The sequence below is a fragment of the Phascolarctos cinereus genome, unplaced genomic scaffold (genome assembly GCF_003287225.1).
Source record: "Phascolarctos cinereus isolate Bilbo 61053 unplaced genomic scaffold, phaCin_HiC Scaffold_5;HRSCAF=322, whole genome shotgun sequence".
In the NCBI taxonomy this organism is placed as follows: domain Eukaryota; kingdom Metazoa; phylum Chordata; class Mammalia; order Diprotodontia; family Phascolarctidae; genus Phascolarctos; species Phascolarctos cinereus.
This window is the reverse complement of record NW_027555958.1, coordinates 404,742,229-404,801,760: the sequence shown is the minus strand read 5'-3', so window position 1 is coordinate 404,801,760 and position 59,532 is coordinate 404,742,229. Positions and strand designations below refer to the sequence as shown.

The 59,532-nt window shown below is 36.4% G+C and overlaps 1 protein-coding gene across 1 annotated transcript; it reads right to left on the bottom strand.

Moving 5' to 3' along the window:
• Window positions 1–9,692: 9,692 nt before the first annotated feature.
• SHCBP1L (SHC binding and spindle associated 1 like) lies at window positions 9,693–56,111 on the bottom strand. The gene is given in 13 exon segments (XM_020984278.2): window positions 9,693–10,017; window positions 11,810–11,932; window positions 13,391–13,641; window positions 18,737–18,890; window positions 25,779–25,884; window positions 39,979–40,197; window positions 40,623–40,709; window positions 41,990–42,204; window positions 48,985–49,134; window positions 55,553–55,629; window positions 55,632–55,677; window positions 55,680–55,880; window positions 55,882–56,111. Coding segments are annotated over 13 exon segments (2,001 nt in total). The 5' UTR covers window positions 56,002–56,111; the 3' UTR covers window positions 9,693–9,765.
• Window positions 56,112–59,532: the final 3,421 nt, after the last annotated feature.

Sequence of the window (59,532 nt, the reverse complement as noted above, 5' to 3'; positions counted from 1 at the left end):
TATTCTAAGAGTTCCTGGAGGAAAATGGCAGAATAAGGCAGGAAATTACCTGCCTCTCCAAAATTCTCCCACAAACAAGATAAAATATCACCTTAAAGTGAACTTTGAGCAGCAGAAATAATTAAAAGTCAGGATAAAACAGTTGTCTAAGACAACCTGGGAGGACCTTAGGAAAGACCCAACTTCAGGGGCAGAGGTTTGGCCTTGTTGAAGTGCTCACACCTCAAGCAAACACCACTGAATTAACAAACAACAAGTCCGGGGGGCTAAGCAGCTGCCTTAGCTTCAGGAATTTTCACATCAGAAGCTATAGGGCAGGCCTGCACAACATATGGCCTGTGGCAGGCTTACAGACTGCCAAAGGATTCTAGGTGGCCCGCAAAATATGTGGAGGATGTAAAACAGGCCTGCACAACAACTGAGCTGGACTGCTTTGGCGGGCTGCAGGACATGTGTTGTGCGGGCCTGGCATAAGGGTTGAAGAACTGAGTAAGGGAAGATTGAAGGACTCTCCACTGTCACATTAAGCCAGGCCAGTTGTGCTGGTCAGGTCCAGTTATGGCTGACCAGATACGATCCTGGGCAGCAGCTGTGAGTGGGATGAGCAAGCACACACCCTGTGAGTGTGGTAGCAGAGTGGTGGGGACCCTGCTTGCTGTGGGCACTTACAGGAGAGTAGAAACCCTGGTTTGCAGCCCAGCTAGGGACAGCAGGGAGCAAAAGCAATTGCTGTGACAGCCATGGCCCAGGGCAGAGAGAAGTGCCTGAGGTCAGCCCCCAGAGAGAGCGCAGAAAACAACAGTAGGAAAAACCTGAAGCCTGATGCAATATCCCCCACACCTCAGGACCAGAATCTGACTATTATAAATAATAAGCCACTAAAAATAATGAGTAAGCAAAGGAAAAAAAACTTCATCATAAATAGTTACTATAGGGATAAATATGATTTGGATTCATACTCAAAAAATAGTGAAGTTAAAAAAGCCACCTCTACTTCAAAGAAAAATGTCAAATGGTCACAGGCCCAAAAAGAGTTCTTAGAAGAGTTTAGAAAGGACTTTAAAAGTCAAATATGAGAAGTTGAGGAAAAATTAGGGGAAAAAAAATAAGAGTAATTCAAGAAAATTATGAAAAGAAAGTCAATCACTTGGAAAAAGAGATCCAGAAATTTAAGGAAGAAAGTAACTTCTTAAAAACTAGAATCGGGAAGGGAAAGCTAATGATATTGTAAGACCAAGAAATAAAACAAAATCAAAATGATGGAAAAATAGAAGAGAATGTGAAATATTTCATCAGATACAATATTACAAGAAATTATTATGGAAAGTTGCCCTAAAGTTCTAAAATGATAAGGTAAAACAGAAATAGAAAAAAATCCATCAGAGAGATGAAAGAGATCCCAAGATGAAAACTCACAGGAACATCATAACCAAGCTCCAAAGCTCCCAGGTTAAGGAAAAAATATAAGCAACAAGGAAAAAAATTTAAATACTGGGGAGCTACAGTCAGGATGACACAAGATCTAGCAGCTTCTACATTAAAAAACTAAAGGGCTTGGAACATTATATTTTGAAGAGCAAAGGAACTGGATTTACAACCAAGAATGGCTTGGCCAGCAAAGCTGAGTATAATCCTGAATGAATAAAGATGGACATTTAATGAATTGAAACACTGTCAGGTATTTTTAACAAAAAGACCAGAACTCAATGGAAAATATGACATATAAGATTTAGGAGAAACAAAAGGTAAACATTAAAGACCAATTATAAGGGACTCAATGAGGTCAAACTGAGTTTACTTCTTATATGGGAAAATGTTATTTGTATTCATCATTACTCGGGTAGTTTGAAAGAGCATACATAGATAGAAGGTTTGGGGCTGAGTGTGATAGGATGATTCTAAAAATTAAAACAGGGTAGGGAAAGGTAAAATGGAACAGTTACTACATACAAATAAGGTGTGAAAGGAAAAACTGTGAAGCAGGTGAGGGTAGAAGGCTGGTAATGCTAGAACCCTACTGCCATCAGAACTGGGTTAAAGAGGGATTAATATATACATCCAGAAGGGCATAAAAGTCTCCTAAATTTATAAAGAAATAGGAGGGCCAGGGAACAGGATAAGGAAGGGACTTTAGAAGGGTGTGTAGATTGAGAAGTAGGACATAAGGGGAAAGGCTAAGTGAGGGATTCTTCAAAAGGATGTGGATTAAGGAGGTAATGGTTAGAAGGAAATCAGACTTGTGAGGAAGGATAGAGTAAAAAGAGAGGATGAGAAAGATAAGTGAGGAAAAATAGGATGGAGGAAAATACACAGCTTGTAATTATAACCTTGAATATGAATGGGATGAACTCACTCATAAAATGGAAATGGATAGCAGAATAGATTAAAAATCAGAATCCAACAATATGTTGTTTAAAAGAAACATTTAAAAATGAGAGCTACATGGGGCAGCTAGGTGGTGCAGTGGATAGAGCACCAGCCCTGAAGTCAAGAGGACCTAAGTTCAAATCTGGCCTCAGACTAAACACATGTGTGACCCTGAGCAAGTCACTTAACTCCAACTGCCTAAAAAAATGAGAGATACATACAGTTAAAGGGCTGAAGTAGAATTTATTATCCTTCAGCTGAGGTTAAAAAAAAAAAAAAAGAGGGATAGCAATCATGATCTCAGACAAAGTTAAAGCTCAAATGGATTTAATTAAAAGAGATAAATAGGGACACTACATTATGATAAAAAGTACCATAGAAAATACTAAACCTATAAGCACAAAATGTTATAGCATCGAATTTTTTAAAGGAAAAGTTGAATGAATTGCAGGTGAAAATAGACAGTAATACTGTAATAGTATTATTACAATGTTCCCCTCTCAAAATTAGATAAATCTAAAGAAAAAAGTTAAGGAGTTGAATAGAATCTTAGATAAGCTGGATATAATAGCTATCTGGAGAGAATTGAATGGGAATAAAAAGGAATACATCCTTTTCTCAGTGGTACATGGTACTTTACAAAAACTGACTATATATTAGGGCATAAAAACCTTATAGTTAAATGCAGAAAAGCAGAAATATTAAATGCATCCTTTTCAGATCAAAGTGCAATAAAAATTATATTCAATAAGGGACCATGGAGACAGATTAAAAACTAATTGGAGACTAAACCTAATCTTAAAGAATGAGTGGGTTACAAATGATAAATGATCAAAAGATATGATCAGTTTTCAGATGAAGTAATCAAAGCTATCTATAGCCTTGTGAAAAAATACTCTTAACTCATTATTGATTGGAAAAATGCAAATTAAAACAATTCTGAGGTACTACCCCATACCTATTAGATTGACTAATAGGACAGAAAAGGTAAATGACAAATGTTGGAGGGGATTAGGGAAAAATGAGACTTTAATGTACTGTTGGTGGAGTGGTGAACTGATTCAACATTCTGTAGAGCAATTGGGAACTATGCCCAGAGGGCTGGCTATAAAACTATATGTATCCTTTGACCTAGCAATACCACTACTATGTCTGTATCCCAAAAGAGATAAAAAGCTAAAAGGAAAAGGACCTATATTTACAAAAATATTTACGGCAGCTTTTTTCTGAGGGTAAAGAATTAGAAGTTGAGGGAAAGCCCTTAGAAGTTGAGGGAAAGCCCACCAATTGGAGCTGAACAAGTTGTGGTATGTGATTATGATGGAATACTATTGGACTATATGAAATGATAAGCAGGATGCTCTTAGAGAAACCTGGAAAGACTTGCATGGGCTAATGCAAAGTGAAATGTAACTGTATACAGTAGCAGCAATACTGTAAGATGATCAACTATGAATGACTTAGCTATTCTCAGAAATACAATGACCCAAAACAACTCTGAAGGACTTAGGATGAAAAAAGCCATCCATCCCCAAAGAAAGAACTGATGGTGTCTGAATACAGATTGAAGCATACTTTTTTAACTTTCAAAAAAATAAAAAAGAATGAGTGGGTTAAAGAACAAATAAAACAATTTTGTTAAGATGAACAATAATGAAACTACATATTAAAACCTATGGGATGCAGCAAAGGCAGTAATCAGAGGAGAATGTTTATATTAACAAAATAGAGAAAGAGCAGAACAATGAATTGGGTATGCAATTTAAAAAAATTAGAAAAAGGACAAATTAAAAATCCCTAATTAAACACCAAATTGGAAATCTTAAAAATTAAAGGTGAGATTAATAAAACTGAGTGTGAGAAAACCACTGAATTAATAAATAAAACTAGGAGTTAGTTTTATGGAAAAAAAACAATAGACAAACCATTGGTCAACATAATTTTAAAAAGAGAATAAAACCAAATCACTATTATTAAAACTGAAAAGGGTGAATATACCACTAATGAAGATTAAATCAAAGCAATTCTAAGGAGTTATTATGCCAATAAATCTAATGATTTAGTGAAATGAAAGAATATTTACAAAAAAATATAAAACTTCCTAGATTAACAGAAGAAATAGAATATTTAAATAAACCTATTTTAGAAAAAGAAATTAAACAGGCCATAAATAAACATCCTAAGAAAAAAATAGCAGGACCACATGGATTTACAAGTCAATTCTAGCAAACATTTAAAGATCAACTAATTCCAATACTAAGTTATTTAACTTTTATGAAACAAATATGGTACTGATACCTAGGAAAAGCCAAAATGGAGAAAGAAAATTATAGACCAATTTCATTAATACAGATGCAAAAATCCTAAATAAAATATTTGCTAGGAGACTACAACAATATATTACAAAGATTATGCACTGTGACCAAGTGGAATTTGTATCAGGAATGCAGGGATGGTTTAACGTAAGGAAAACTAATAACATAACTGATCATATTAAAAACAAAAGTAACAAAACTCATATGATTATATTGATACAGAAAAAGCTTTAGATAAAATACAACACTCATTCCTATTAAAAACACTTGAAAGCACAGGTATAAAGGGATTTTTCCTTAAAACGATAATCATTTACCTAAAGCTATTATCAAGCATTATTTATAATGGTGATAAGCTAGAAGTCTTCCCAGTAATATCAGGAGTGAAACAAGGATGCCTATTGTCGCCAGTATTTTTCTGTATTGTTAAGAAATGCTAGCAATAGCAATAAGAAAAGAAAAAGAAATTGAAGGAATCAGAATAAGCAAGGAAGTAATAAAACTATCTCCTTTTGCAGACAGTATGATGATTAGCAAAGTAGTAGGACAGAAAATAAACCCACATCAATCATCAGGATTTCTATCGCCAATAAAGCCCTGAGAGAAGAGATATTAAGAGATACCCCATTTAAAATAATTGTAGACAGTATAAAATACCTGGGAATATACCTACCAAAACAAACTCAGGAGCTACATGCACATATTATAAAACACTTTTGATGCAAATAAAGTCAGATCTAAAACACTTTTAATGGGTTGGCAGAGCCAATATAATAAAAACAACAATTTTACCCTAAATTAACCTGTTTATTCAATGCCATCCCAATTAAATGACCAAAAAATTATTTTACTGAGCTAGAAAAAGTAACAATGCATTTGGAAGAACAAAAGGTCAATAATATCAAAGGAATTAATGAAAAAAAATGTAAAAAAAAAAGAGGTTTAGAAGTACCAGATCTTAAACTATACTATAAGGTAGTAATAATCAAAACTATTTGGCTCTGGCTAAAAAATTGAAAGGTGGATCAGTGAAACAGAGCAGACATACAATACCTAGCAGGAAATGATTATAGTAACCTTATGCTTGACAAATGCAAAGATCTTAGGTTTTTGGAAAAAGAACTCATTATTTGGTAAAAATTGTTGGGAAAGCTGGAAAGCAGTCTGGCAGAAATTGGGCATCGACCAGTATCTTCTCATTTATCAAGATAAGGTCAAAATGGATATGTGACCTACATATAAAAGGAGATATAAGAAAATCAGAACAAGGAACTACCTATCAGACTTATGGACAGAAGAACAATTTATGAATAAACAAGAGATAGCACTGTAAGATGCAAAATGGATAATTTTGATTATATTAAATTTAAATGTTTTTGCACAAATAAAACCAATGCAGCCAAGATTAGAAGGAAAGCAGAAAATTGGGAGAAAATTTTTATACTTTCTTAAATAAATGTTTCATGTCACAAGCATATAAAGAACTTTGTCAAATTTATAAAAATATGAGTCATTCCCCAATTGATAAATGGCCAAAAGATATGAACAGGCAGTTTTTCGATGAAATCAAAACTATATATGATCATGTGAAAAATGACCTAAATCACTGTTGATTAGAGAAATACAAATTAAGGTATACACGAAATTAAGAAATGCAAATTAAGATATCTCACCTCTATCAGATTGTGGGAAATGATAGGGGAAAGTGACAGATATTAGAGGGGATGTGGGAAAATTGGGACACTAATTCACAGTTGGTGGAATTGTGAACTGATCCAATCACTTTGGAGAGCAATCTGGAATTATGCCCAAAGAATTATAAAACTGTATAAACTTTGAGGAAGTAATACTACTATTAGATTTGTTTCCCAAGGTGATCAGAGAAAAAGGAAAAGAACTGATGTTATATTTGTAGCAGCTCTCTTTGTGACAGCAAAGAACTGGAAATTGAGGGGATGCCCATCAAATGGGGAATGGCTGAACAAGTTGTGGTATATGATTGTGATGGGATACTACTGTGCTGAAAGAAATGATGAGCTGGTTGATTTTAGAAAAATATAGAAAGACTTGCATGAAATAATGAAAAGTGAAATGAGCAGAGCCATGAGAACACTACAGTAACAGCAATATTGTTCTATGTAACAATTTTCAGTATTATAAATATTCAAATCAGCCGCACAGGATCTGTGAAAGAAGATGCTATCTACATCCAGCGAAAGAACTAATAAATAAATTATATGGTTTTATACACACACACACACACACACACACACACACACACACACACGCGTGTGTGTCTAATGGTGACCTCTAGGGACAAGGAGAAAAAAAGTTTAAAAGTGCACAGCAGATAACAAAAGAAAGAAGTAAGCACAGAAAAGCAGGGTAGTCTTAAAAACAATGTGCAGTATTTATTACATAGTTGGGTGGTTTTTTTTTTAAGTAAACATGTGGAATGGAAATTCATGGTTTTATATTGAATCCTCTATATTGTGCTGTGTACTGGAAATTCATTTTTTGCCTTTTTGTATTTAAATTCAAAATGAATAAAAAATTTTAAAGAGAACAAAAAGTCCTTGGATGAAGTTATTTTTCAAGAAATAATCAGGTTTGGTTTTTTTTAAGGTTTTACAAATATGGATAAATCAGCCCAATACAGTCACTTAAATTCAGACATCTTTACAATCCATCCTGACAAATTATAGACCCTTATTCAGGCTTGTGAAAGTACAGGACTTTCTCAATCTTAAATCATAGTTTGGCTGATGGTTGTAAAGTCAAACACAGAGGAGCATACTAGGTTTAAACAGATGTTTCATGTTCTTGGATCATGCAACATGGTATAGTAGAAGGAGTACTGAATTTGAAAGGAAACCTAGGTTTGAATCTGGTTTTGCTACTCAAAACCTGTATGACTTGGGTCAAGTTCTACAATTTCTGCGCCTTGGTTTCCTTATCTAAAATGAGGAGGTTGGAAAAGATAATGTGTAAGGGCCCCTCCTATATTTAATATGATCCTTCATTCATAAGTGATTTCCATTTATGTCTTTCCTAAGACATCCTGGGTTTCAATCTGACTACAAACCCTTGCATCAACAAATTATAATTTTTTTGTTTCCTTTTTCCATGTGAATTTAGTGAGACTTGCTTTGTACTTTCAAACATTTAAATATTTGGGTTAAGAACATGTTGGAAATTTCTATACAAAATCCTCCTAATGTCAAAATAAGTACTTTTTTCCTAATGGGTAAAATTACCACCTCTGGCTAGATTTGAATTGGAAATTTTCACATATTGTACAAAGCGGCTAAAAACAAGAACAAAAAAGTGAGAGGGTAGGATTTAATTGTTCCTCTTAATAAGTATTAAAACAGCATATTTACCTCTTTCTCTTACCAAACTGAGCATGTTCGGTGAAATAAACACAGGAGACTCTGACTGGCTTTTTTTCATACTATCATCTATAATGAATTTTCTGTGATAACCTATAACTTCCTCCAGCTATGATCCAGAATGGAGGAAGTTGGAAGAAAATATATGGAAAGGGGTGAATGAATTCCAAAACACACACCTCTGTTTTTCATAGCTTTACTTACCACTCACTTCTCAATCTATTGTAATCTGTCTCCTGATTCCACAACTCAGTTGAAACTTCTTTCTCCAAGATTACTGACAACCTCTTAACTGCCTTCTTCAGCCCTCATTCTACTTGACTTACTGGTACTTCTAACAATGTCTACCCCCCTCCTCCTGTATACCTACCTTGCTTCTGTGACACTGCCCTCTTGGTTCTCCTTCCTACCTCTCTAACTTCTCCATTTTCTTCACTGGATCTTCATCCTTCTCTGACCCACTAAAATCATGCACAAGATTCAGATACAGGCCCTTTCTCCTTGTTCTCATTTAGTAATCTCATCAGTTCCTTTCAGTTCACCTATCATCTCTGTTCAGATAAATCTGAAATCTATTTACAATCCCTAATCTCTCTTCTGAACTCCAATTCCATGTTACCAACCACAGTGGTGAATATCCCCTCAGTATCTCAAACTCAGCATATCCAAGATGGACCTCATATCTATCCTCCGTCCATCCCTTTCCATTCCAACTTTCTACAGAGTGAGTCTGAGATATAATCTCAAGATCCTTAAAACTTTTCCCTCTCCCTTACTTCCTTCAGTCAAACAGTTGTCAAATCTTACTTTACCTTATTGATGCTAACCTCTCCTCTGTGGCTACTTCTCTCCACTCAACCCATGACCTCTACCCTAGTTCAGGTCTTCATTACCTCTTCTTGCCCAGACTACAACAGCCTCTTATCTGGTCTCCCTGAATCTAGTCTCTCCCTTCTCCAATCCATCTTCCACACAGTTGCCAAATTGATATTTCTAAAGCAAAGCACAGATGTGTCCATGCCACTCCTGTTCAAGATGCTTAGTGGCCCTCTTTTGCTTCTAGGGTAAAATATAAACTTTTCTGATTGGCTTTTAAAGAAAGCCCTTCACAGTTTGGCTTGCAGATTAATTTCAAACTACTCCCCTTCATATCCTGTATGATCCAGCCAAACCCCACCTCCCCCTGCAACATTCTATCTTCTATCTATCTTTGTACAGGTGATTTTCCCACGTTCCTCAATCTGCCTCTTAGAATCCTTAATTTCCTTCCAAAGAAAGCTGAGGTATAATCTAAAAGAGGCTTTTTCTAATGCTGTTAGTGGTTAGTGCTCTTTCCCTTTGGGAAGAACCTGGTATATACTGTGTTTACTATCTGCGTAATTACTATATTCCCCCAGTAGAATGTAAGCTCCTTACTACTAAACTTTCGTTTCAAAGGTTTCTTGAATTGAACAGGATATTCAAGTTTATCTATAATTAAAATATTTTTAAAGTAGAAACTACTCAAAGCAAAAGCATAAAACTTTTTTTAAAAAATGAATCATTCCCTCTAAGACCATTAATAAAAAAAATCTTCATAGTTTAATTAAACAAACTCAAAACTTAATTACAACTACCATTTCCTTGGGAATCAGCAACTATTTATTAAACAAATATCTCAAATATGCATCTTCAACATGAATCCTGATGCTTTAACTTGTGACTATTCTGATATCCCCCTTTAAGTTTGCTTCTATCTTATTATTATTCATTTCCAGATTCAGATTTTGCATTACTTTGGAAAGCATATCATCATCTTTTTTATCTCCTGAAGCAGCTCCTTTGTTAAGAGTTCCTTCTGCTATAATAAAAAACTGTTCTGTTGGCTGCAGAATGCTTAGTCCATATCCATTGTTGCTATAAATATGATTATTATTCATCTTCAATTTAGGGGCAGGAAGAACCTGTTGGGGTATTAAAATTGGTTAGTTTTTTAAAGGATAATTTCATGTTTTTCCTTACAGAATATAAAGATGAAATAACTAGCATGATATTAACACCTAACTTGTTAAATTAACTATCTTTAAAAACTGGAAACAGTGCTACTTGCTTCAATTTTTAACAAGTAATGCTTTTCCATACTTCAAAATGGCCAATTCATCGATTTAATATATCTAGATTCACATTCTTACAAAGTTTAATTGTGCTCATAAATAATACTTTTTAAGTGCTAGTAACCATTCTACTGAGACTTACTCGATGGATCCTTCTATGTAACATAATCTTTCAGACAAGTCCTACTCTGATGTGACCTTAGATTCTCAAAAGCAGTCCTAGCAGACAGTAAGCTCTAGAAGTTTCTAAAAGCTAGAAAATCTTCAAGAATGGGCTCTTTGACTAGGACAAGACTAGCTGGATTATTACCAGAATTCTGACCACCTGGTGACAGTTCAGAGTAGTCACACTATCCATTCTACAATGATGGTAGCAATAGGGGAAAGGGAAAGGGTGTTAAGAATAATACAGTCTAAAAGCATTAATTTAACTGCTGAAAATCAGTCTTTTTTCAATAACCAAAAAGTGGATACACTACTGAGCAGCACATCAGAAACACCCTGTTAAGTTCTAGGAACTACGTTTTAGGAAAGAAAAACAAGATGATTTCTGTCCAAAAGACTCATCTTTCACCAGGACAGATCAGATCAGAGAGGATACCAAATGAGAATGAACATCCCATCTAGCAGTCCACCTGGCCTATCTTCACCTGCCCTGCCACTGCCCCCATTTACCTGATCTGGAAGTGTACCCAACCAACTAAACCTCCAGAAATCACATTTTTAGACCTTCAGGACAAACTGTCTTGACTGATGAGTACAAACTCATTTAGCCCACTCTATGCAGCAAGGCCCCAAACCAGACATGTTTCCAAAAAGCCATCCGCTCTGATCGTTCTTTTATCTGCCTTGTCCTGCAGTATCCTTCCCACTTCTGCTTTCTATCCCTTGCTATGGACACAAGAATCAAATCAATATTACTATTGCTTCTGGAAAGGGCATATCATTTGAATAAGAATATGGATCAACTTGCCATCCCTATGACACCACACAGCAAAATTCACTTCATCAATGCCCTTATCTATGTGTTGTCTCCATTAGAATGTAAGCTCCTTGAAGGCAGGTTGTCTCACTTTTTCATTTCTATTCCCAGCATCTAGTATAGTACCTGGCATAAACAGTTAATAAATGGTTTTTCATTTATTTCTTCATCAATATAAGGAATTGAAGATGTTTAGCTTGGACATTTAAAGGGGACACAATAACTTTCTAAATATTTCAAGGATTGTTAATGCAGAAGAGGAATTACATTTGTGCTACTTGGCTCCAGGCAGCAAAACTAGAAATAACAGGTGGCAGTTTCAAAGAGAGAAAGATTAGGTTTACATGAGGAAAAACTTGCTAAGAAAAATGGAACAGGCTGCCTTGAAAGGCAGGAGGTTCCCCCCTTCTTGTGAAGTCTTCAAATACAGACCAGACAAACACTTGTCTGGGAAGTTGTAGAAGACAAGCCTTCATTGTTGGATACAGGTTGGACTAAATGGCCCCTAGGATCTTTTCCAGCTCTTATATTCTGACGCTGTGTAGAATAATAAATCTGATGTTCCACTATCCTTTATTTCAACCATCTTAATTCCTACAATGAATATTTTAAAATTCTTCCTAGTAAAGACTTTAAGATAACTATAAAAAATGAGATTACCTTCATATTCACCCCACCTAAGGTGCTTTTTGAATTATCACTAGTTCTAAGATTATTGCAGTGATGAATTTCATTTCTTTCCAAAATGGCTATGCTGCCAGGATACAGTTCAACACCAGCACCCTGCAAATTAAAAAAAAAAAAAAAAGCCAATAAAAATTACAAGGAAAAAAAATCATAAGCTTTATTTAAATATGAAACTATAGTTCTTTTTTTAAAGAAATGAGACTCTTTGACTTATGGAAATTCACAGGATGGAATAAATTCTGAAACACCATGAAAAAACACATAAGCCTATCAAACTTGCAGAAATCTCCTTTGGAAAACAGGACTAGAATATGGCTAATATGAAACGTGTTTTCCATGACTGCAACATAGTTTTTATCAAATTGCTTGCCTTCTCAGCGAGAGAGGGAAAGAATTCGGAACTCAAATTTTTAAAAAACAAATGTTAAAAATTGTTTTTATATGTAATTAGAAAAAATAAAATATTAAAAAATTGAAAGAAAAAAAAAGAAAATAAGGCTAGAAGGGATAGTAAGATCATGTAGTGCACTTCCCTGTCATCCTAGACAAGTAAAGATATTATAAAATCTCTCCTTCAATATTAGTTTCTATCAAGAAATTAGTTATCCCTTCCACATCTCGATTTTCCCCATCGAATGGTTTTGATATATCACAAGTTGGCATAAGAAATTAAATGCGAATTTTTTTGGGAGTTCTGTAGAAGTTGCAGACAACATGCAAACCAGCAGATGATACAGAGCCTATGACCAAATACTTAACCCAAAGTTTACAATAAGGTACCATAAACATCCCCCAAAAAAGAAAAAATTCAGACTTCTCTCGTAAGAAGGGAAAACCAAAACATTTTACACAGATTTTCCAGATAGTAGGGATGCCATGCTCCTAATCCCCACAATGTAGAAAGGATAACTATGCATCAGTTTAAGTACACTTTTCTTAGTCCTAGGCTAAAATAAAAAGTGGGTCAATTTTCTAATAGTTAATAAATATTTCACTCCTAATTTTTTTCTCTTTCTAAATTCTTTATTAGTTTCTTATTAGATTTCTCCCTCTTGATCAGTAATATTTTTGGCTATCAATTTAACTGTCTCTGAACTTTCAGGTCCTGTTTAAACCCATTACTCTGTAGTGATGTTTTTGATATTTTATAAACATTTTTTAAAATTATATATATTATACACACATACACACACATACACACACACATATATGTGTATTAAATGTAAAGTTTTATTTAAAAGTATGAACTTTACATTAATCAATTCACATTTGGCTTTTTACTCAGTAAGAGCCTTTTCAGTCATACTCAGTTCCATAAACTAGTCATTCTCATCTTGAATCAATATGATCTGGTTTTTCTTTCCCAAATATACTCTCTTGAACCTGTTTCTGATTAGCTTGTTTTAGTTTCTGACTACTTTCTTTAAAAATTTGAACTCTGAATCTTCTCTAAATAGCTGCCAGTTATTTGCACATCGAAACCACTTAACTTTGGTCTAAGTATGCTCTAAGTAATGATATGTTTCTAAGTAGTACTTTATCAAAATTAAATACCTGAGCTCCAGTAATTTCACTGTCAGTGACAGTCAAAGCTGCTCCTGTAAGAACACATACTCCTGTTCCTTCACACTTCAATACACAGTCCTCTAAGGTCATGTGACCAGATTCCACGACCACAATACCATCAACAGTCCCTTGTTGTACCAAAGTAAGATGCATCAGTTTCACATTTTCAGCTTTAGATACTACAAAACTGTCACGAGAAGGTTCTGAAGTGATCACAATCTCCTCTCTCTTCCCAACTCCTGATTTACAGAATAAAATATATAATTACTTAATACTAGTAAAACAGATTCAAAGTCTTTTAGTTATTTAGTAATAAAAATTTTCCTTTTCATATTTACAATAAAATGTCTAGTAAACAGCTAGAGAAGATACTCATCTACAAAAGCTTGATTTTTCCAAATCTGTTTTCTCAATTATAGGGTAGCACTATAGAAACAACCTCTAAACTTACCAATTTTTCTATTCAAAATCCTTCACTTAAGGCCTACTTTAATGCCCCACTGAAGTCCTACTCTGTTGTGGCATGGAGATGACTGATTTCTTGAAAATTAATGCTAGCACAGTATAATCTCTGGTAATTCTTATGAAGCCGGACCAAGTGAAAGACTTATCATATGAAGAGCAAACTAGCCTAATTCATAGAATCTCATCACCAAAAGGTTAGCTACAAGGTAATGATATTTTTGGCCATAGCTACTTACCTATCAAGGTTTGTAAGCAAGTGACCACGACGATGAAAACAGATTAATCAAACAACAAGCGTTTATTAAATGCCTACTATGTGTCAGGCACTATGGTAGGCCCTGGAGATACAATTACGAAGAAGGAAACAAACCCTATTTATAAATAACTTACATTATAAATGGGGGAAACAAGTACATATATAAATATGTACAGTATAAATATAAAGGGAATGAATATTAATGCTTACAACGTAATGAAATACAAGGTAGTTGGGGAGGGAAGGCACTAAGCAATTGAAGGAAGGAATCGGGGTCGTTTTCATGCAGAAGATGTTGCTTGAGCTACATATTAAAGACAAAAGGGACTTTATGAGGTGGAGGAAAGAGGAAATGCACTACAGGCATGTGGGATAGTCATTTCAAAGGCATGAAGACAGGAGATGGAGTGTCAACAGTGTGGAAAGGGAAGTAGAGGCCAAAAATATAGACTGGGGCTAGATTTTAAAGGACTTTATTACCTAACCAGTGTTCATATTTTATCCAAGAGGTAATAGGAAGCCACTGCATTTTACTGATTTCTCTGACCCACATGATCAGATCTTTGCTTAAGGCAAATTACTTTGGTATCAGTGTGTATGAATGGGGAAAGACAAGGCAGGAAGATGGAAGAGAGGTCACACAGCTAGGAAGAGAACCATGAGAAAGTAGTGTCATGAAAACCTAGAGAGGAAATGGTATCCAGAAGGAAGAATGTGATCAGTACTGTCAAATGCAGCAGATAAGTTGAGATGGATCAGGACTAAGATTTAGCAATCAAGAAGTCATGGTAATTTTGGAGATAGTTGTTTTGGTTGCATGATGAGGGAAGAAGCCACACTGCAAAATTAAGGAGGAGTAAGTGAGTAAGGAGTGAGTAGAAACAGTTTTTAAAGGAGCTTAGTTAAAAAAAGGGAGGAGATGTATACATATATACACACACACACACACACACACACACATATATATACACATATATACATATATATACACACACATATATACATATATATATATATATCAACAAAGGCTGAAGAGAAAGTGGGGATGAATAAAGATGCAATCAGCTGGAAGAGTTGGATCAGCTAGTCAATAAGCATTTATTAAACACCTACTGGGTGCCTTGCACTCTCTGGGAATACAAAGAAAGGCTCCCTGTCTTCGAGGAGCTCACAATTAACTGCATATGAAGAGATGTTGGCTTTGGTAAGGAGGACCACCTCTTTATTAGAGAATGGGAAAAAAAGAAGGTAGAAGATAATGTCAAGAGGTTCTGAGATGAAGAGAATAGGAAAACAGGAATGCCAAATGGCCTCAATTATTTCAGTAAAGTTAAGAGGTTAGGTCCTCAGTTGAGAGAGAAAAGATGAGGGAGGAGAGGTATAGAATGTTTATAGAGAAAAGAGGTTTGAAATACTTTTATAGAATGTGAGATAAGCAATCATTTAGGGAGGAATAAAAGCACTGCCTTACAGCAGTGAAGGTCCGGTTGAGTTGTATAATATCATTTTTTAAGTGTAATTTTATTATATATCTTTAATTAACAAGTATTTATTTTCTTTTTCTCCCCTCTCCTTGCCAACCCTCTACTAAACAACAAAAAAACCCAAAAACCACTGTAATAAATATGCATAGTTAAGCAAAGCAAATTCCTGTATTGGGCATGTCCAGAAATATATGTCTCATTCCTCTCATTTAGTAGGTAGATAGCAATGTTGATGTTCATTCCTTTGGAAACATGATTTTTCACTGCACTGATTAGAGTTCTCAAGTCTTCCAAAACTGAATAACATGGATCTGTACTGGTCAGAATGGGTGTGAGACCTCATCTAGCAGTTAAGAGTAGGGAAGGTGAATGGTGGGAGTATTCCAGAGCTGAGGTTTGGAAAAAGATGAGCAACAGGACAAGAGGATGACAGATTCAAGAGCAGAAGACAATGTAAAGGTGAAATAGATTGAGACTGCAAAAGGAAGATAGTAAAAAGCAGGAGTAATAGCCTGAGAAAGTACTGAATGATACAGGGATTGGAGGTGTCAATGAGGATGAAAAATTAGGCTTAGGAGGGTGAGAGGTACAGTGAGAGGGGAATGAGAGGTCAGATGTCAAAGTTTCTAATTAAGGAAGTGGAAGACTTGTGGGTAATGATGAGCTCTAGTGTATGACCATTCCTATATATGGAGTGAAGGAAAAGGACATGGGATTTAAGGAAGCTACAGAATTGAAAGGTCAGAGAATTTGAGGGGGGCATATACGTGAATATTAAAGTCCTCTAATAGAAGGGCAGGAGTTTTAAGGAGAGAAAGACATGAATTTGGTTCCAAAATCCTTGAAAATGGAGGAAGAATTACCTAGGAGGCTGATACACTACAGCTACTACAATTTGGATTAGGGGATTGGGAGTGGGTTTATAGAGCAGACTTCAGGGGCAGCTAGGTGGTGCAGTGGACAGAGCACCGCCCTGAAGTCAGGAGGACCTGAGTTCAAATCCAGTCTCAGACCAGACATTTGACGCTTACTAGCTATATGACCCTGGGCAAGTCACTTAACCCCAAATGCCTAAAAAAAAAATAAAAAACAGAGTGGACTTCAAAGGAAGAAAGGTTGCTGAGTGATGGGGCAAATCTGGAAGTGACAGCACAGGAGCAAGGAGTATTCTGATTAGGATCAGATCTAGGATCAAAATGTACAGGGGTCTGGGTTGGAGGGGTATGTGAGAGAAGAAGGTAAAGCTAGCACTTGAGAGGATAATGTAGTCCTCAGGGAGGAGCCAAATCTCTGTGAAACCTAGTAGATGAAAGGCTTGTGAGGCAAAGAAGTCCAGGATGAAGGGAATTTTTTTTCACTATGGAAAAAGAATTCCAGAGAGCAGAGAGGAAGGGTGGACAGGCTTAAAATGGGATAGGAGTGGGTAGGGTGAGAAGGTTGGGATAAGAGAATACAAGGAGTAGTTAAGAGAAAACTCTATTATATACCTCTTATATGAGCATTCCTAAAGTCAGAACATAAAATATTCTAAGGTATAAAAATTAAAAATATGTTCAGGACAACAAAATGAGCACAAATAAAGACTGTAGGTGATTTTTGAAACTAATGTAAACATGCCTACGTAAAGATATATTCCACCCAGTGGAATGTAAGCTATTTGAGGGCTTTTTGTTTGTTTTGTCTTTGTATCCCCAGAGACCAGCACAGTGTCTTGCACATAGTAGATGCTTAATTCTTACTGATTTGAATGTTTATAATCAAGTATACAACTGGTTCTGGAGAAAAAGATAGGCAACAGCCATGAAAAATTAACATCTACTAAAAAAGAGGACCTGAGAGAAAGCCATACATCTTGAAAGAAGTTGCACATGCAACCCACACTAATAATATGTGGCAACAGACTGCATCAAAAAAACCTCTGAACTTTTTTGAGTAAGCAAACATGAATTTATATCCCAAATTTGGTATTTACTATCTGAATGATCATGGACAAGCCCCCTTTCCAACCTTAAGTTTTCGTTATCTGTAAAATGGGGCTATAAATATGCACATTCTCTCACAGGACTGCTATGAGGAAAGTGATTCGTAAATCTTATCTCAATATGAGCTATTATTACGCTCATTTTCAGATTATTGTCACTATCATCAGATGTAATACCACTATTTAAATGTAAAAAAATCTGGTGACATCTATACTAGATAAAATATATATATTTAATATACAGGAAATACTGAAGGTCCATCTGTACTCAAGAGAAGAGTAGGACAAATGAGTAGGTAGCTAGTACCTGTTCTAGACCTAAATATAATTAAAAGAAACAATAAATTTGGCCTTTCAACTAAAAAAAGTTTTTGTTTATATATGAATTTATGTTATCTCATCAAGTGAGATTAACAATAGGAGAGGATTTGAGTTCAAACCTTGACTCTACTAGTGATCACCTTTGTGATTATGAACTAGTAATGCTATAGACTACAGATGTGAAGGGCTGTAAATCACATCAACCAACCTTCTCACTTCAGAGGTCTGGAAACTGAAGCTCACTGAGGTGAAGAAACCTGTCCAGTGTCATGAAGGCAGCAGAGAAAAGAGCTGGAATTAGTACCCAAATCCTCTGACTCCCAATCCAGCCTTTTTTCCAGTGCAGCATACTTGCTGAACCTTGGGAAACTCTTTAAGGCATAATGCCTAAGTTACAGATGGGCTGCAGTCTCAATGGAGGGAATTCTCACACTAATAAAATCACAGATCCTTGATGTGGTAGTAAAAGATGGACACACTGGAAGAAGTTAAACTCTTAAAACTAATTTTTTGGGGAAAAAACTACACAAAGGCTGACACAAAAATATGTTTCTAGAACTTAAACATTTTCCCCATTTCTAACTATGGAATTAAGCATAAATTTTGTAATATATAATTATTCTGATGCCAAGAACTAGAAAAAGAGGTAGGCTAAGTAAGGGGCAGCTAGGTGGCACAGTGGATAGAGCACTGGCCCTGGAGTCAGGAGGACCTAAGTTCAAATCTGGCCTCAGACATATAATACTCACTAGCTGTGTGACTCTGGGCAAGTCACTTAACCCCAATTGCCTCACATTAAATTAAAAAAAAAAAACAAGTAGGCTAACCTTTAATAATGATGTCATCAGTCAATAAGGCAAGGTTTGTAGCTTGATATTCTCCTGGAAAAATGACCACTGTGTCACCACTGTAACAGCTCTCCAAAGCCAGATCTAAATCATCATGTTGTTGGAGAAGTGTGTCTGAGGATAAGTCTTTAACCTGAAAAAAGAAAAAGAAACACTGTACTTATAATAGTAGATTTACTTAATGAACTTACATAGGATTACAGGATTTAGAACAAGAAGGTAATTTAATAGATCATGTAGCCTAATCCTTCTACTTTCTGATGAAAAAATAAAACGGAAGTAATTGGCCCAAAGTCAGTAGGCAGTAAGGCAGAGCTCAGTTTCATACTCAAATTCTTTGATTTCAAATTATTCCTTACCTAAATTACACCACAGCCACACTCCTACTTTTCTGAAGTAGGAACCTAGGTGCCATCAACAACTTGATGATTCTTCCCCTCCTCCCCAATATCTAATGTTACCAAAGTCCTTTCCATTATCAGTGCCACCACCCCGGTAGAGGCCCTCATCACTTCATGCCTAAACTACTTGCCTTCTGGTTGGTCTCCCTCTCTCAAGTATCTCCCCACTCCAGTCCATCCTCCACTCAGTCATCAAAGTGATCTTCTTAAAGCGCAGATCTGACCATGTTACTCTATTATTCAATAAATTCCAGTGGTTTACTACCTCCAAAATCAAATATGAAAACCTGTCTGGTTTTTAAAGCTCTTCATATAATGTCATCCCTAACTACTTTTCCAGTCTTCTTAACACTTCATTCTCTTCCTCCATATACTCTGTGATCCAGTAATTCAGGCCTCCTTATTGCTCCTCATACACAGACAGTCCATCTCCTAAACTCCATGCACTTTCTCTGGCTGTCCCCCAGATGTTGAATTTTCTCCCTTCTCATTCTCTGTCTCCTTGCTTTCTTGGCTTTATAGTCTCAGCTAAAATCCATAAAAGGGCCTCTGCTGGAAGCCTTTCCTGGTCCTTAATGCTAGTTGCCTTTCCTCTGTTGATTGTCTCCACTTGTTTGTTTGTTTTCATGTCATCTCCCCCATTAAATAGTGAATATCTTGAGGGCAGGGACGGTTTTTGCCTTTCTTTGTATCCCCAGGGATTACTGACCCGTCTGAAACATGGCAGGTGTTTAATAAATGCTTGTTAACTTGTTAATGACTTGATTACTTGAAATGGTCTTTTATTTTAGGAAACACATCTGCTGTAACTACTTCAGCAACTATTATATCATTCTAGATTACACAAGATTTTTGGAAGTCAAAGTCCCAAATACTAGAACATGGATTCTTTTTTTAAAAAAATCATCACATGCAAATTAAAACAATTCTGAAGTACCACCTCACATATAACAGATTGGCTAACACAACAAAAAAGGAAAATAATTTTAAATGTTGGAGGGGATGTGGGCAAATGTAGACACTAATGCACCATTGGTGGAGTTGTGAACTTATCCAACCATTCTGGAGAGCAATTTGAACTGTGCCCAAAGGATACTCTTTGACCTGGCAATACCACAACTAGGTCTGTACCCCAAAGATATAAAAAAAAAAAAGGAAGAGGACCTTTATGTACAAAAAAAGTTCTTTTTGTGGTAGCAAACTGGAAACTGAAGGGATGCCCATCAGTTAGGGAATGGCTGAATAAGTTGTGGTATATGATTGGGATGGAATATTCTTGTGCTACAAGAAATGACGAGCAGGCAGATTTCAGAAAACCTGGATTTACACGAACTGATACAAAGTGAAGTGTGCAGACCCAGAAGACTATTGAACAAAGTAACCCCAATACTATGTGATGATCAACTATGAATGACTTAGCTATTCTCAGCAATACAAAGGTCCAAGATAACTCTAAAGGACTTATGATGAAAAATGGTATCCAACTCCAGAGAAAGAATTAATGGAGTCTGAATATTGATTGAAACATACTATTTTTTACTTTACCTTTTTCTTGGACTGTGTTTTCTTTCATAACATAACTAATGTGGAAAATATGTTTTGCATGACTGCACATGTGTAACCTCTATCAAACTGCTTCCCATCTTAGGGAAAGAAGAGGTAAGGGAAGAAAGAATGGAATTTGTAACTAAAAAATTTAAAAATGAATGTTAAAAATTGCTGGAAAAATCTTTTTTAAAAATAAAAAATTATATTTTAACATTCATTTTTCAACTTTTTTTGAGTTCCCAATTCTCTCCCTCCTTCCAAACCCTCTCTCACCCACCGACTGAGAAGGCAAGCAGTATATTATCAATTATACATGTGAAGTCACACAAAACATAATTCCACATTAGCCATGTTGCCAAAAAAAAGGCAAGAAAAATAAAGTTTAAAAAGTATGCTTCAATCTGCACTCAGAGTTCATTAGTTATCCCACTGGATATAGATAGCATTTTTCTTCATGAGTCCTTTGGAACCATCTTGGATCAGTTCATTGATTACAGTAGCTAAATCTTTTACAGCTGATCACTGTTAGAAATTTAGAGCACGGATTCTTAATCATTTTTGTGTCATGGATTCTCCTGGCAGTCTGGTGAAACTACTGGATACTTTCCCAAGAATGATATTTTTAAATGCATAAAAACAAAGTATTCAGCATTACAAAGGAAAGCCATTATATTGAAAAAAAGATGTAATTTTTTTCCCCAGCCAAGTTCATAGATCCTCTGAAATCCATGTTCATGGACTCTAGTTTAAAAAACCATGTGCTACATACAGCATTTTATCTTTGCTATTGTCGCAGCTTATTTACAAGCTAATCATAATTTTAAAATCACTTTGAATAAGCATTTCTTCACTTCAGTTACTCATCTGATAATCCATATCTGTGTATACAAAACAATTACTATAAAACAGTGAGAAAAACAAAGGTTTTACTTTGGCAATTTATTACACTTAGAGTCACACATTGTCAGGCTAAGAAGGAACCTCAGAGGCCAATCATTTGGTGAATGAGTTAATCACTCTATTATAATGGATGAAAGGGAAGAACTACTGAAATCACTGCTTACCACATCACACCATGATCTACTTGCTCCTCTTTCCAAGCCATAAAATAAACTTCCTAACTATAAAATTGTCCAAACTCTTTAAACTCCTTAAAACATAATAGCCTATGAAATTAGCTCCTGGATAATTTTGTGCTTTATTTTATATAGTTTGGGAATTTAAATGAATTTCCTACAAAGGATGACTAGGATGTTCTGAGGCAAGGAAGAAACTTCTACTTAATGAATAAGAAATGAATAGCTTAGCCATTTTTCTTTCTTCTCCAACTATAAAGCAAACAGCCTACAATATGCTATCTTCCCTGTGAGGAATAACTTACATGAACAGAAATCAGAGAATATATTTGTTGTACTAGAAAATCTAAAAATAATTTAATGTAACTTGATAAGCAAAGATAGACTTTTTGCTGAAATATAAAATTATCTTTGAATTTTTTAGGGTTTATATGGCATAATTTTATCTATAGATATTTTAAAAAGGTTTGCCAACAAACTGCTTTCACAGATATGAAGAATGTTAACCTATTTAAGAGTGAAGTTTTTAGCAAGGTCTTTCTATTCAAATTACTATTTCTATTCAAACAGTCATTTGTTATTTGTTTCCTAATTGTTAAAGTACATTCGTAACATCTAATTTACCAAGATAGTCCCCTTTCCCTTAGAAGTAGTGATACTTTTTTCAAATTGATCTGTTATTTCATTAATTGAGTCATTTCTTCTAACAATGCAGAGTGCAACCCATCCCCATCACGTGCAGTTCTTGTTCATGTCCTTTTTGTAAATTCATTCCAATTGTGTACCACACATGCTGGAGGCCTTTCTCACATTATCCCCACATCATGAAGGTACCTTGGCTATCCAGTTCTTATCCCTCATTCTTGCATGTGACCAGCCCATCTTCTCTTCCTTCTCTGACATTAAAGATATTTTTAACTCCTATTCTTCAGAGTTCCTCACTGATTATATGTTACAGGCTCTTCCCAATTACGATGAACCTCTCCACTGCCTTTTGTGTGATACTTAGTTTTAATTCATTGAAAATAATGGTAGTATTCCATGTCTTGCTGTCATATTATAACACCAAGAGAAGTGACACAGAGATGAGCCTTTAGTTTTATATAAAATCAAAACTATCTGGTACTGGTTAAGAAATAGAAAGGTGGATCTATAGAACAGCGTAGACATATAATACACTGCAGTAAGTGATTTTAGTAACACTGTGTCTGACAAATGTAAAGATTTAAGCTTGTGGGATAAGAATTCACTATTTGGTAAAAATTTTTGGGAAAACTAAAAAGCACTCTGGCAGAAATTGGGCATAATTCAATATTTTACATCATTTACCATGATAAGGTCAAAATGGAAATGTGACCTAGATATAAAGGAAAATGTCATAAGTAAACTACAGGCTCACGGTTTTGGTTTTGATGGCTCAGAGTAAGTATAAATAGCAATTGTTTCTGTTCTGGGCAGAACACTCCAAGGGTCTTCCCCACCCTGAATGATTCTTTTGTGAAGGCAAAGTAAGCCATCTTTTACCTCAATTCTTACCGATCCTTTAACTACTGAATGCGTTTGCCTCAGACAAACTAAGACCTGGGAAAGACCTTAGTTTAAAAAGGCCAAGGTCTCCCACTGAATCTGGGGCCATCACCAGTCTTCTTGACTATGTCTCACCACTGCACTCTGATGACTCTGGAGGACAGAGTGAAGCTGATAACTTTGCACAGTTCTGCCTTACATAAATCCTATTCACTTGCAAGCCAAGATATCACCCTCCTGATCTCTTTCATCTTCTTTGAAAACAAAGGACAAAAACCAACAAGAAGTAAGTTAAAAGAACATTAACCATATTACCTATCAGGCTTGTGTACAAGAGAAGAATATATGAATAAACAAGAGATAGACAGCATTATGAGGTGTAAAATGGATAACTTTGACTACATTAAATTAAAATTTTTTTGTATAAATAAAACCAATGTAGCCAAGAATAGAAAGAAGCAGAAAAATGTTTATGGACAGTTTCTTGGATAAAAGTCCCTTATCTCAAATATATAGATAGAGAAATCAGTCAAGTTCATAAGAATATGAGTCATTCCCAATTGATAAATGGTCAAAGGCTATAAAGAGGCAACTTTTCAATGAAGAAATCAAAGCTATATGTAGTCATATGAAAAAACTGCTCTAAATCACTGATTAGAGAAATGCAAATTAAAACAACTTTGAGATATTATCTCATGCCTATTAGCTGGAGTGAAATGTTGAAGGGGATGTGGAAAAACCAGGACACTAATTCTTTGTTGGTGGAATTGTGAACTGATCCAACCATTCTGGAGAACAATCTGGAATTATGCCCAAAGAGAAATAAAACTATGTATATCCTTTGTACCAGCAATACCACTACTAGGTCTGTTTCCCAAGGTAATCAGGAAAAAAGGAAAATAACCAATATGTTCTAAAATATTTATAGCAGCTCTCTTTATGGTGGCAAAGAACTGGAAACTGAGAGGATGCCCATCAATTGGGGAATGGCTAGTTGTGGTATATGATTGTGATGGAATACTACTGTGCTATAAGAAACGATGAGCTGGTTGATTTTAGAAAAACATGGAAAGACTTGCATGAAATAATGAAGAGTGAAATGAGCAGAGCCATGAGAACACCACACAGTGACAGCAATATTGTTCAAAGAATATCTGTGAATGACTCAGTTACCCTGAGTATTATAAATACTCAAATCAACTACAATGGACCTATGGAGGAAGATGCTTTCCACCTCCAGAGAAAGAACTGATAACTAGAAATATACAAGTATGGTTTTTTGTGTGTGTGTGTGTGTGTGTGTGTGTGTGTGTGTGTGTGTGTGTGTGTGTGTGTGAGAGAGAGAGAGAGAGAGAGAGAGAGAGAGAGAGAGAGAGAGAGAAATGGTGGCCTTCTCTAATGAGGGGCACAGAGGAAGACAGTTCAGAACTTAAAATGTAACAAAAAAGTTAATTTAACTTTCAAAAATAAATAAATTTTTTAAAAAGATCTAATTTTTCTCCATTAGTTTATAAGGATCTTCCTGCTCTTTTTACTTTTCTCCAATAAAGATCAATTGTCAAGGTTTTATATATAATGAGGAACTGAAAAGAGCCTCCCAGCAGCCTAATGACTTCAGCATCATAAAAATTCAACATTTGGTCTTCTGAAAGATGATGATTTATTTTGAGAGGGGAAAAAAGGGAAAGGAAGGAAAAGGGAATAAGCATTTATGTAGCACCTGCTATGTTCCAGGCACTGTGTTAAGCACTTTACAAATATTATCTCATTTGATCCTCACAACTACACTGGTAGGTAGATGCTAATAAAATTCCTAACTAATTTATGTATGAAAGAAACTGAGGCAAACAGATGAAGTGACTTGCCCAGGATCACACAGCCAGTAAGTATCTGAGACAGCATTTGAACTATCTATTGTACTATGTTTATCCTTAACTTTCACTGTGCCACCACAGATGACTTCATTTCCTTTGTTTCCCTCTACTCCCTTTATGAAGGTTCTCCACTTTTCCTAGGCCAAATTTAGTAAATAATCCCCCTTCTTTTTATCATACAACTTCTGAGTATTCTTTCAAACAGTACTGACTAAAATGCCCTCTTCATCCCAGGAAAGGTGTCAGACCTCCTCATCATTCAAAAAATGCCCAATATCCAAACTCTTTCAGGAAATTTTCCCCAACCAATCAGAGGAAAAGTAGTAATTTCAACACCAACATGATTAAATTCCCAGAATTTCTTCTTACCTCTCCACCTCCACTAAATACTTCTGAATGAACATACTAAGAAATACTTCATTTGTCTGGATCTTGTCAAGCTTACATTTTAAACTTCCCAAAAGCAACAATAATCTCAAATTTCCTTTTAACAGTATCTAGCATAGAGTACCACATGCAAAGAAACATTTAATAATTCCATTCAGTAATGATGAGTTAAATTTGAATTAATAGAGGCCTAATGTATATTTCTTACCATTTCAGTAGTCATCACTTTGGCTACAATATGAGTTATGGTTTTCCCCAATTCTCTTTTTCCTTTCCTACGCCTCAAAATTCTTGGGAAGAAAGGTCCGTGAACTCTGTAATTTAAAAATTCAAATATTTATTTAAATCAAATGTTTCAAATGAACAGAAAACAGGCTAACCTAGTTTTATTTATTATGTTAGAACCTTAGTTACCCAGCATCACAGGGGAATGAGACATTCTAGATGCTTTTGTAGATAAAAAGGGTTTTAGTCTTTTCATCTCTCTCTCTCTCTCTCTCTCTCTCTCTCTCTCTCTCTCTCTCTCTCTCTCTCACACACACACACACACAACACACACACACACACACACACACACACAGTCCTATAACTGTTTATTCAAGGGTTTGCCAAGGTAAAGCTGTCAGAAAGAGGACAAAGTAAATAAATGATTATCATTATTATTTGTTAAAACGTATTTTCTTCATAAAAAACAATGTAAATAATAGTTTTGGTCTTTATGTGTACATTTTTGAGACTATTAAGCTCACAATAAAGTTTTTTTTACAAAAGTAAGTATTCTCCATTGTTGAATTTCCAGAAACAAAACAGTCATTCAAGTTTGAAAATCAAAGGTATTAAATAAATATTTTTTAAAGTGTATCTGACAAACAGCTAATCACATCACAAAAAACTGAACTGATTTTATCTTAAACAGATAAGAAATGACTAGCTACTGATGTGGAATTTATTTCAGAATCAGATATCTGAGTGAAGTCAGACCTTAAACTAGAGCAAATATCATAACCAACATCAAATTAGAATAGTTAAGAAAGATGATGAGTATTAATGTAACAGTTTCAATCTCACCTCTTCAAACAGGCTACAGTAATGCTAACAAATGGGAATTAGAAAAAAGACAAAGATACTGATTGACCTTGATTAACCATTTTCTCTGAGTGATATAAAGTAGTCATCACAATAAGCTGGCCAAACAGCCCAGAAACTGCCTTAGTCACCCAATATTCATTGCCTTGCCATGGAGAGAAATAGCAGTCAAAAGTAACAGTAGTTTAAAATACAAATTCATTTATAAAACACTTGGAAAAAAATTAAAGAATAACAAAAAACCAGAAATAGTATTGCATTTAGTTTCCTTGATAGCGAAAAGCAAAGGGGAAAACAAATCTATAGAAAGCTTGGTATGAGAGTCCCAGGGCTATGAGCGATAACTGTTAAATTTTCAGTGTGAGCATTTACACCTCAGAAATAAGTCAACAATTCAAATCAGGGCTTTAATGATTGACTAGATTTCAGAAAATATCAGAGAAAATGTTAATAATGCAAGTTTAATTTAAAAGTATGTCACGTACACATCTTTTTTGGAAACAGTTGTGAAACATTTACCAGCACACTCCTGCCAGGCACCAATCTAAGCAGCCATATCACCACGAAAGTAGTTATAGATGAAATTGTCAAGAATCTCATAATCTCAGATTTGGAAGGAACTTCACAGGACATTCAAGCCAATCTAAATCTAAATAACAATCTCCTCTACAACAAAGAGAGGGGAAAAAGGACAAGTAGAATGTGGAACAATAGATTTGTCAGCTTTTCTTTTCAACAGTATTTTTTCCAATTACATGTAAAGACGATTTCTTACATTCTTTTTTTTATTTTATTTTACTGTGAGTTCCAAATTTTCTCTCTCCTACTCCCTCCTCCTTCCCTAAAAAGGTAAGAATTTTAAATAAGTTATACATGTGCAATCACGTAGAACATATTTTCATATTAGTTATGCAAAAGAAGAAACAGACCAAAAGGAAAAAAAAAACAAAAAAGATAAAGAAAGTGAAAATCATATGCTTCAATCTGCATTCAGACTACATCATTCTTTTTCTGGATGTGAACAGAATTTTCCATCATGAGTCCTTTGGAATTGTCTTAGATCGTTGTATTGTAGAGAACTGCCAAGTTATTCATGGTTGAACATCACGCAACATTGCTGTTACTGTGTATATTGTTCTTCTGGTTCTGCTCACTTCACTTCGCATCAATTCATGTAAGTCTTTCCAGGTTTTTCTGAAATCCACCTACTCGTCATTTCTTATTGCACAACAGTATTCCATTACATTCATACACCACAACTTGTTCAGTCATTCCCCAACTGATGGGCATCCCCTCAATTTCTAATTCTTTGCCACCAGAAAAAGAGCTGCTATAAATATTTTTGTACATGTAAGTCCTTTTCCCTTTTTTATGATTTTTTGGGGATACAGACCTAGAAGTGGTATTGTTAGATCAAAGGATATGCAGAGTTTGATTGCCTTTTGGGCATATTTCCAAATTGCTCTCCAGAATGGCTGGATCAGCTCACAACTCCACCATTAGTGTCTCCATTTTCTCACATCCTCTCCAACATTTATCATTTTCCTTTTCATTCGTCAGCCTTTCTGCATCAATCTATATTCATCACAAGTGGAACATCACATGTGGTATAATATCTCAGTACCATTTATATGAAGAATTAGGAATGGCATTTAGTAAAAAAAAAAAAGTTAGGAAAGGATGCTGTCCCAGAAGAACATACAGAAGACACTTGTACAGATAGCAACATAATCTTGAAAGTACTGAGAGACTGTTCTGCAGGTGACCCAAAAAAGAAGAAAATGCTAAAAGGATAGAAAAAAAATCATAGACAAAATTACTACCCAATTTGCATCCTTATAAAATTCTTCTGAAATTGAAATAATACAAGCTCCAAAGAATTAAAAATTGAATTTCACCCAAATGGAGGGCATGGTGGGCATGAGGAGACTGTAACATTTATTAAAATTATAAATTTATATATATGTATACATTACATATATAACATATATAATTAACAAATGCAACCCTATAGAAAATTCTGTTTAAAAACTTTATTAACCTTGAATGAGGCACATAAGAATGCTTTCAAGGATCTCTAGGTACATAATAAGGACAAAAATGAAAATCTTTGTCCTCAAGCTTAGACTCTAACGTCCAGCAAACTCTTTTTGCATTTTTCTCCAACGGTACTAAATGGTCACAAATCTTGAACCACCACAAATCTTTGAACAAAGCTGTATGTGACCTGATGGGTGATGAAGAGGCAACAGCATATTTTCAACAACAATTTAAGTACAAGAAATGGCATAAGAAATAATCAGCCAAATTAATCTTTAACCTGGTAAATGAAGAGTGATTTCCCACATGGTATGAGCTAGGGAAAGGAAAGTTCAGCTTCCTTTGCTCATGTTAATGGCAACATGGCAAGGGGGCAAAGACATAGGTGTAAATTCATCCTCCTTTTCTATGAGATGGAAGCAGACCAATTTTCAAAAGGATCTGGGTCTGCAAGGTGGTTAATGGCACAGGATTGAGCACTGGGGAATGTGGTTCATAAAATGAGCTATGGAGAGAGGAAATCACTTGGAAATTACTCTAGTATATTAGCAATGCTTAACATTTTTATTTTAATAAATACCTGGGAAAAAAAGAAATATCAGCCAAGAAATACAATGAAATACGTGAATAAATCATGTTGTAAGAGAACAGATGGCTAGTTCAAGAAGCTGCACTGGTACCCATAAAATGTAAAAAGAACAAGAGGGCCCTATAACACACTGGGTAAATCCTATGAATAGGATCTTTGGAGAATATAAATCATAATCACATTTGGTGGTTGCCTTCTGCCCTGATAAGAGAGAATCCATATTACTGGATCAATTGAAATACTAAAGTATTAGGATAGATGATAAGTTCCTTGAGGGCATGGACTGTTTCATTTTTGTCTTTATATCTCTAGCACCTAGAATAATGCCTCAATCAGGGGGCAGCTAGGTGGGGCAATGGATAGAGCACCAGCCCTGAGTTCAAATCCAGCCTCAGACCAAACACTTGACACTTACTAGCTGTGTGACCCTGGGCAAGTCACTTAACCCCAATTGCCTTAAAAAAAATGCCTCAATCAATCCAATCAACATTTATTTGTTTGTTTGTTTGTTTGTTTTAAAGGCAGCCTTTGGTCTGCAGCTGTATTTGAACTCAGGTCTTCCTGACTTCAGGGCCGCTGCTCTATCCACTGTGCAACCTAGCTGCCCCCAATCAACATTTATTAAGCACCTACTATGTGCCAGGCACCGTGCTAGGATCTGGGGATACAAAAAGAGACAAAAGACAGTTCTTGCTCTCAAGAAGCTTACAATCTAGTGGGGGAGACAACAAGCAAACAAACCTATACAAAAAAAAGCTATATATAGGATAAAGAGGAAATAATTAAGAGAGAAGGCATTAGAATTAAAAGGAGTTGGGAAAGGCTTCCTGTAGAAGATGAGATTTTAAACTATACTTAAAGAAAAAGCCAGGACTTTTGAGGTTGCAAAGAACTGGAAATTGAGGGGATGCTAATCAATTGGGAATGGCTGAACAAGTTGTAACACATGATTGTGATATAGTACTGCTGTGCTACAAGAAATGACAGGGGAGGGGTAAGGTGTGGGGGGGGGGGAGCAGTCAGAAAAACATGGCAAGACTTATATGAACTGATTCAAAATAAAGTGAGAAGAGCCAGGACAGCTTTGTTCACAGTAATAGAAATGTGGTAACAATGATCAACTGTGAAAGACTTCACTACTCTGAGCAATACAATGACCCAAAACAAGAGAGAGAACTGATGAATGCTTAGTGCAAACTGAAGTATAATTTTCTCATTTTATTTTTCTTGCTTCTTTTTGAAACACAGGTAAAATGGAAATATGCTTTGCATGATTTCACATGTATAACTGATATACTGCTTGCTTTCTCAGTGGGTGGGGGAAGGAGGAAGAGAATTTAGAATTCAAAGTTTAAAAAGAAAAGAACATTAAAAAATAAACAAATTGAAATGTTAAGTAAAAAAAAGCTAAGGAGATCAGTAGTCATAGTGGAGGAGGGAGGGGCATTCCATGGGGGACAGCCAGAGAAAATGCCCAAAGCCAAGAGATGGAGTATTTTATTTGTGGAACAGCCAAGAGGCCAGTGTCACTGGATCAAAGCATATGTGTTGCTGCATACATGTAAGAAGACAGGAAAGGTAAGGTGGGGCTAGATTATGAAGGGCTTTGAATGCCCAAACAGAGGATTCTGTATTTTATCCTGGAGGAGATAGGGAACCACTGGAGTTTATTGAGTAGAAGGGGTGGTATGATCAGACCTGCACTGTAGGAAAATCACTTTGGTGGCTAAATGGAGGATACATTGGAGTCCGGAGGAGGTTGGGTTGGAGGGGAGAGGGGACTTGAGGCTGGCAGATGCACCATCAGGCTAGTTCAATAGTCCCATAAGTGAGGTGATGAGGGCCTGAACTAGAGTAGTGGCAGTGTCAGAGGAGAGAGAGTGCAAAGGTACTGAATCAGCAGGCTTTGACAACAGATGAGCCTGAGGGACCTGCAGAATGGTGCTGCCCTCTGCAGGAACAGGGGAGATAGGAAAAGGGGCAGGTTTAGGGGGAAAGAATCTAAGTTCTGTTTTGGACATATTTAGTTTAAGGTATCTATTGGACATCCAATTTTGAGATGTCTGAAAAGCAGTTGGAGATGTAAGATTGGAGGTCAGCAGAGAGATTGTGCTTAATCAACAGTAGGCTTGATCTCCGAATACAGGACTGTGGAATCATTCTGTTCAATATCTTATGCCGCAGAACTCTAAATCCTAACTGAAATAAGATATTAATTTTGAAAAGTACTCATATTTACAGTATATTTTATAGTTTACAAAATGTCTTTTTCTAAATTGTCTCATCAGGGGGTGGCGAGGTGGCACAGTGAATAGAGTACCGATCCAGGAGTCAGGAAGACCTGAGTTCAAATCTGACCTCAGACACATAACACTCACAAGCTGTGTGACTTGGGGCAAGTCACTTAACCCCAACTGCCTCACCAAAACAAAACAAAACAAAAAACCAATTAAATTGTCTCATCAGGAAATGTTAAGCAGAATGATACAGGCTTAGAGAGTTCAGTATTCTGCCCGGGGTTATACAGCTCCTCCTTTGGTTTACACTCCAGCTTGAAAACGTAATTCCTAAAATGTAATCCACTCTGAGTATAATATTCTAAATATATTCTGACCACAGCAAAATGCAACATTACTCTTATTCCATCTTTCTGAGTACTATGCTTCTATAATCAATGTTGCCTAAGAAATCATTAATTCGGAGTTTGGGTTTCTTGGCCATATCATGCTGATTTATACTATCTTTATTGTTGTTGTTCAGTCATGTTTTCAGTCATTTCAACTCTTCACAACCCTATTTGGTGTTTTCTTGGCAAAGATACTGGAGTTGTCTGCCATTTCCTTCTCCAGGTCATTTTACAAGTGAGAAACTGAGGCAAACAGGGTTAAGTGACTTGCCCAAAGTCACACAGCTAGTAACTGAGGCCTGATGTGAACTCAGAAAGATAAGTCTTCCTGACTCTAAGCTTGACACTCTATCTACTGTGCTACCTAGCTGCCCACATGTTCAAGCTACTTAATGCTCATAGATGGTATAAAAACTGTAATTCTTGGCACCTCTTATCCCTTTATTCTATTGCTCTGCCATCTACAGAGGTGGAAAGGCACTTCATGGGAGTGAAAACCACTTTGTATTTTTCTATGCTTCATAGATTGCCATAGCCAAAGAATTCTACATCAAGTAGCCAGTCCACTGGCAACGACCTTCTCTATACTTAATGAAGTTAGTTCTTGGAAAGAAAACACAGTTCACTGCTTGAACTATGCTTGAAATCAACATACTATGGTAGTACATTGCCAGAGCTTGTACTTTATTGGCATAGCCTTCAAGAACCCCAAGAATACCTTCAGACCACAAGGTACTGTATGAGATATTTAAGATAAAAATTTCAGAAGCCCAAAGTACCAAAATCTAGCATTACAATGCAACATTTATTGATAAGAAATAAGTAAGGAACTAGAAGTGAATATTAATAGAAGACCTAGGCTAGTTATTACTTGCTAGAAATATTTTAAAAATAAAACACAGGCCTAGGAATCATACAAGGGTAAAGAAACAATGGTTATAGGTCATGAAAGTGATAAATAAAATTGAGATATTAGATAATCCTGAGGAGACTTCGGTCCTAATTAATTAGCAAGTAATTAGGCCTGTTTCTCCATTTCGAAAACGTAGACAGTAGTAGCTATCTTAATGGACAATGTCCAGTAAGAAAGTTAAGAATATAGGAACGTAATAAGTGGCTCTGAGTAAATTAATTTTATTTTTCAGTCAACAATAAACAAAGATTTCTATTAGAAAAAAAATGAAAATTAATGTAGAGGCTAAAAACTCTCATTTACTTGCCCTGCTGGTTTTTTTTGTGGAAACCCAAGACTTTTTCCTGCCTCAACAATAAGATAAATCTGAATAGGGATGTTGGATCCGTGAAATTTAATTCAGAACAAATTATTGCCAAGTACTAACTAATGTCCAGTGAAGATTTCATTTCCATGAATCTTTTTTTTCAATTCAATTCAATAAATATTTATTAAGTTATTAATATGTAGAATTCTAGGCACTAGGAATACAAAGATAGATGACCCTGGAATCTATGATGACCACCCTGTTCCTCACACCAAACATTTAATCAATTGTCAAATCCTATCACTTCCCTCTCTAGTAGCTTAACAGATGAGGTCCTTCTCTTCCACTTACAACCAGGAGTGAGCTGATAAATGTTCAAGAACTAACTCTCCAGAAAAAAAAAAAATTTAATCTGCATTATTAATATTTTATCTATCACATTAACTCTTAACAGTCAATAAAACAATAAATTGAGCTCTGATCTGTATAGCATTTGCCAATTTCCATGGTATAAATGCTCACACTGAAAATTTAACAATTGGTTCTCTAGAGCCAGTATGAGCTCCAGTACATATTGGCTCCAGCACACACTCCTGCAATTTTCCTCTCCTGCCCCAGTTCAAGGTTTTATTCTTGCTTAGCGTACTATAGTAACCTAACTAGTATTCACATTTCTGGTCTATTCCACACTGCTGTCCAAGTTATTTTCCTACTACACTTCAATGATCAATTTCACTGCTTTACTTAAAAACCTTCCATAACTCCCTCACTGCACATCAAATAATATTTAAATGGCAAACCCTAGCATTCAAGTCCTTCCACAATCTTGTTTTAACCTACTGCCCAGCCTTATCTCTTCTCCTTCACATATTCAAAGTTCCAGGTAAATTAGACTACTACTTTCCACCCTGTCTGTTCTTATCTTGCCCCCTCCTATGTCTGTGACACTGCTAAAATAGCCCCCATGTTTAGAATATGCCCTGCACATACCCTGCACCTGTCTCCATTTTCTTAAAGGTAGAAATGGGGGGGGGGACTTGCTTCAAGGCTCTACTCAGCCACTATTTCCTCCATGAAATATTCTCTCTGATAGCCCCAAAGGAAAATTACCTGTATTGCCCCCAATTTCTTACAACACTTTACCTTTTTCTTCTTTTCCTCATTACATTTTACCTTGTATTATGTTTGTGTATAGATTGTAACCATTTTCCCACCCCAAAATTAGAACTGAGATGGCACAATGTATTTTTTATTTTTGTTTCCCAGTGCCTTGACAGAGCCTTAAGCCCTTAATATATGGGTAAATTAAGACTAATTAAGCTCTCAAGAAGCTTACAATTAAAATCTAATCAGGGTAAAGAAAGGTACTTAACTCCAATAATAAAAAAAAAAAGAAGGGTGAGATAAATACAAAGAGCAAAGGAGAGGTACAAGAAAAGCATTTTGAAAGATTAGAGAAAGGAAAAAATTACTTTCACTCTAGGGAGGTCAGGCAACACTCCATGTAGAAGGCAGCACTTAAGTCTTGAAAGAAGGGACTTTAAGAGATGGAGATAAGAGATGGAAGAAACACATTCTAGACTTGAGAGAAAGCCTTTTCCTCATTAAAAAAGCTAAGTGGATAAAAAAATCAGAATAAGAACAAGAAACTCCAGTTTGTCTGGAAAAAAAAATACATGAAATGGAACAGGATGAACAAGAACTGCAGACAGAGTTGGGAGTCAAATTATTAAAGACCTTGAATACCTCAGAAGTCATATTAGAAATTTATACTTTATTCAGCAGGCAATGGGGAACCACTATTGATGTTTTAGTAAGGATGAAATAATAAGAGTTGAGTAAACCAGAATACTTGGGCAGTGGTATGAAGGAAGGATTGTAGAGGGAAAAGAATGAAGGCAGGAACAATAATTAGGAGACTTTTATATCAGTCCACATAAGAATAGATGAGATCTTGACTACAGTTTTTGCAATCAAGAGTAGAGAGGAAAGAAAAGACATAAGAGACATTACAGTGATAAAACTGATAGGATCTGGCAACTGACTGAAGTATGTTAGACTTGAACTTTATGACCTCTCTCAATGAAGGTGCTATATATAATTTTAAACTCTATTAACATATTTATTTAAGGTTTAAAGAATGACTACATAGATTCAAGTGATGTCTGAGATGATGGTAGAAGAAACAGAAGTCAGAAATACTAATTTCACTAATCTTGCTTCAAAACTCCAAACAAACGAAAAGTCAATAAAAGTAAAAAAAAAAAAACTTCCTAAAAACAAAAGATCCTGAAGCCACCACCATTGCTTGCTCCTTTGGGGGTAGAGCAGAAAGGGAAAGACTGGAACCACTGTCACTACAATGTGCATCTTTACTGTGAGGTGCAAAGCAAAATTATGTACTAGGCACTAGGAAAATTATGGATCACTGGTCTTACCCAATCTCTCATTCTTCATGAGTTAGACAAAGGTGAAGACGAAACAAAACCATGACTGGCAAAAGTAGATCAAGTAAGAAGGGAATAGAGTATGACAGAAGTCTACAAAAATGGTTGAAAGAAACAGCAGACAAAAGGGCACAAACTAGGCGTAGACCAGTATCTCACACCATATACCAAGATATGGTCAAAATGGGTACATGATTTAGACACAAAGGGTGACAACACAAGCAAATTAGAAAAGCAAGGAATAGTCTACCTATCAAATCTATAGAAAAGGGAAAAATTCATGACCAAACAAGAGATAGAGAGCATTATGAAATGTAAAATAGATAATTTTGATTATATTAAAAAAGCTTTTGCACAAACAAAACCAATGCAACCAAGATTAGAAGGAAAACAGAAAGCTGGGAAATGATCTTTATAGCAAGGGTCTCTGATAAAGGCCCCATTTCTCAAATATATAGAGAACTGAGTCAAATTTATAAGAATACAAGCCATTCTCCAATTGATAAATGGTCAAAGGATATGAACAGGCAGTTTTCAGACAAAGAAAGCAAAACTAATTATAGTCACATGAAGAAGTGTTCTAAATCACTTTTGATTAGAGAAATATAAATTAAAACAGCTCTAAGTACCACTTCACACCTATCAGATTGGTTAATATGACAAAAAAGGAAAATGATAAACGTTGGAGAGAATGTGGGAAAACTGGGACACTAATGCACTGCTGATGGAGTTGTGAACTGATCCTACTATTCAGAACAATTTGTAACTATGCCCAAAGGGTAACTAAAGTGTGCACACCCTTTGATCCATTAATATCACTAGTAGGCCTTTAACCCAATGAGATCATAAAAAAGGAAAAGGACCTACATGTGCAAATATATTTATAGCAGCCATTTCCATGGTGGCAAAATAATGGAAATTGAGGGGATGCCCATCAATTGAGGAATGGCTGAACATGTTGTGGTATGCGGATGTAATGGAATACCATTGTGTAATAAGAAATGATGAACAGGCAGATTTCAGAAAAACATGGAAAGACTTGTATAAACTGAGGCAAAGTGAAATAAGCAAAACGAAGAAAACACTGTACACATTATCAGCAACACTGTGTCATGATCAACCATGAATGACTTAACTCTTCTCAGCAACACGATAATCTAAAACAAATACAAAGGACTCATGATGGAAAATGCCATCCACATCCAGATAAAGAACTGATGTAGTCTGAATGCAGATCGAAGCATACTTCTTTAACTTACTTTATTTTTTTCATCTTTTTTTTTCCTTTTGATCTGTTTCTTCTTTCACAACTGTGACTAATATGGCAATATGCTTTACATAATTGCACATATATAACCTATATCAAATTGCCTATCATTTTAGGAAGAGGGGAGGGTAGAGAGAGGAAAAAAAAGTTTAGAACTCAAAATCTTGTAAAGATGAATACTAAAAGTTGTCTTGACATATGATTGGGAAAAAATAAAATACTATTAAAAAACCAAATAATAAATAATGAAATAGCAGCATGTGAGCCAAAATGTCCTCCTTGGACTACTTTACCTAGTAGAACAGAAGTGAGGGCCATCTTGACATTCAGATACTAATTCCCCCTCTCTCCAAATCCATATAAACAAATGAGGGAAGTAGCAGAACAGACTTCTTCTGGAGATAATGAATAAATTAAAAAAATACTCCTCCAACATGTTATGGAAATTCTGCAGTATCAGAGAATGAGGGACAAAACTTCTATAGAAATGCAAGTTGAATCAATACCAGTAGTGCTATAAAAATGCCAAGCAAGAGACAAAATAAATTGCATAATAAAGAACAAATAAAGATTTTAATTCAAGAGGAAGAAATAAAGGGATTTTTAAAAAAAATCTTACATGAAGCAAAACTAGAATGTAATTGAGCAAAAATTAATGGATTGTGACACTATGAAGCCCAGTATATCATGGAACCCAGAAATTAAATTAATAACAAGGCAGAATAAACTAAAAGACTCAGAAGAGAGATCAAGATCAAATTTTAGATTAAATGAGAACCCAGTGGGGATTATAAAGGGGAGGGGGAGAGAATACCATATTTGGAAATATACAGACAATTTCTCAATGTGGTCAAGAACAGGCAGTATGCCAAAAGTAAAAGTTCACAGGATGTCAGAATGGTAAAATCCAAAATCCACATCTCCATGACATATAATTATCAAGCCTCAAGTTACAAAGACAAGGAATTTATTCAAGCATCAAGAAGAAATTATTCAACAAAGCATATCAATTTGGAATCTCAGATATCTCAGCAACAACACAAGGAAGATAGTAAAGTTGGTCAAAAAGATCTTTACAAGACTTCTGAAACAAATTTGACTTGGCATAAAAGAACATGTGTACTATGATTAATGAAAAAACAATGAAGAGTTAAACTACATAAAATATAAAATGCTATTTTTTTAAAACAGAAAAAATGTTTTAAAAAATTAACAAGGAGAAAAAAACAAGATCTAGCTATCCCAAAAAATAAGTCAAGCCTCAGGGAACCATACAGATAGCTAAATGGTATAACAGATGGAATCAGAGTTAGGAAAAATCAAATTCAAATACTGCCTCAGACACTTACTAGCCGTGTGATCCTGGGCAAGTCATTTTAAGTTCTCAGAGCTTGTTTCCTCAACCATAATATGAGAGGATTAGAATTGATGCCTTCTAAGGTCCCTTCCAGCTTATAATCCAATCAATCAACAGTGTAAAAGACAGAAATTTAAATTGGTTCATCAATCAGTTTTGGTATAGCAAAATGACTGATATATCCTCATGTTTCACCTAGCTGAATTAATTTGGGATTTCTCTGACTGAACTGTCCACCAGGCTCCACTTTTCAGTTTCCTTTTGTATTGTTTTCCCTCATTAGACTGTAAGCTCTTTTGTATCCCCAGTACTTAGCGTAGTGCCTGGCACAGAGTAGGCAACTTAATAAATGTTTACTGATTGATTACAGGAAAATAAAACAGCAATCATTTTTTCCAGCCAATATTAAAATAGGAAAAATGACAAGAGGCAAATCAATTTTGACATTTATTAAATGTGAGAGGCATAAATTCCCTTATTAAAAGTAAAGGTTCTGGAATATATTAAAAATTTCATTGATATGATGATTAAAGGATCATTTTTTTTTTTTTTGCTTTTTTGGTGAGGCAATCGGGGACTTGTCCAGGGTTACACAGCTGGTAAGTGTCAAGTTAAAGGATCATTTTTTCAAAGCTATGTATCTGTTCAAAGGTTAGAATAGAGAATAGACTAGACCTGTGAAATCATTGATACAAGGAACTACCAGATGAGGAAACTCCTTCCAAAGCAGGTTGATATTTTCTCTGAAACTTACAGTCTTAAGAGAATTGCATCAAGAGGTTGAGGGACTCACTCAGGTTCAAACATGCAACATGTGTCAAGGGAGGAATTGAACCAAGGTCTTCTGGCTACAAAGCCAGCCCTCTAGCTGTATATAGATTACATACCTAGAAAATGTAATTGTAAAAAACTGAAAACAATTTAAAATGTCTGTCACTGCTGACTTTGCATAGGCTGTCTCCCATGTCTGAAATTCTCCTCCTTCTCAACCTTGCCTCTTGGAAGCCACAGCCCCTTCAAAACTCAGTTCAACTACGACATCAAGAGACCTGTCCTGATTTCCCGAGTTGTTAGTACTTCATTCCCTTATCAAAATTACTTTTATATGTTACTTTATGTTTACTTATCTATGTACAGGTTGTTTCCCCCAAAAGATTATAATTTCCTGTTCCCATTGCCTAAAGCACAATAAACAATAAATGCTTGTTGACTTGAGAATGGCTGAAAAAACTGGTAGCATATCAATGTAATTTGAGACTACTTGTCATTCTTAATTGCATTAAATGTGGAATACAAAGAAACATAGAAAGACAAAATAATGTGAACCAGAAAATCAGTAGACATATTGATTGCAACTATATAAAAGGAAAATACATGGACAAATAAGAAGTAAATGAATGGGCAAAAAAGAGACGGGGACATAGAGGAAATAACTGTTAAGTTATGAGTATGCTGAAGGTAATTTTAAAAAAGTTAAGTAGTTGTAAATATAACAGTCTACTTGGTGTTAGCATTAAGGTTCATAATAAATAACTTATTTTTAAAAAAGAATCACTCACGGGGCAGCTAGGTGGAATAGTGGATAGAGCAAGGCCCCTGGATTCAGGAGGACCTGAGTTCAAATCCAGCCTCAGACACATAACACTAGCTGTGTGACCCTGGGCAAGTCACTTAACCCCCACTGCCCAACCCAAAACAAAACAAAAAATTAAAATTAAAAAATAAAAAAGAATCACTCCATATTTTATTGTTGTTTAAGATGAAGTAGATAGTTACCTGAGGCGCAAATCTTCCCACATCTTCAACAACCCACATAGCATTACAATCTCATAGTATTTTTTCCAACACTCAACAGCTTCTGCTGCAGATGGATCTTCTTTAATATTACTTTGGTATTCAATTAGTTCCACACGCTTGTTTTTGTACTTCTCCAAAGTTTTTTTAAAACGCTGTGCAATAGGACCAGGAATTGTACCATCCTGTATATCACACCACCTAAGATATTTAAATATAATAGAACTTTCATCTTCTGAAATATAATCTGGATCATAACATTTAGAGCTACAAGGGAATTTAGTGCTAATAATCTAGTCCAATCTTAATTTTACAGATGATGAATTGAGGCCCAGACTGGTAAAAGTGACTTGTTTATGAAGTCACAAAGTAGGGATTCAAATCCAGGTCTTTTGACTAAAAATTTAATACTCTTTCCATTAGATCAGAGGTGTCAAAACTCAAAAAATTCCCAAATATAGGGCTAACACCAGATTAAAATGTAACTGGGAAATGTTTAACAAAACGATAAAAAAAAAACCCTAAATAATGCTAATTTGTGATCTTCTACCTTAACATACTGCCCCCAGGGATCCATTTATGAGTTTGACACTATTGCACTAGATCACTTGTCAAAATATACTTACAGATTAATTCTTTCTTCAATTAGGGCTGTATAGTTCTCACAACTTTCTTCATCATCCCAGTCTCTCCAAAGGAAATCATAGAAAAACCTAAGATAAACCCAAATTTTCTTCATGACAGTAAAAAAATTTGTCCAAAAATATGGGTTATGATCAAATAAATTGTGATACATTAACTTAGTGAGATATTATAATGCAATTAAGATAGACAGATATGAGGTATATATAGAAATCTGGAAAGATTTATTTTAAATAATGCACAGTGAAAAAAGTAGAAGCAGAAGAATGAGGGACATACCAGTTAGATAACCTAAGAGGAAAAGTGAAGAAAAATAAACAAAGTATTCCTGAGGAGGACTAAGAGAGATTAAACTAAAAAATTATGATAATTTTCACACTAAAATTAAACTAAACAAATTTAGTTGGTTGTATTGAGGTTTTGTATATTTGTTAATTTTTTAAAAAACATCCATAATCTTAAGAATAATCAACAAGTTGTAAAATTCAAAACTTCAGAAGTTTTTCTCAAGAATTAAAGTTTTGAAATATTTCTCAAAGGGACTAATAGAGATAGAGACTTAAAAGTGGGAAATCCTGTATTTTACCTTAGACTATCAAGACATCAAGATTCCTATAGGAAAAATAACAGTAGTGCTATTGAAAGAAAGCCTCAAAATTGACAAAATGTTTTAGTTTTGTTTCCAGAAGAAAAGATTAAGAAATGGGAAAAACAAATAAGAAAATTAATCCATATACCCTACTGGCAACTCTGACAGACCTCAGATGACTTGGTCATGTAATGATACAGGTAACAGAATAGTGAGGTAGCTGAAATAAACACATTAACCATGCTGAAGCCTATTAGTTTGATAACATATAAGCAAGGTCTTGGGAAAAGTAGTACAGATGTCTCATGAAGCAAGAAGCTTCACCAAGAGGAAATGAGGCAGGAGAAACAGAAAAGAGATGATTGGCAACAGGAACAACTGATGCTAATCACATATTGTTATCTTTTTAATTTGTTTAAATATAGACAGGATTTTCACTTTTAAAAATCAAATTCTTAGTAAAAATCAAGCTCTAATCACAGCAGAGACTCTTATTCCAATGTGTGTGTGTGTGTGTGTGTGTGTGTGTGTGTATTTATCTGCCAGAAAGAACAATAATAAGAAGGTAATTTCAAATATGGCAGAGGTTAGATAGGCACTAGGTGAGTTGAACTTCGTACTACAGAGTCAAGACAAAATAAAGCTAAACCAAAAAATATTTATTAAGAGCCTTCCATATGCAAAGGCTACAAAAGGCTACAAATCAAGTAAAACCAGCACAATAAATGTGACTAACTTAAAATCAATGAAAAATACTAATACCTTACAACTTCCAAGGCCAGGGCAATATCATGTATATCATCATCTTGCCCTTCAACTGGATAAACTTCCAAAAGAGGTACATTGTGTTCTAGTTCTTCTAATGTTTCATCAATCAAATCCCTTGGAATATTTGCAATATTAGATGAAAATGGCTCAGCAACAGATACAGTAACTTTGAAACAAGATGATGAGCTTTGGCGTGGTTTACAAGTTACCTAAAATAAATGTTAGAAGATATATAATTAAAGATTTGTTTACTTTTCTAATATATTTCTTTTTTATGTGGCCCAATTATGTAGCTTTTAAAATTAAAGTTTCCTGACTTAACAAATTCATGTAATAGTTATTTAATTCTGATCCTATGTTAATTGCTTCATTTAAAAAAAACAAAAACCTTTTGCTCACATCTTGTACTTTAGAACTTATATTAGCATAAAGGTACACGAGGGCATAGTTTGCATTATTTTCAATATTATTTCAAATATATTCTTATTTAAAAAGAGTTCACTTCACCGAAATTTTCTGGAAGCATAAACATTTACCAAATGTTTTAAATGTAAACACATACAATTATATGGCAATATTAAGGTACTCCATATATCTACACAAACTAGAGAACTCTGACTTCAGATATAGCAAAACTAATTCAGTGAGTGGGAAGTATCTGTGTACAGCCATTTTGTACCCAAGATTATAAGGTCTTAGATCTAAGCTAGAAAGGCCCTTAGAAATCATCTGAGGAGCAGGAGGCTACATGACTTGCCACATCATACAGGTATCAGATGGTTGGGATCAGAATTTAAACTCAGGCTCTCTGCCTCCACAGTTAATATTTATTCCACATTACCACACTGCCTTTTTCCTGTCAAAGTTGTTTCACAAATAACTGTTAACACATCATTAACAATCCCCTTTCCAATAAAATTCACAAAACTCAAGTATCTTTTGACTAACTTCCTAGTTTTAACACTTCATAGAAATAACTGATTCCTGTAATGGATCCCTAATATCTTTTGACAGAAACAAAGGCACTAGGATGGAGGACCTAAGCAACTAGTGGGTACAGTAGATAAAAAGGTGGGTCTGGAGTCTGGAGGCCCTGAGTTTAAGTGTAACCACAAGCACCTATTAGTTGTGTCATTTAACCTGTCTGCCTCAGTTTTCCCATCTGTAAAATGAGGATAATAATAGCACCTACCTCACAAGACTGTTGTAAGGATTAAATGAATTAATAATTGTAAAGAGCTTAGCACAGCGTAAGTGCTACATAAATGTTAGCTATTATAATTACAGATTATATCTCTATTTTCTGGATTTAGATTTCTAAAAAATTACTTCATAATACAAATCCATGGGAAAAGCCAATTTACTAAATAGGGAAAAAAATTCCTTGTCTAGAATGAAGATTTATTTAACAGGTAAAAAAATTAAACTACAGTGAAAAAATTCACACATCACAGTGCTTAATACCTAAGGCAAGTCACTTAGCAACTCTGGGGCTTAAATGGCTGATCTATAAAATGTGGAAGTTGGACTTGGTAATCTCTAAAGTCCTAACCAAACCCCAAATATATGACCCGATAATTACTGTTTATATTCAAAGAACAAATGTTTCCCCAAAATTGGCCATGACAAAAAATTTTGTATATAGAACCTTATTTTCCTATTGAATTTAAAACTAAAAGTACATGTTTTAAAATAAAAGTTTCTGGTCATAAGTTATAACAAAAATCACACTTTATATAACTACCACTTTAAAAAGGTGAACTTAAAAGTAAATTGTTCATTTTAAGACAAACAAAAATGCTCAATAAACCCCAATCACACTCCAGCTGAGTTTGCCATTGTTGTTCATTATTTCCCATCTTACTGTGCTACTTTTCTGCCTCTGCTATTCTAAAGTTCTAAAGGACACTAACAGACTTGGGCTTCATATATTGCTACATTATCTTTCCTTTTAAAATTGTTTAGCTAAATTCTAGCCATCTAATTCACACCCCTCAATTGTACAGTTATAGCACCTGAGGCTCAAAAAAGTTAAGTGACCTGTTTAAGGTTCTTTTTATTCACTCATTTATTAAAAACATATTTATTATGCATTTATGGTATACAGGTTCTGAGTGAGAAATAAAAATTAAATGAAACATAACCCCTGCTCTCATAGAGATTATAGTTCAATCATGGTCTAAGACATGGATAAATACAATATGTAATATCAGATGGTTATATTAGAAAGTTGAAAAACAACATGCTATTGCAACTTTAAGGAAAAAGTCATTAGTAAGAGATCACAGAAAATTGCTTACATGAACTGAAGCAAAGTGAAATGAGCAGAACCAGGAAAACAGTGTACATAGTAATAACAATACTGTATAATGATCAACTGTGAATGACTTAGCTATTCTCAGCACTACAAAGATCCAACACATTTTCAAAGGACTCATGATGAAAAATGCTATCTACCTCCAGAGAATGAACTGATGGTGTCTGAACGCAGATCAAAGCATGCTTTTATTCACTTTTTTTTTTGGTCTTTGTTTTCTTTCACAACACAATATGGAAATATGTTTTGCATGATTATACATGTATAACACATCAAATTGCTTGGTGTCTCAAGAAGAGGGGAAGGGAGGGAGAAAAAGAATTTTGAACTCAAAATTTAAAAAAATGAATGTCAAAAATTGTTTTTAATGTGAAATTGGGGAAAAAAAATTGAAGTATCCCCTCAATTTCCAATTCTTCACTACCACAAAAAGAGCTGTTTTAAGTCTTTTTGTATATTTCAGTCCTTTTCCTTTTTCTTTGATGTCTTTGGGTTACAAACCTAGTAGTGGTATGCAGTTTTACAGCCCTTTGGCCATAGTTCCAAATTGCTCCCCAGAGTGGCTGGATCAATTCACAACTCCACCAACAGTGCATTAGTGTTCTACTTTCCCACAAACCCTCCAACATTTGTCATTTTCCTTTTCTGTCATACTGGTCGATCTGACAGGTGTGAGGTAGCACCTCAGACTTCTTTCAATTTGCATTTCTCTAATCAATAGTGATTTAGAGCATTTTTTCATATTACAGTAGATAGCTTTGGTTTCTTATTCTGAAATCTTTCTGTTCATATCCTTTGACTATTTCTCAATTGGAGAATGACTCATAGTCTTACAAATTTCACTCACTTCTCTATGTTTGTGAATTAAGGCCTTTATCAGAAAAACTTGCTATAAAATTTTTTTTTCCAGTTTGGGGCTTTCCTTCTTGAAAGGAAATCCTATTTTTTCATTTTTTAATAATTTACTTATTTTTAGTTTTCAATATTCACTTCCATAAGATTGTGAGTTTTAAATTTTCTCCCCCTTCCTTCCCTCCCCCTTCTTTTGCAATTTTCTTTTTTTCTTTCTTGGTTGCAATACTTTCTCCTTGACCTGGGAGCTTGGGAATTTTGCTATAATATTCCTAGTATTTTTCATTTTTGGTATCCCTTTCAGGAGGTGGTCAGTGGTGGATTCTTTCTATTCTTATTTTACCCAATGGATCAAAGATATCAGGGCAGTTTTCCTTGATAATTTCTTGAAATATCATGGCTAGGCTTTTTTTTTTTAATCATGGCTTTCAGGTAGTTCAATAATTCTTAAACTGTCTCACTTCAATCTATTTTTCAGGTCAGTTGTTTTTCTAATGAGATATTTCACATTTTCTTCTATTTTTTTCATTCTTCTTACTTTTTTAAAAAATGGTTTCTTGATTTCTCATCGAGTCTTTAGCTTTAACTTGCCCAATTCTAATTTTGAAAGAATTATTTTCTTCAATGAGCTTTTATACTTCTTTTTCCATGTGGCCAATTCTGCTTTTAAAGAAGTTATTTCCTTCAGTATTTTTGTGCCTTCTTTACCAAGCTGTTGACTCTCTTTTTATATTTTTTTTGCATTACTCTCATTTCTTTTACCAATCTTTCCTCTACCTCTCTTATTTGATTTTGAAAATCCTTTTTGAGCTCTTCTAGGAATTCTTGTTGGGCTTGTGTCCAATTCACATTTTTTCTTTGAGTTCTGCTTGTAGGTAGGTGTTTTGACATCACTGGGTTTGTGTCTTGAAATTTCCTGTCATATTTTTTTTATCATCAGGTACTTTTTTTGTTGTTTGCCACTAACATGCTCCTCTTGGCCCTGGAACTGTGACCAGGTCCCCTGCTCTCCTGAATCTGTAAGTGGTAGTGCTCCTTTCTGCCTTGGAACTGGCAAGAGATCAGGGCCCCTACTCCCTTGTAAGTGACCACAAGCACTATTCTCTGCCCTCAAACTTTGACCAGTGCCTGCTCCCCAGTGCTCTCCTCCTCTCTGCCCTTGAACATCACCCCAGAACTGTGTCTAGGCAATGCAACAGGATTCTGAACTCAGTGCCAGCAAAGGGTCCCCAGTATTTTCTTTCTGTTCAGTTGTCTTCCCTTCCCCTTACCATCTATGGGCTGAGAGCTCCCAAAGCTGCTGCTACCACCACTGGTACAGCCTCCTCCAAGGCCTGCTGCTTGCATTACAGTGGCCCAACTACCATTCTGATGACACTTTCTTGCCAACCTCCTCAGTTGTCTCAGGCTGGAAAATTGTTCCACCGTGAACTTTTATTGGCTCCACCACTCCAGAATTCAATTTGAATCATTATTTTAAAGTTGACTGGAGGGGAATTTGAAAGAGTTCAGATGAATTCCTGACTCTGCTCCGCCATCTTGGCTTCACCTCTCATTGGAAGTTTTTAAGCAAACGCTAGATGGCCACTGAATTCCCCACCAATTCTGAAACAGCTGAGGAAGACAATGAAACAGGACAAAGTCAGATCCTTAAGGATCACCACATTAAGAGGAGAGGAAAGGTTACCTTTCCATTATACCTCACTGTATAGATCTTTGAAATCCAAGAATCAGTAGAATAACTTTGGGAAACCTAAACTGTAAGAAGTTGAGATGGGAGTAGTAAAGAAACTGAAGAATTGAGTGTAGGAAACTTTACCAATATGTTTAGTAAAGAATGAAAGGATATAGATCAGAGTATCCATATATAATATAGGAGTCAACAGAACTGAGAAGACCTGAACATGTTTACAGACAGATAGCAAGCAATAAGTGCGGAAAGAGAAGCTGAAAATGCTTCTGGGGAAAGAGATAGAAAGCTACTAAAGGAGGGTTCTTTAGGAGGTAAGAAGTATTGGGGTAAAGGACACAGAGGGCAGTTAGCCTTACTGAGTAAGAAGTCTTCTGTGACCAGAGGGAAGAAAAAGAGAGTAGGTGAGAGAAAAGACAAGTTCTAAGAAGTTAGCATTTACCCTGTGCTACTCATTATTTTAAGACTGACAAACTTCCAGAAAATACACAAAAGCAATCAGGAAGATATGGGTTCAAGTCCTCCCTCTGATGCAGCAGCTGGGTGGTAGAGTGGATAGAGCACTGGGCTTAGAATCAGGAAGACTTATCTTTGCGAATCCAAATCTGGCCTCAGATACTTACTAGAAGTGTGATCCTAGACAAAGTGACTTAACCCTGTTTGCCTCAGTTCTTCATCTGTAAAATGAGCTGGAAAAGGAAATGGCAAACCATTCCAGTATCTTTGCCAAGAAAACCCCAAATGAGGTCATGAAGATTTGGTCACAACTGAAATGACTCAACAACAACAAAAACCAGCCTCTGTTACACTGTCTGTGTGACCCAAAGCAAGTCATTTAACGTCTTACAGCTTCAGGCAACTAAGACCAGAATTAACAAAGAAGCTGTGGACCTGCATTGGTAGAGGGCATTTCCTGTCCTTGGACTTCCCTACACTAACGAAATGGCTGGTCCAGGAGAAAGAAAAAAGAAAAAAAAAGAAGGAAAAAAAAAGAAAATACCTAAAAGAATTATGAGCAAGTTAACCAAAATCACAAACCTTTCATTCTCTCGTAATAATCTGCAGGTTCAGATATGCTGTTTGATTAAAAATCTTTTATATGAAGATGATGCTACTGACCCACTTTTTGGTAAGTTTTGAGTTTTATAGTAATAATATTGAATTACAATGAATTGTCCACATTTTTCAAACCTGTTTGCCTTTAAAAGGATGGATTTTCAGGATGAATAGATACACGGCTGGGAGTGCCTTTGGGGGTGGGAAGAAAGAAGTGGTTTGTGGAACAGAGATTCTTTCCACACAAAGCTAACTGACCCTCAGGGGAATCAAACCCATAACCTTGGCCTTTGAAGTAGCTTATTCTATCCAACTGCTCTAACAGGCCCAAATCATATCCAATAAAGATAAGGACTCCAAGCAGAATCCTGCCCCTATAAAAATGCTAGAAGATAAGAATTTTACTAAGAGTGCTTTTGGTTCCCTGCTTTTTATTCCAACCTGAATCTAACTACATACAGTAATTCAAACTAAGAAAACAGAAGTTTTGTCTGATAGACTTTCCCTACATTATAGGTTTCAACCAACAGAAGTTTTTAAATTGCAATTTTATTTGGATGTGGAATAATGCTTTAGAGATACATTAAAAATTTGTTTTCCAAAGTAAGTATTCACAGGGCAGCTAGTGCAGTGGACAGAGCACCAGTCCTGGAATCAGGAGGACCTGAGTTAACTCCAGCCTCAGACACTTGACACTAACTAGTTGTGTGACCCTAGGCTTGTTATTTAACCCTGACTGCCTCTACACAAAAACAAAAAAAACAAAAAACAAAAAACAAACCATTCACAAAGGAAGTATTCATTAGCATTAGTTTAGGGCTTACAGCTTAGGTTAAGACATCATCCAAGCGCTATCTAAATCCAGTCTGCACAACATATGGTCCACTTGTGGCTCACCAGTCCACCAACACAGCCGTGGACGCTATGTTGTGCAAACCTGTTTTACATTCTCTACATTTTTCTTGGGCTACCAGAAACTCCAAAATGGTAATTCCAAATCAGTTGGGTTTATCTAAGAGTATTAAAAGGGCCTAATATATTTATTCAAAAAAGAGTAAATTAAAAATAATTTACCTCAACAAGGACTCCAACAAAAGGTATGGAGGCTTCTTCATATTTGATGAAAAACAACTCTGGATTTGTCTTCCAGACACCAAGCCATTTGTCTTTCATCTTTAATTTTTCTGATAGATATTTGCTCATTGCTTCATCAGCATCTTCTGCCTAGCACAAGCATAATGAAAGATATTAGTAACATTGTATTTATGACTAAATTTTCTTGCTAATTTTCATTTAAATATAAATTAATGAAGGTGAAAAGGAACATTCCTTTTAAAGAAAAAGGAAATTTCTAGAAACAGAAACCAAAGTAACAGAAACCACTTGAGCATTTTCTTTAGCATTAAAACAAACTGGAAAGAGGTCTATAAGCACACTACAGTACTTTGTAGATGTGCCTTTCACTCAAAACTGGAATATAGTACATTTATCCAGAAGCAAAATAATGTAATTCTAACTCCCTAAGTAGAATGACCATATTAAAAACAAAACAAATAATCCTTTGCCTCAAACTAACTTTGCAAAGGGTTATATAATATCAAGAGAACTTTCTAGAAACTTTTTCGTATATGAAGATCTAAAGTGTCCTTTCATTTTATAAACACAAACATCAGCAATAGCCAAATAGTCTTGCTTTGATGCGAGCACCATGGCTTAAATTTCAATTCAAGGATGACAAATGACTTAAGTTAAATAATTTTTTTAACTTGAAAACTTGTCCAAGTTGCTTTACAAATGACACGATAACTTACATACTGATATTTTACCAATTACTTTAAATATTGTTTTAGTATTCTTTTTCAGATGTACCTCAGTATAAAATGCATGTGGTTCATTAAAAAAGAGTCTTAACTTCAAAGCTTTTATTGAAATGTTGTCCAGTATTCACTCCCACCCCGGATCACCACATAACATCTATGACTACAGGAAAAAATCTAATTTTTTAGAAATACACACTATAAATATTTACCATCTGAAAACTAACTATTCCTAAAACAAGAATTTTGGCCCTGTTGCACACAAATCAAAACTGAACTTATGTCAATAAAAGTCCAACCAGGGCAGCTAAGTGGCACAGTGGATAGAGCATCAGCCCTAGAGTCAGGAGAATCTGAGTTCAAATCCAGCCTCAGACACAACACTTACTAGCTGTGTGACCCTGGACAAGTCACTTAACCCCAATTGCCTCACTCAAATAAATAAAGGCCCGACCTCTAAATATTCCAATCTAAAAAGGAGAAATAAAAATTCTAACAGTAACCCTAGATGTAGCAAATCAACAATGGCAGGAACACATGCCTTCAACTTTTCAGGACCACCAATTAGAAAAATCCTTAGCTACGCAGCTCTTTATTTGTCCAAGTAAACTTCCACGTCTGTGGAAAAATAATTTAACGGACATTTATTTATACTGCAATAATAACAGTAAAATTCATCATTTCCTACAGCACAATAAGAGTTAAAAATACAGAACCAAGATAATGTTGTTTACAGTAACACCAATATTATTTGATAAACCACTAAGTTAGAGTTTAAGTATTATAAATATTCAAATTAACTACAAATGATGAAGGAAGATGCTATCTACCTCCAGAGAAAGAACTGATAAACTGAAGTAAAATATATGTGTATATGTGTTTATTGTGAGAAATGGTGGCCTTCTTTAGTTCAGGGGTGAGGGAGTGGCAGGGAGGGGGGGGAACACACACAACAGTTCTGAATTTAGAATGTAACCCCAAAATTTTATTTTATTATTATTATTATTATTATTATTATTATTATTATTGGCGAGGCAGTTGGGGTTAAGTGACTTGCCCAGGGTCACACAGCTAGTGTCTGAAGCCACATTTGAACTCAGGTCCTCCTGACTCCAGGGTTGCTGCTCTATCCACTGTGCCACCTAGCTACCCCTTTAATTTTTAAAAAGAAAAAAAACAATAATAAATGCTAGTCCTTAAGGGCATTACATATATCTTGTTTTATCCTTACAGAAATCCTGGGAGTGAGGTACTATTATTACCCTCATTTTACTGATGAGGAAACTAAGGCAGACCAAGGTTAAGTGACTTGCCCAGGCTTACAAAACTTATAACTGGCCAGGGGCACTGTGCTAAACTCTGGGGTTACAAAAAGAGGCAAAAGACAGTCCTTGACCTCAGTCTAATGAGGGAGACAACAAGCAAACAATTACATACAAACAAGCTACATAAAGGAAAAATGGGAAATAACTGAGAGAGGAGGCATTAGAATTAAGAGGGGTTGGGGAAATGTTTTTTGTGGAAGATGGGTTTTCAGCTGGCACTTGAAGGAAGATAGGAGACAGAGAAGAGGAGAGATATGGGGGGGCGGAGCCGAGATGGCAGAGTGAAAGCAGCAACTTGCTTGAGCTCTCCCCCAAACCCCTCCAAATACTCATAAAAAATGGCTCTAAACAAATTCTGAAGCAGCAGAACCCACAAAAAGAGAGAGAAACAAATTTCCAGCCCAAGACAACCTGGATGGTTGATCAGAAAGGTGTATCGCGCAGGGCTGGGAGCACAGTGCGCAGGCCACAGCAAACCTGGAGCAGGCCTCAGAGGACTGAATCACAGGCAGGTGCGGCGGTTTCCAGACTCCTCAATCCACCAATGCCAAAGACAATTTAGAAGGTCAGTGGGAAGTGTGTTTCTCTTGGTGGTCAGAGAGGAAGGCGGGGCTTCAGCTCTATTCTCCAAGAGCATGGGGGGTTGGGGGGGCAGCTGCTTCCCGAGTTTCCGGCCCACAGACTGAGGGGGAATCCAGTGGCTGATCAGAGAGGGACTGCAGGGATCTCTTTGCCAGTGCTGAGGCAGGAATCTCTTGCTTTGCCCGTGTGTGGATCTGGGTCACAGTTCTGGGCGGCAGTGCTGGGGTGAGGAAGAGCGCTGGCGTGGTGGAGCTTGGTGTGGCTGTGGAGAGAAACCCCTCCTCACAGTTATCGGACAGAAAGGAATACTTGTGGTCACAGGCCAGGAAAGGAGTAAACACCTCACCCCTTATCATACCACCTTGGAAGAACTGAAAATTTACAGGTCCGTACAAGTATCTCTGAAAACAGCTACACAAACCTCTGAAGCTTGGGACAGTACACTCTCCACATTGGAAGCAGACTCTTACAAAGAGTTTAAAACTCAAGTAATTGTCTGGGATCATGAGCAAGCAGCGCAAAAAGAGTCAGACTATATTATCTTACTTTGGTGAAAAACAAGATCAAAATATACAACCAGAAGAAGACAACAAAATCAAAGCTCCTACATCCAAAGCCTCCAAGAAAAATATGAATCAGTCCCAGGCCATGGAAGAGCTCAAAAGGGATTTTGAGAAGCAAGTAAGGGAAGTAGAGGAAAAACTGGGAAGAGAAATGACAGTGATGCAAGAAAATCATGAAAAACAAGTCAACAGCTTGAGACCTAAAGGAGACCCAAAAAAATACTGAAGAAAATAACACCTTAAAAAAGCCTAACCCAAATGGCAAAAGAGGTCCAAAAAGCCAATGAGGAGAAAATGCCCTAAAAAGAAAAATTGGCCAAATGGAAAAGGAAGTCCAAAAGATTACTGAAGAAAATACTTCCTTAAAAATTAGAATAGAGCAATTGGAAGATAGTGACTTTATGAGAAATCAAGACACTGTAAAACAAATCCAAAAGAATGAAAAATTAGAAAACAATGTGAAATATCTCATTGGAAAAACAACTGACCTGGAAAATAGATCCAGGAGAGAGAATTTAAAAATTATTGGACTATCTGAAAGCCATGATCAAAAAAAGAGCCTAGACATCATCTTTCAAGAAATTATCAAGGAAAACTGCCCTGATATATTAGAACCAGAGGGCAAAATAGAAATTGAAAGAATCCACAGATCTCCTCCTGAAAGAGATCCCCAAAGGAAAACTCCTAGGAATATTGTAGCCAAATTCCAGAGTTCCCAGGTCAAGGAGAAAATATTACAAGCTGCCAGAAGGAAACAATTCAAGTACTGTGGAAACACAATCAGGATAACACAAGATTTAGCAGCTTCTACATTAAAGGACTGCAGGGCATGGAATATAATATTCCGGAGGGCAAAGGAGATAGGATTACAACCAAGAATCACCTACCCAGCAAAACTGAGTATAATCCTTCAGGGGAAAAAATGGTCATTCAGTGAAATAGAGGACTTTCAAGCATTCCTGATGAAAAGACCAGAGCTAAACAGAAAATTTGACTTTCAAATACAGGACTCCAGTGGAACATGAAGAGGTAAACAGGAAAGAGAAATCATAAGAGACTTATTAAGATTGAACTGTTTACATTCCTGCATGGAAAGATGATATTTGTAACTCATGAGAACTTTGTCAGTATTAGGTAGTTGAAGGAAAAAAATTGTATGTATGTATGTATAGATAGATAGATAGATAGATAGATAGATAGATAGATAGATAGATAGATAGAGGGCACAGGGTGAGTTGAAGATTAAGGGGTCATATCTGGAGAATAAAATTAAGGGATGAGAGAGGATGATACTCGGAGAAGAAAGGGAGAGGTAGAATGGGGTAAATTATCTCACAAAAAAAAAAACAAAAGAAAAGTCTCTCAGTGGAGGGGAAACAGGGGAAGGTGAGAGGGAATGAGGGAATCTTATTCTCATAGGATTTGGCTTAAGGAGGGAATAACATACACATTCAATTGGGTATGGAAATCTGTCTTACCCTACAGGAAAATAGGGGGAGAAGGGGACAAGAGAGCAGGGGGGTGATAGAGAGGAGGGCAGATTGGGAAAGGGGGTAATCAGAAGTAAATACTTCTGAGGAGGGACAGGGTCAAAAGAAAGAATAGAATAAATGGGAGGGCAGGATAGGATTAAGGGAAATAGAGTTAGTTTTTCACAACATGTCTACTAAGGAAGTGTTTTGCATAACTGCACATGTACAACCTATATTGAGTTGCTTGCCTTTTCAATGAGGGTGGGTGGGGAGGGAGGAAAGGAGAAAATTTGGAACTCAAAGTTTTAAAAACACATGTTTTTAAAAAAATGTTTTCACATGCAACTGGGAAATAAGAATACAGGAAATGGGGGTACAGAAGTCTATCCTGCTCTACGGGAAATTAGAAGGGGAAGGGGATAAGAGAAGGAGGGGGGAGAGAGAGAAGAGAGGACAGACTAGAGGAAGGGATATTCAGAATACATGCCATCTTGGAGTGGGGGGAGGGGTGAGAAATTTGGAACTCAAAAACTTGTAGAAGTGAATATTGAAAACTAAAAATAAATTTATATTAGAAAAAAATAAAATAAAAATGGTAATTTAAAAAAATTAATTAAAAAATAAAAAATAAAAATACAACTAAAAAAAATTTTTAAAAAATAAACTTTGTATCTTGCCCAGTGACTAGCACCAAAAAAAAAAAAAAGAGGAGAGATATGGGGAACAGCCACAGAAAATGCTCAGAACCGAGATGGAGTGTCTAGTACAAGACAGCCAAGAGGCCAGTGTCACTGGATCAAAAAGCACATGGTGAAGAGAAAGGTATAAGAAGACTGGAAAGGTAGGGGAGGGGGCTATGTTATGAAGGGAAGGGCTTTGAATGCCAAATAGAGCATTTTGTATTCGATCCTGGAGGTGACTGAGAGCCACCAGAGTATATAGAGCAGGGGCTGGGGTGAGGTGACATGGCAGGACTTGTGCTTTAAGCAAATCACCTTCAAGTCTCAGGTAAGGTCCCACATGGTATACGAAGACTTTCCCAATCCCCCTTAATTCCAGAGCCTCCTTCTTGATGATCTCCAATTTATCCTACCTACACCTTGCCTGTCTATAGTTATTTGCATGATGTCTTCCTCCTAAACCGAGTTCCCTGAGAGCAGGGGCTGCCCCAAGGCTTAACACTGTGAGCTCTTGGGCAGAGGGTAAAGGCTTCATAAAATGCTAGCTGACTGAGTGTTTAAATCCAGCCCAAGGCACACACTTGAGCGAGTCACTTAACCTGTTTGCCTCATCTCCCTCATCAGTAAAATGAAGATAATAGCAGTAACTTGTTGGATCAAATCAGATATTTGTAAAGCCCTTCATAAATATTGATGTAGTCTATAAATACTAGTATTACATACGATTATTTCCATCTACCCACTGGGTCACAAAATTTCTGTGCCTTAGTATATCAGCATGGGCCCCTCAGAATTCAGTTGGGTGACCTTCGGTGGGGGAGGGGTGGTCCTGGGCTGGTCCATTTGAATTCAGCTTGGGTGGGTCCCGCCAACGCTGCATCATCCCCCTGACATACTTCTCTGTCTCCAGCCAAGAAAGGCATCAAGAGAAGGCAGCTGGTGACGCCTGGGAGTCAGGGAGACCAGGGTTCAAATCCTGCCTCGAACATTTACCAGGTGGGCGACCTGGGGCAGGTGTCACTGCCTCAGTTTCCCCAAACTGTACAATGGGGGGGCCCTCCAGGAGGGCTGTAGGAAGGCTCAGATAAGGTAATCCCGGTAAAGCACTTAGCCGGGCGCCAGCCACGCACCGATGCCCGCACCTCGCCAGCCCCGCCCGCCCCGCCCGCCAAGGCTCCGGCTGGGTCCAGGCCCCGGCCTCACCTTGCAGCCCTGCAACACCTGGTCGCAATAGAGCGCCACCTTCTCGTCGCGCCACATGCCCCTCATGGGGGACGCCAGACGGGCGGCAGCGGCTGCGCCTCCTCCTCGTGCACCGAGAGCAGGCCCTCTCCTCGTGCACCGAGAGCAGGCCCTCCTCCTCCTCCTCCTCCTCCTCCTCCTCCTCCTCCTCCTCCTCCTCCTCCTCCTCGCCCTCTCCGCCGGGGCCCTCAGCCTGGGGATTGGGCAGGAGCTGCAGCCGCCGCCTCGCCGCCTCCCGGCCCGCTTTGCCCTTCACGGGCCTCGGTGAGGCCACTACCGACCGCACCGGGGGACGCATTGCTTTTGGCGGCCGCTTCTTCGAGGCCCGAGAAAGCGGCCTTCTCCCCGCGCCTCGGGCTGATCACCACTGCAGAGTCCCCCGTCTCAGTATTGTCGGGTCCCGACGCCATCTCGTCCACAGCCTGGCCTCGAGGTGGAGCCGTTAGCCTCTCTTCCCGCCCGGCGCAGGGCTAGCCAATGGGCACACGGCACGCTCCGGGGCGCCGCAACGAGCGGAAGCGGCGGCGCGCGGTACGACGGGAGGGGGGGGAGCAGCCACGTGGGCTCGAGGTTCCTTCCCCTCCCTCCTTCTTCCCGACACCCCGTGCGCATGCACAACCCACGGTCTTTCGCCTCGTCTCGGGAGCGGGCCCTCTGGAAGTGGTGACGTCATCCTGGAGGATTCGTGAGCGTGAGGTGTCGCACTGAATAAATGAAAATTTATATACACCTGCCCGTACCTGATGCCCCCTTACACACACCCAAGCGCTACTACACAAACACACACGGGGCAAGTCCTAAGAGTGTTGCCCGCATCCATTTCATCTCATTTGGGGCACATTTAAGCAGAACACTCATTTTCTACAGATACTTACAAATGATGAGAAGGAAAGGATAGAAAATTGTACTAAATCAAGCATTTGTGAAGTGTCTTGTAGGCCTGGGGACAAGGACAAAAGTGAAACAAACAGCACTCGTCCTCAAAGAGCTTAAATTGTAGGGAGCGGACAGACAACAGGGATCCATAATTTATTAATTAAACTGAGTCAGTACACTTAATGAAAGACCCAAAAAGGGGTCAAGTAAGAGTTAAACACCAAATGACGAATAAGAACAATATAGCCGTGAATATGCATGCAAACGTGTGTATATGAACATATATGTATGTTGTTACAGTGTATCCATACATGCATATTAATGTATTATGAGCTTGGGTATATACATCTACACATATGGGGATATGTATGTAGATGTACATAGATATACGATGATATATACAGACACACATAGTATGAGTGTGTATATATATGTATACAGGCATATGGGTATATACACACAGGTATATGTAAATACATAGTTATGTATATAAAAGTATATAAAGGCATATATGTATATGCGTGTATATATGCACATATGTATATAAAGGTGTGTATGTGTGTGTATATACACACATACCTGTGTATATATGTATATGCATATAGTAGAGTTTATGTATATGCATTGTGTATATATGTGTGTATATATACATATACATATTATGAGTATGGGTATTTATGTATATACATCTGTGTATGTGTGTTTGTGTGTGTGTATACATCCACAAATGTATGCAAACTGTATGTCCTGCTATGCATGTGACCTTGTGGATTTAGTTTGGGGTTCAGAATAATCAAGGTCATCAGTATTGATAGACTCCATCTGGATAAGAGCAGGCAGCTATTTCTGTCATGGGGATAAAACAGAGCAAAGAGAGGTTTTTATAAGATTACCAAACATTAGTACAAACATTTGGCATCTTCCCCCCCTTTCCCTTCTCAGAAGCTGAGGGCAGTGGAGAGGTAACAACCTATTACAAAAGATTGAGGCAGATGATGTGGTGGAAAGGATGTTTTTAGAAAAATGCATAACTGGAAAAGAATGTGGCCTAGTGTTGTAGTGAGATCAAGGGATGACCAGTGGACAGCCGTTGCATCCCCTAAATATATCCAAAATATCAAAAGGACAGGGGAAGGCCCTAGCACGTTTGATGGACTCCTTGTGGAGTCCAAACAAAAGAGGAAATGAACAAAAGTGAGTTACATGGTCACATCAATGAGATCACAGATTCCCAATAGAGTATGGATACATAAGGGCAATGAGTCTCAGAGAAGTTAACTAATGATAAATTTATTTAGAGCAGGAAGGGATCTCAGAGGTTTATAGCCCAACCCACTAATTTTACTGAAGAGGAAACTGAGTCCCACAGGCATGAAGGGACTTGCCCAAGGTCATATAGGTAAGCAAATGCCAGAACTGGGATTCAAACCCAAGTCTTCTGGGACCAAATCCTGTGTTCTTTCCACTATACCCTGGCCTCTTTCCCCGCCTCTATTGTGATGTACTTTACAGACAGCTTAGAATTCTCACACTAAAGAATGACTGGGATTCCATACTAGGTCAGGAATTTTCAGCTGAGAACAGCCAGAGGAGTGGTCTGGGACCACATTTGGAATTGAAAAATTTGTTCAAAGTAATACACAGTGGAGAAAGACACTGCAAAAATAATTTCTGGTGTTGTTTTCCTACTGAATGAGCACTCTTTTGGTTGCCACAATTTCTGTTTACAATTTAGCAATGAAAACACTGGAAGTATTGACGTCACCATAGCATATTGGGAAAACACCTGCCTTCCTTCATACTCATCTGGAAGAACATTTTGTTAGGATTTGGGTCCAACATGAGGAAAACATTAGCTGTCACGTTAACACAGTTTAGAGAACAGTTACAATACTCATCATGTTCTGGGGTAGTCTTACTCAGTCTGGCCCTTTTGTTGGGAAACCCAGATGTTGCTAACTTAAGATGCAATCACACAGATTCCACTCTCTGAGGACAAAAACTGTTTTGATGTGTTCTGTTCCCAAATAAGTTTGTTTCTCATAAATCCTAGTTTCTTTGCTTTTAGTCTTAATAAATAATAAAGTAATAAAGAACATCTGTCCCGGAAGGTCCTACCTGTGTAGGCAGAACAGGAAACTACCTCTGTCATGTGGGTAAAATAATAATAGAATTTTAGAGCTTAGGGAGGCCTTACAAAATATTGGAGATTATCTAAAATATGCCATTTCCTTCACTATTTAATTTTAATTGTTTACAGCTAAATTAAGAACAAAAAAGGATAATTAAAATTTTTTATATTTATATATAAATTTATATTTTTACATATTATATAAATATTTAATATTTATTACATACAATAAAGCTATTTATATATTATGATTTCATATATAAATATATATTATAATTTATATATTCTTCAATGAACAAAATCTATTTTCTAATCTTCCCACATTCCCTCTTTCATTGGAAAAGAAAAAGAAAAGCCTTGTAACAAATATGCAAGTTCAAGCAAAACAAATTTTCAAAACAATTTTTTTTAAATGTCTCATTCTACACCCTGAGTCTATCACCTCCCTATCAGGAGGCAGAAAAACATGCTTTATCTTTGGTCCTCTGGACTCAGGGTTGGTCATTGAGTTGATCAGAGTTCTTAAATCTTTCAGAGTGGTTCATTTTAGCAGTGCCCAAATTGTTCTGGTTCTGCTCCTTTTGCTCTACATCAGTTCATCTAAATCTTCCCAGCTTTTTCTCAAACTTTCTTCATTTTTTTATTTCTTAGCACAGTGCCTTTTACATAGTAGGTGCTTAATAAATGTTCATTGACTGATTTATGGCATGATAGTATTCCATTACATTCAAATACCACAATTTGTCCAATTATTTCCTCATGGATGAGCATTACCCTTAGTTTCCAGTTCTTTACTAATATGAAAAGAACTACTATAAGTGGCTTTGTACATCTGGGTCCTTCTCTTTCTTTGATCTCTAGTCCTAACAATGGTATTGCTGGGTCAAAGGGTGTCCACGGTTTAATAACTTTTTGGTTATAGTAACAAATTGCT